At 39.5% G+C, this 72089-nt stretch overlaps 3 protein-coding genes and 1 long non-coding RNA gene across 4 annotated transcripts; 2 read left to right on the top strand and 2 right to left on the bottom strand.

Annotated features, from left to right (window-relative positions):
• Nucleotides 1–15333: 15333 nt before the first annotated feature.
• LOC122660468 (pentatricopeptide repeat-containing protein At5g19020, mitochondrial) lies at nucleotides 15334–17607 on the top strand. Its single transcript, XM_043855781.1, has one exon. The coding sequence runs from the start codon at nucleotides 15401–15403 to the stop codon at nucleotides 17531–17533; it is 2133 nt and encodes a 710-aa protein (XP_043711716.1). The 5' UTR covers nucleotides 15334–15400; the 3' UTR covers nucleotides 17534–17607.
• An 11348-nt stretch (nucleotides 17608–28955) lies between these two features.
• LOC122660467 (mediator of RNA polymerase II transcription subunit 33A-like) lies at nucleotides 28956–41003 on the bottom strand. Its single transcript, XM_043855780.1, has 12 exons — nucleotides 40674–41003; nucleotides 40469–40579; nucleotides 38854–39201; nucleotides 38345–38664; nucleotides 38141–38232; nucleotides 36786–37146; nucleotides 36119–36329; nucleotides 35336–35450; nucleotides 34960–35121; nucleotides 33082–33745; nucleotides 30989–31195; nucleotides 28956–30165 (listed from the first exon to the last, which is right to left on the bottom strand). The coding sequence occupies exons 1-12, from the start codon at nucleotides 40958–40960 to the stop codon at nucleotides 29051–29053; spliced, it is 3993 nt and encodes a 1330-aa protein (XP_043711715.1). The 5' UTR covers nucleotides 40961–41003; the 3' UTR covers nucleotides 28956–29050.
• A 4869-nt stretch (nucleotides 41004–45872) lies between these two features.
• Nucleotides 45873–51724, top strand: LOC122657339. The gene is made up of 3 exons (XR_006332295.1): nucleotides 45873–45941; nucleotides 48290–48292; nucleotides 51684–51724. It is a non-coding gene; the product is annotated as an uncharacterized LOC122657339 (long non-coding RNA).
• On the bottom strand, nucleotides 46456–51734 carry LOC122657338. Its single transcript, XM_043852011.1, has 7 exons — nucleotides 51606–51734; nucleotides 50048–50199; nucleotides 49293–49426; nucleotides 48761–48987; nucleotides 48459–48665; nucleotides 47397–47477; nucleotides 46456–46761 (listed from the first exon to the last, which is right to left on the bottom strand). The coding sequence occupies exons 1-7, from the start codon at nucleotides 51653–51655 to the stop codon at nucleotides 46518–46520; spliced, it is 1095 nt and encodes a 364-aa protein (XP_043707946.1). The 5' UTR covers nucleotides 51656–51734; the 3' UTR covers nucleotides 46456–46517.
• Nucleotides 51735–72089: the final 20355 nt, after the last annotated feature.

Raw genomic sequence — 72089 nt, 5'->3', positions numbered from 1 at the left:
ACTCATAGGCTGCATTGTCGATGGATTTAATGGTATCCATTGCTTTTTGAAATAGCACCAAAGTAGATGCTTCAGAAGCTGCCCAATAACATCTTCTCAATACAGATCCAGGGAACTTTGCCTTGAAGTTCTAGTATAGATGTTTGCTGCAACATCAAATATTAGAATACAGGAAGAGTTCACCAATGATCTCTGCCAATCCCTACATAAATCAAATGCAAAACATAGAAATTAAGTACCACTTAATCTATATCAATACAAAACTTAAAAATTTTCACAAAATAATTATAGCATACTAAATCAGACATACCTTCTGGTTATCTCACATAAAAGTCAATGTGTTGTCATCACTTGCATCCCCTAGAGCATCATGTAAACAATCCAAAAAAAACCTCCAACTGAAATTGTTTTCAATTTCCATCACTCCAAATGCAAGTGGGAATATAGAGTTATTCCCATCAACTACTACAGTTGATAACAACACCCCTCCAAATCCACCCTTAAGATGGCAGCCATCAAGTCCAACAAACTTTCTACAACCATTCACAAAACCATCTCTACATGCTTTGTAATATACAAAACATCTCTTGAAGACTGGATTAGTTGACATATCCACTTGTCTGTCCCCTCATATTGAAGTATGAACATGCTACCAGGATTTGTTTGCACAACCAGCCTTGCATAGCTAGGTAACATTGCATAAGACTCTACATGATTACCTTCATTCCATTCATGAGCAACCTTGTGTGCCCTCCACAACTTCATGTATGAAACTTGAAGTCCAAATCTTTTTAGCAAGATAGCTGACATGGCTTCTCTTGACATTCTTGGGTCAGCCTTGAGCTCTTCACAAAGTTTCTCAGCAACCCACTTGTATGAAACATTGATTTCCTTTGAATCTCTGACACATGTATGTTGTGGGTTAAGAGTCTTTATCATATATGCCTTACCATCACCATCTAAAGCAGCATGAATTCTCCAAGTACAACCATTACCTGCACATCTTGCTGTGACTCTTGTCTTCTCATTTTTCTGTTTTAAAAGCTGAAAACCCTCTTGAACCACATATTCATAAAGTACTTTTCTGAAATGATTCACATCATCATACACCAAACCAACCTCTAAAGTTATTCTTTCTCTTTCATCAAAACCATCATCACCTTGAAGTTTGTATCCATGGGACTCATCAGGATCATAGTCAGACAACTCAACCTTCTCATCCATAACCCTATCCTCACTTGTCTGTCCTTCCACATCAAGCACATTAGCTTCTTCTTCATACTCATTATCACTTCCACTGTTATCACTCACATCAACTCTCTCATCCTCACTTTTATAGACCCATTCATCATCAGTAGTGTCTTCATCAATTGCATTTTCTATTGGTTCACATTCTCTATAACTCTTGCTAGTTGCCCTAGTTCTTGTACCACTGGGTGTCTCCCTACTGGTTGCAATGCCCAAGCTTCCAGTTTTTGTAATGGGTGAAGTGTTTCCAGAAATGCCATGGCTTGTAGATGCATTTGATTTGCTACTACTCTCTCTCTCTCTAGCAGAGGCATCATAATTAGTCTTGGCTTTCTCACCAATTGATTTGCCACTGGATCTTGTAGTAGCAGTTGTTCCAGTAGCCTTTCCCATGGCTGAACTTCTAGTATCCCTTTCTCTTTCACTAGCATTAGCATTAGCATTAGCATTAGAAGCAGCATGTGCAATAATTGTACCAGTACTAGTACCTAGAGATGTACATTTTGAATTACAACCCACACCACCTCTTCTAGGAGTGTACTTTACCAATTTTTGCCGAGTAACATGACCTTCAACTGGAACATCTGTATCTATTACAGAATAAACCTCATTCTCTTCAACATTTTCTTCTCTGCTCACTACTGAGTAGCTGTAGCCATTGACTGTATAATTCTCATTAACTTCTTCATTCACAATAAGACTATGGACATGACCATTCACTGAAGCAGATTTTTTACATAGTGAAAACATCTTGTACACTGTGTAATCATCATTCACTTCAATCACTTGTCTATTTAGGGGTATGCAGTTAGTCTTGAAGTTCACTGAATGACCCACAAGTACTTCTTTAAGCACTGTATTATATATGTCACAGATCATGTCCAGGTAACCATACCTATCTGGATCAACCTTCTTCTGTGCTCATTTATCTTGCCAAGTAAATTCAATATTGCATATTACATCCATTACTAGGGCTGTGCATAAACAAAAAAAATCAACAGTGATGATATGGGTCAACGAATATTTAAAAACTTGCTAAAAAAATTATCTAAATAAATAGCATCCAAGTGTACAATTAAGAGACTAATACACTTAAGGATTTTTGCTAAACAAAATATCAAATAAATCTAATGACAATTCTTGGATTTATAGCATGTAAAACTTGGGTCTATGCCTCAGCCTATTGCATAGTTATTCATATGTATGTATGGATTGACAAACACAATTCATTTTTGACATTTCACTATACATCATGAAACTTTATGTTACATTGGATTTTACTGAATGAGTGAGTGTGGGGTGGCTGAAGCCCCATTGCTGATCTACTTTCTATTAATTAGTAACACTTCCCCTACAATGTTACTTATACAATAGGATTGGTTGACTGATTTTGAACCCTTTTCACTCTCAATTTTTTATTTCTCATTACAAGAAGTGTGGGATTTTTCCTACTCATACCAATATCATGGTTAACAAGCTTTGGTTTCAACAGGCCATGCATGGAGCTCCTATTATATTGTAGAGACTAACCCATCTAAAATCAATGAATCCCAAGTTCTGGTTGTATTACATCAACAAAAAACAGAGGAAATCTCACTGTATTACATCAGCAACAAACCGATGAAAAAATCCTAAATGCAGTAAAACAGAGGAATTAGGGCGAGCCAGTGTATGGTATACCTCAAATCGATTGAAGGAGAGGAATTAGGGTGAGCTTGTCGATGTATGGAAGAAGAGGAATTAACTTCCCATCTCATTCTCCAAACCAACATTAGCCATAGTTACCTTTGTATAGAAGAAATTTTAGGTCACGAAAGAAGAAGAATGAGTTTGAAAGCGAAAATGGTTGAAATCAAAGGAGGAAATTAGGGTTTCACACATACCTTCTCCGTGCCTTTCTTCTCTAGCCACAGATCATCAAACTCAGACAATGGTAGGGTGTATCGTCATCGGAGATTTCACGGGTCAGAGGTTGAAGATGAAGTTTGGAAATGGAAGTGTCTTTCTCCCTATCCCTTGTTATTTTTATCGAAAGGGTAAATGGGTCATCTCACAATGGCCAAGGTTTAATTTGGGTATTATAAAAAATCTAACTACGCCACATCAGCACATAACAGACAGATGCTAACGACAGGGGAGGAATTAATAATTTTTTGAAATCTATAAGGGAATCGAATGTAAGGTAGGAAAACCAAGGGGAGGAACGTGTAATTAAGCCAAAGTACAGGGGAGCTTTGGCTTAATTACACGTTCCTCCCCTTGGAACCGCAAAAAAAAAAATGTCACAACTCCCAAATCCTTGCCCTTCGCGATTCCCACGTCCTTGTTCCCTCTCGAATGGACAAAACCCAAAACCCAAAACCCTCGCCCCCTTCTTCTTCTCGTCTCCGTTCTCGTTTCAGTTTAACTGCGGCCGGTGAGTTATCATCTAAGCCTCAAGACCCTGCTCCCTTCCTCTTCTCCGTTTTCGATTAGTTGCAGCGGCGGAAATATAGTATACCAAGGCGATTGCACTCTGTTCCTCCTCTTCTTCTTCTTCGTCTCCAGTAGGCCAACGATTGCAGCGGCGGAAAAACGATATTCCAAGGTGATAGCAGCGGTGGATGCATTTTGTTCCTTTTTTTTCCGACTCTGTTCGGCGAGCGATTGCAGCGGTGAATCTCTCTTCTCCGTCTCCATCTGTAAGTGTTTTTCTCAGAGAATGCCAAGATATACATTGATTTATGTCTATCTGCTTGTATTTTATTTTTTGGGTTCAAGATTGTTGTGGTTTTTTTTATGGGGTTGGGGGGCTTGTGAAGACTGATGGATTACTCTTTCCCATTTGCAGAAGAATGGTTTCTGGGAAACAATTTTAGATTAATATAGGAATGGTTTTAGTATAGCTATCAGATTGAAATCAATCCAGACCTATATCTTACTATGGATGCCTCCCCTTACTCTCAGTCCTATTTTTCGATGAGAATCCCAGTCCTATTGGTTTAAAGGATTGATAGCATCTGCTTGTCTGTAAAAGAGTTCTGTGCTTTCCTTTACATGGCTTTCTGATGTAGATCCAAGCATGAAAAAGAAAACAGCAAAAATAAAATTCAGGAGAAGTTACTGTGAACAGTACCAAGAGTTACTGTTTATGTGACACTGTTCACGTGGTACTGTTCACGTGAATAGTGTTGCGTGCCCACCTTGGCAGCTGGCTTAGAGGAGGATTGTTGAGATTCTTTTCACTGTTCTAATTTGATTACTTTCTATTTACAAATTTAGAAAGAATATTTCATTGCATTAGTCTTTGGCAAGGTTTAAAGTATCGGTATTGGGTGCTTTTAAGAGACGTATCGTATCGTATTGGAGATACATATCGAACATTACAGATATACATAGAAATGGTCAAGATACACATGGAAATACACTTTTGGAACAAAAAACAATATAAATATGAATAAGAAATATATAACAAGTGTCATGCATAAACACTAAAATAGTGAATAATGTATGACCAAACAAGTGCATTAAATTGAAATTGTTATAAAAGATGAGGTTTCTTACATGTTGTAATCGTCTATAGCCATGAAGAGTATTGGATGATGCAAAGGATGATGTTGTAGCACTCTTTGATTCGTGTTTTAGTCTAAAAGTGTGTGAAAAACTAAGATTAAATGCATGATTTTAGACTATTAGTTGAGAGTTTTCCTTCATTTTTTCGTTAGATTAGGAGTTGTATTGAGTCTGTGAGTGAAAATGGCTTTTTTGTGGACTGTATCGATGGTATTGGTATGTATTGGTATGGATCGAGCTGTATCTGCCGATACGTATTAAACCACCCATAGAACCCTTTATTGGACTAGACGTATTGATGGTATCAAATAACTATCAAAACGTATCAGTCGTGTCGTAGCATATTGGCTGATACATTTCTATACAATTCGAGACAGTCTATTTTGTTTTAAAAAAGAGACGTATCGATATGTATCGTATCGGTATCGATTGACACCGATACGTATCGTTCCGTATCGACCAACACCGATACTTATCGGTCCGTATCTTATCGTATCGGTCGATACTTTAAACCAAGGTCTTAGGTAGTTTCTAATTTCAGATTTAGAAAGTAGGCTTAGCTTTTATTTAGAAGTTTATATTTCTTAGTTTTTAAGTTTAGAAAATTGTCAATTTAAATTTTTTATTTTTGTAACATGAGGAGCAAGTTATTGCTGCCTATTTATATGTAAAGAGACAATTTTGAATAGTTGAATGAATATTGCTTTGAAGCAAAGAAAGACTCCCTTCATGAGTGTGTCATGAAGGGCTGAGAGAGCCGAAACCTTATCCCCCCCCCCCCTCTATATCCCTTTCTTCTTCTTAGTATCCTTTTTATGTTCTTCATATGTAGCAAAAAAGAACAATAAAAAAAAAAGAGTTGCAGTTTTTAGTTTGTTCTTTTCATTGTCTCGATCCTGCTGCAAACGATCTCCCGCTAGTTTCCCTGGTTTGAGGTCGACTCTACATTATTTGATATCAGAGCCATGGAAGAGAGGAGTTCTAACAACCCTAACCATGCTCCATTAAATGCTAATGATGATCTTATATTAGCTGTACGGCAGTTGGTTGAAGGGGTTGCTTCTTTGAAGAGAGAAGTCCAAGAGATTAAAGTTGATTTTTGTCTTGACTATCGTCCACCTCCTACGAACGCTACTATGACAAGGGAAGATATTCTGTGTATGTCAGACCAACATTTCAACCGTCCTACCAAGGAGGTCTATGTCGAAGCCGTCAAGGTATCAAAGACCTCTAAATTCAGTCATTGCAGGTATGGAAGCTAACCCCGATGTATGGATTTGCGGGCCTCAATTCAATGATGATTGGCAGTCAATGCAGTCCTTGATGGTGACAATGATGATGACCTCTTGGATTATGATACTGAAGAGACAGCCAAGGTGATTATGGTCCCCAAACAAGAAGAACCCGTCGAGATCACCAGTTAATTGGAGTCTGAAAAAGAGGAGCTCAAGCCTGCAACAGAAGACAATTCTGCTGATATGATAATCAAGGATATCTCTGGTAATAAATCAGATCAAATCGAGTTCATCCTTCCGAAACTGAAATTTTCCTAGAACAGGAGCCACGACTACAAGATTTCATTCCAAGCATCGAGGAACTGCTAGAGTTCTACTACAGCTTGAAGATGGATGTGCACAATACAACACTCCTTCCTATCCACTTCAAAATTCGAGGTCAAATTTTTTATAAGAGGGGAAGAGTTGATGTATATCGAAGCACGAAGAAGAAAATAGCAAAAATAAAATTCAGGAGAAGTTACTTGATGTAGGACAAGTTTGGGAATCCACATCTTTCATCACAATCAGTCCTATTCTTCTTCTATAGAGTATGATTTATTGGGGTTTACAGGCTGCTGTAGTTGAAAGAAATAATGGAAGGGACTTAAGAAATGAAAATGGGTTTGGGAGAAAGATGATAATTAATCAGGGATAGTTTGCTGTAGGTATACAGTTTGAAAGAGAGGAGTGCATAGAAGAAGAAGAAGAAGATCATCTTGGCTTCACACCATCTTGGAGTCACTCCATCTTTCACACCATCTTGAATTGCATAAGATCACTCATGCTTTCATTCCGTCCTTGCTTATCTTCAATCTCCAAATACAGTCTTTTTAAACCCCCAAAAGAAAAAAAGAACCTAATAACTACTTCTCCAGCAATAACTCCCTATTAACTCCGTTATAACATTAGTACACAAGAATTCTGGCCCCAAATAAACATACAACAAAATATAAAAAGAACTATATATAATGCTGGTCATTTATCCATAATGAAGTGGCATGTGGCTGCATAAATCCTTGAGTGATGTCCTCATCATTACTTTTCACATGAACAGTACCACGAGGTGCTGTTCACGTGAATAGTGCTGCGTGCCCACCTTGATAGCTGGCTTAGAGGAGGATTGTTGAGATTCTTTCAATCTTCTAATTTAATTAGTTTCTATTTTCAAATTTAGAAAGAATATTTTATTGCAATAGTCTTAGGTAGTTTCTAAATTCAGATTTAGAAAGTAGGCTTAGCTTTTATTTAGAAGTTTTTATTTCTTAGTTTCTAATTTTAGAAAATTGTCAATTTAAGTTTCTAATTTTTTGTAACTTGAGGAGCAAGTTATTGCTGCCTATTTATATGTAAGGCTTTTAGAAGCCAAAGAGATGATTTTGAATAGTTGAATGAATATTGCTTTGAAGCAAAGAAAGATTCCCTTGTTCATGAGTATGTCATGAAGGGCTGAGAGAGCCTAGCTGAGAGAGTCGAAACCCTATCCCCCGTTCTATATCCCTTTCTTCTTCTTATCTTTTTTGTGTTCTTCTTCATATGTAATAGAAAAGTAGCAATAAAAAAAAAAGAGTTGCAGTTTTTAGTTTGTTCTTTTCATTCTATTGATCCTGCTGCAGTCGATCTCCCGCTGGTTTCCCTGGTGCGAGGTCGACTTTGCATTACTTTCCCCATAACTAGTGCCTAGTGGTTTAGGGGGATAACAATCTAATTTCCTATGCTGAACTTGGAAAGAGAGTGTTAAGTTCGTGCACGAGAGCAGCTCCCAGTGATAAGTTTCTGATATCCAGTGTGACCAGGGAATGTGTTGATCAAAGACTACTGCCTTAAAGAAAAGTCTTACTTTTTTTTATGTTTGATTAGATATTGTTATTGATATTTTGATATGTTAAATGATAAGCTTATGAGATGTAATAGGGGATATTATATTGTTTCTGGTGGCGGGTTTGTAGTTGAATGGTGGCTTCAAGATGTTGTGTGTACTAATGTTAAATGACTTTTGAACATGTATCCCCTCCCGTGCATTCTCCAATGATGGATGATGAAGAATGGTTTTTTTTTTCATGGGGTTGGGGGCTTGTGAAGACCGAGGGAGTACTCTTTCCCATTTGAAGAAGAATTGTTTTGAGTCAAGTTTGGAATTTCAATGGGGTTCTTCCAGATTTACAGAATTCTCGATGTCATCTATTAAATTTATGGGGCTTCTTTGTTTGTCTTATTTCTTATCGTCATTAAGTTGTTGAGTTCTTTCAGTTTCTTTTCAATGCGTAGTTGGTTTAGGGAGAAGTTTGTTTCTATTAGAATTTGTCTGTAGGATATTCCATTCTTTGCTGTTTTTGGTTGGATTCTCATTTTTCTCTCACCCCACTCTTCATCTCTCCTGAAGATGAATATTTGTTCCTTTGTTTATAACTGAAATTTGTTTTCCTGCTTTGCCAGAAGAGGAACAATTTTTTCTGGGGAGGAGGAGGTAATGTAGCTCTAAATAGGAGAAGGATCCTATTAGAGGTCAAGCAACAGGATCTCAAAGGGGGCTGCTGGTTCGAATGGGCAGAATTAGGGTTTTAGGTCAATTTCTAGGGTTAGGTTTGGGGGAATGGGGTAATTCTTATATGGTTTTAATAGGCAGGTTTTAGGGAGTCTAATAAGCCAGATTTGATTAGGTTTAGATAAGGGTTTGAAATTCAGAAATTAGGGTTAGGGTTTCGGTTTTAGAATTTAGGCTGAAACTAGGGTTTTTAATGGGATTTTAGGGCTGGGGTTCTGGTCGAGTATCACTGGCAGGGAGAGGGAGATTCGACTGTAATTTGGGCTGAATTGGATGGCTAGTTAGGTCTGGACAGGTTTTAGGTTGATTTTGGGTTTTACAAAGAAGAGGGGGAATTAGGGTTTAGCTGTTGGGGATGGGGCAGCAAGCTAGGTCGAGTGGAAGGTTTATTGTAAGAATGTTATGTCTATAACTTGAGGGGATTTAACTGATAAAATAGGGCTGGATAGAATTTAGATGGCTTAGGGTTTATGGGAATCGATTGGGATGGGGTAGGTTTGGGTTGGAGGATTATAAGAAGAAGGGGATGAATGAAACTAAATAACTAACTTACTGGTTGAAGAAGATCTTCAATGGAGGCAGCAGCTCTGTGATAGAAGGATAGAACCACCTTCCAGCTGTAGAAGATCCTCCCAGCCGTCACGGCGTAAGGAGTCGTAGGAAATCCACTTACCCTTCTTCCTTGATAGAACAACAAGGCAAACACTCAAAGGAGCAAAGAAGCAGCAGCAATGGCAGCCAACAATTCTGTTTTTTTTCAAATATTCAACTGTGGGGGAGCCTCCCACGATTTAACTTTATTTATAATAATAGGCCAAAGGCCAAAACCTATTACAATTTAAACATATCCTTCAAAAATCGTGGAAGGGTGTTGCTAAACATAAAATAACTTAAAACTTAAAGTATAAGAAATACTATAGTGCAAACCTACTCTATGGCTTCCAACCTAAGCCTACTTTCATGGCTTCTTCTTCTTCCTTCGGATGTGGGCACTTGGTGCTGCATCAGGAGGTTGAATGGGAGAGCCCTTAGAGCTCAAAGAGAAGATAGAATTAGGCGAATGGGAGAACCCTTAGAATTCAAAGAGAAGATAGAATTAGGCGAACTGTATATATTTCTGACATCGGTCAGCATGTAAGTTTAAGAATTATGTAATACTTGTACTCTCCATTTTCATTGTTGATACTAATAATTACTTCTGTATGCGATCTATCTTGAAATGTTGGTTATTGTTGGAGATATTACGTTGTTGGTGCTATTAATTACTTCTTCCTGCTGCATTGTTCATTAACTATGGACAAGTAAGTTTGACATTAGTTAGCTTTGTTATCATAGTATCTGTCTGAGACTCTTGGTGAATGCTTTGACTACTTGATAATTATGATTATTATTTGATGGATAATATTTGTGACTGCTTGTAATGTGCAAAGTCTCTTTGGGAATAAAAAAAATACTTCATTGCCCTGGTAGATTGAAGTAGTCCATCATACTTCCATTTTTTCTGACCTAGAGGCCGGGAATCCATGTGAGTTCAAATGTGGCCATTGTGTTTCTGTATGGGGATGTTTTCTTTGGCCTCTCAGCATAGTTGTCATGGCGGTTAGGCGACCCAAGGCGTTGGAGAAGGTAAAAATTCAAGGTGACACCAAGTAGGCGACCAAGTCGACCAAAAGCGCCTAGGCGACGCCTTGACAACTATGCCTCTTAGGATCTATCTCTATCAAATTCAAGTGGCTCCTATTGTAGTAACGGGGAAGCAGAAATTTATTTCAGTTATTTTTCTCAACGGACATTGTTCATTTGAACTCTGTTTGCCATCGCCATGCCTTTTCTATTTCCTATATTAAATCTTAGTTCAACCTATAAAGGTGGTTTTATTGTTATTGTAGACATGAACATTTTATTTAAGTAATATTTATAAATATTAGTATTGTAAAAGGAACAAAAAAGGGCTTTGAGAGATAGGGTTGAACCAAATAAAATAGGGAAGAACTTGTCAAAAGAAAAAGGGGGAAGAAAATATGGTTAGTGTAAAAGATAACCTGCAAGATGATTAAATAGGTAACTTCTCATTACAATTAGTGAATTTCGTAGATTTCCTAACAACTCCTCTAGCAATCAATGGCCAATTTTGTTTGAATCAGGTTACTGGCTTGCAAGGAGTTAGGGCCAGGGCCAAGCCAGCCTGGCCCTGGATGGCGAAACAGGGTCAGGGCTAATCAGGGCCAATCAAAGCGGGCTTGTGCTGGGCTGAGCCTGTCAGGGTCAGGGTTGAGGTTTTTATGCCCCGAGTCAGGGCCAAGGGCGGGCCTGGGCTAAGCTAGGAGGATTCAGGGTTGGGTTGGGGTTTTAGAAAGCCCGCCTCAACCTGGCCCTTTTGCAGCCCTAAATTATAAACCATATGGTCAGCTATGTAGCTATCCAACTACATAGGGAGAGGATATATGTATATGTAGGAGTGTAGGACCAATTACATAGAGCCAATGGTATTCCATCCATTTTCCTATTATAAGATGCATCGTCTTTAATATAAAAACCCATGAACTCAATTATCTATATTTAAAAGTTAAAACTATCTTTTAAGTTATGGACTGGTGGCAGTGGCACATGGTACTAGTTGATGTTTACAAATAAGCTGCCGGAAAATGTAAGCGATGCCATTAGAGAAGTAATTAAGTTAGAAAATATAAAATAAAGACTAATGGTTGTAGCAGTAAATTGAGACAAAATAAAGTTTGAAATTGTGAATCAACCTTTGACTCTTTAGACTCCTTGCAAATTATTTTCTGCAAGAAAGAAAAGCGTAAACGAGTAAAATGAACTTCTCCTAATAGGAAAAAAATTAATACATATAATATGAATAAATTTGATAATAACGATTGATAAACATCTACAACAGAGAAAAATTATAAAAAACATGAAAATGGACATAGTTCCAATCCTGTCAACCACCATTGTAAACTATCCATCTAGTTTAAGCAGGGTAAAAATCTAGTTTAAGCAAACACCCTGCTTAAACTTAAATTGCAAAAGAAGTTGATATATTGATTGAGCCCTGGATTGCTCTTAGGCCCTTGAAGGCAGTATCCTATGATATATGTACCAATAAATCAGCACTAAAAACAGCAGTAATGTAGTTCTAGATAGGGTAAAGCCCTACTATAAGCCAAGTAAAATCAAGTTCTGATCGAGTCTGCTGTTTGGGGCAGATTTGGGGCTGTTTAGGGCAAATTTAGGGTTTAGGCTAGGGTTAGGGATGAATGTGATATATGGTAATGATCAGCAGGTCTAGGGGATTATTTTGTTATAAAAATATTGGGATTTGGATGAGTTTAAAATTCCTGTAGAATTAGGGTTAGGGTTTGGGTGTTAGGTTTCAGGTTCTAGGGTGAAACTTAGGGTTTTGGATGGGGGTTTGAAGTTGGGTTTTAAATGATCAGATTGGGTTCAAACTAGGATCGAGTATAGGGGCTGGGATAGGGATGATATGCCTGAAATCTGAGAGGAATTGGGTGAGGGGATAGGGCTGGACAGAACTTAGATTGAACTAGGGTTTATGAAATTAAAACAGAAATTAAAAGGGGATCGAATGGGGAAGGAGAAGGAATGGAAAACAGAATTTAAATTCAAACTTACCACAGGATTCCACCGGCAGCAGCTTGAACAAAGAAGGATAGAGCCACCTTCAAAGAGAGAACCTCCCAGCCGTCAGGCGTAAGGAGTCACAGGAAGTCCACCTGTCCTTCTTCCTTGATAGATCCACAAGGCAACACTCCAAGGAGCAGCAGCAGCAGCAGCAGCAATTGGCAGCCAGCAAACAGTCTTTTCTTTTAAAAAATTCAATTGTGGGGGAGCTTCCACGATTTATCTTCTTTATAATATGGCTTTATACCAAATCCTAATACAAAATAATTACCTCCTCATTTAAAATCGTGGAAGGGACCTAATTAAACAAAGTTAATAACTTAAAAACCCTGAAAAGACTTAATTACCCCTATTAACTTAACGTAAAAGATTCTAACTTAAAACTACTGATTTAATAGAAGATTCATTACTACCTAATAGGATTTAAGAACCTATTAGCCAATAGGAGCACTTCACTTAAATCAGACCAACTGAACTAATAAGATGCAACCAATTTAAACCGGTTCAATTTAAAAGACAGAAAATAAAATAAGTATGGAAAATGCCAGCAAAATAAACCTAATCTATGGCTCCCTAATTAAATCCTAAGTTCAGGACTTCTTTTTCTTCTTCTTCTTCCTACTTGGGGCTGCATCAAGCAGCCATAAGAAAAAAAAGGACAATGGCAGCATAAGTAGGAAGTGTAGTCAACCAACACCAAGATACCTTATGCGGTTATGCCGATATGTGTCCAAAACTGATGAATAGATATTAATAGTCACTCGGCCCACTTTTCCAGTTCATGTAAGAACCAGTATTCATCTCCCTGCCAAGGGCGTGTCCAGAAGGCCTAGTTTGGGCTCCCAACGGAAGGAACTCTGGTAAAACAAGAATAGTTATGCAATAGAAGAACCGATTTAGTAGCAATATGAAGCAGTAATAGAACAGCCAGCACAAATAAGTATGAACAGTAGCAATATAGATGAAATCTAAGATCACAAACCCATATTTTTGGGTGATATCAGAAATCAACTTATCAAGGTGTTAGATGGACACCAAACTGAGGTTGAGAGACCCGTTTAGATGGACAGATAACGGCTAAAAATTGGAGACAGATCTGATGGATAGATCTGTTATATTGTGAGATTCCAAAAACTTCAGAAAAACAGAGTACCACAGATCAGTATGGAGATTTTTTTGCAGACTGCAGCGGAACAGGGTATTTCAGGTGCTCTAAACCAGAGAGAGAGAGAGAGAGGTTTCATCTTCGAGAACAAATGAGCATAGTAAAGAACTTTCTACTATGTGTCTTCTAATGTTGCTCATGCTATTATGAACATCCCTCATTATACTATACTCTACTTCCTACTTATGCTGCCATTGTCTTCTATTTTTTTTTTTTTCCTTTTGGCTTCTGTTTTTAGTGCTGATTTATTGGTACATATATCATAGGATACTGCCTTCAAGGGTCTAAAAGCAATCCAGAGCTGAATCAATATATCAATTTCCTTTGCAATTTAAGTTTAAGCAGGGTATTTGCTTAAACTAGATGGATAGTTTACAGTGGTGGTTGACACGATTGAAACTATGTACATTTTCCTGTTTTTTAAAATTTTCTCTGTTTTAGTTGTTCTTCAATTGTTATTATCATATTTATTCATGTGATATGTGTATTAATTTTTCCCCTATTAGATGGAGAAGTTCATTACTCGTTTATGTTTTTGTTTCTTACAAAAAACAATTTGCAAGGAGCCTCAAGAGTCAAAGGTTGATTCTCAATTTCAAAATTGTTTTTATTTTTGTCTCAATTTGCTGCTATGCTACAACCATTAATTTTTATTTTATATTTTCTAACTTGATTACTTCTCTAATGGCATTGCTTACATTTTCTGGCAGCTTATCTGTAAACATCATCTAGTATCATGTGCCACCAGTCCATAACTTAAAAAATAGTTTTAAATATATATAATTGAGTTCATGGGTTTTTATATTAAAGAAGAGATGCATTTTATAATAGAAAAATGGATGGAATACCATTGGCTCTATGTAATTGGTCCTACATATACATATATCCTCTCCCTAGGTAGTTGGATAGCTACATAGCTAACCATATGGTTTATATATAGATGTGCATGTCCAATTTGTATTATGTAGCACTGCCGGTCAGTTTCATTCTTATGCTTAGTACAGGGGACTGACTTACTAATTTATATGTAGATTGAATTTCACCTGAATCATTTCTTTATTTCTCCTTTAAGGCTTTTATATGCCCAGGTTTCATTTTTTAGAGATGACTTTCTGATGCAAACTAGAGAAAAGAGTCCTAATATCAATCTTCTGGCATGCGTTTTAACAGATCAGTCTCTGTTCACATTAGTGTTAATAGGTATTCAATTAATATTTTGTTATATTTTTCCACAGGGCTACACCCTTGGGATGTAGCGAACGTGTGTTGGCCAATGCGACAGAGGAACCCACATCTCACTCATTTGTCGAATTCAACCCCCAATGAGTAGGGGAAGGATTTTAAAGCTGAGTCCGAACTGACAGAAAAATTAACAGACAACATTCTAGAGTCCATTATTGTGAAATTGCATTGTTGTAATTCTAAGAAAGTTTTAACTTACCTGTAACCACTTCATGCATGTTGCAAGCTGAAATTTGGCCACTGAGATGGGTCGGGGGTGGGTCTCTATCAGATGGTGCCACACTCGCCTGTCCATGCTTGCCAAATGGCAACGGAGCTTGGCTTTTTGGCAAGGACATTCAGAATCCCTCTTACATTTAGTTTTCTCTGCCTTATAGTTTCTTAGGTATTAGGAGTCGTGGGAGAGTGAAGTAGTGGGTTCTTTGCTTTTTTACCTTTTCTCATCAACCATACTTGTAGGTGTGAAAACTTACCAATTTTACTTGATTTGATCTGATTCAATGGATGTTCTCAGTTGCATTACTAATGAGCTTTTTGTCTTGAATCTAATGTGATTTGGCTGCCTGTATTTGCAGCTTCATTTACAAGGAACGTTCCAATCAAAGTTGTATTTGCAGCTAACAAGGTTCATACATTGAGACCAACCATATATGGTTCCATGTGGTTCATCATCTGCCTGCTTTAAGACCTTGTAAAGGCTTATTTCCTCCTGCCTTATGGTCTCATCTCATGATCAATGTCCTCAAAGGTACCGCTTCATTCATTCATGGTCGAATCCCTTCACTTTCTATTCGACGATCAAATGGAAAATGGCTTTCCACAGCTCCTAGAAATGATCCGACTCGACTACTCCACGACTCCCCCGAAGACAATCTTTGCTCCTTCTTTGTCAGCCAAAGGGACCAGAGACAACCCACCACTGGTATCTGCGACTACGCATTGGTCTCCGCACTTAAATCCTGTTCTTCCCTATTGGCAATCTTCCAGGGTGAGCAGCTTCATTCCCTCGCACTGAAATCCGGCCTCGACTCCAACATCTTCATCTATAATAGTTTCATCAATCTCTATGTCAAATGCGGTCGGATCGAGTCTGCTCGCTCGATGTTTGATTCCTCTAATCGGTTGGACTTTGCTTCTTGTAACATTATGCTTGGGGGTTACGTGAAGAGTGGTCGCCTTGAGGATGCAGTCCGATTGTTTGAGATAATGCCCGCACGAGATTGTGTCTCTTTCACCACGATGATAATGGGTTTTGCTCAGAATTATCTCTTCGTTGATGCTCTGGGTGCTTTTCAAGACATGCAGGCTGCGGGTGTGGCTCCGAATGAGGTAACACTGGCCAGTGTAATCTCGGCGTACTCACAATTAGGTGGGCTTGTGCACGGATTTATGATCCATGGCTTGGCTGTCAAACTTGGACTTCAATCGTTTAACCTTGTTTCGACAAATTTAATTCACATGTATTCTGCTTGTTTGAACTTAGCTGATGCCAAGGTGATCTTCGATGACAATCCAGAGCGGAATATAGTGACATGGAACGTGATGTTAAATGGGTATTCAAAGGCTGGCCTTATTGATTCAGCCAGAGATTTGTTTGACAGGATGCCTGTGAAGGATTTGGTTTCTTGGGGTACCATAATCGATGGGTATGTACGAGCAGAGAAGCTAAGTGAAGCCATTTTGATGTATATCGATATGCTACAAGCTGGGTTTGGGCCCAACGAAGTCATGATTGTGGATTTGGTTTCAGCTTGTGGGCGGTCAGCAGCATTTGATGATGGTCAGCAATTTCACGCCACAATGGTGAAGACTGGCTTGGATTGCCATGAGTTTGTGCAGGCAACAATCATCCATTTTTATTCAGCTTGTCACAAGATTAATCTAGCCTGTATGCAGTTTGAATCGGGAAGTAAAAGCAATATATCATCTTGGAATGCTTTAATTGCAGGATTTGTGAAAAATGGCATGGTTGATTCAGCAAGGAATTTATTTAATGTGATGCCCCACAGGGACGTTGTTTCTTGGAGCTCCATGATTGCGGGTTATGCCCAAAGTGGGCAGTCTGATTTGACATTGCAACTCTTCCATGAGATGCTGGCTAGTGGCATCCAACCGAATGAAATTACAATGGTAAGCATCCTCTCAGCCATTGCCACTTCAGGAACATTGAAGCAGGGAAGATGGGTTCTTGATTATATACACCATAATTCTATCCCTCTCAATGACAACTTGAGTGCTGGGCTTATCGATATGTATGCGAAGTGTGGAAGCATTGATGGAGGCTTGCAGGTATTCCATCAAATCTGTGATAAGGTTTCATCAGTTTCACCATGGAATGCCATAATATGTGGGTTGGCCATGCATGGGCACGCTGACATGGCCCTTAAACTATTCACAGATCTACAAAGGACTCGCATAAAACCTAATTTCATCACATTCATAGGAGTCTTGAGTGCATGTTGTCATGCAGGATTGGTGGATGTTGCAGAAGGGTATTTTGATTGTATGAAGAAGGTATATAATGTAGATCCAAATATTAAGCATTATGGGTGTATGATTGATCTCTTGGGCAGAGCTGGGCGTTTAGAAGAGGCTGAGCAACTGATAGGGACCATGCCCATGAAGGCAGATGTTGTGATATGGGGAACACTGCTGGCAGCATGTAGAACTCATGGGAACATGGAAATAGGAGAAAAGGCTGCAGAGAACTTGGCAAGGTTAGAACCAACTCATGGGGCCGGTAGAGTACTACTATCTAATTTATATGCTAATGCAGGAAGGTGGCATGATGCATTCCTTGTGCGGAGAGCAATTCAAAGCCAGGGATTGAAGAAGTTGCCTGGGTGTAGTGGTGTTGTTTGATAAGCTACTAGCACATTAGTGTTGCTGGTGGCTCTGTTTTGGCTTGTATATTCGTCAGTGAAGTTTTTCTCCTTAATTATTTGTAGTGGAAAAGAAAGTTGGAGGATGAGTGCCAATGTGTATAATTCATTGTCAGTAGACTGGGGATGAGACTAACACAAACATGATGTCCTATTCTTTAACTGTTGAGCATCAGACAGGTCTAAACACCTCAACTTGATGTGCAGGTGCCTATGCATCACACCACCAGAAGTTTTATTTTGACTAGTTAAAATGAAAAAAAGAGAGAAATTTGATCTTTGGAAGCAAAGTAGTAGAACTGAAGAGTGACACCTTAGAGATCTACAAATGGGATCAGACACATTTCTTGGAAGAAAAAGTACAAACTAAATCTGTTTTGCAAATTTAATATTAAATTTTGGGGATGATGTTCTTTGTACCGCAGCGTAGTCTGTGTCCGGACACATGGGTCTGCCATTCAGGGAGGCAGGGTGGTCATTTCGCCCACCCCCATGTGTCTGAACGTAGCCTACGCCCCCAGCACAGAAAACATTTTCCCTAAATTTTGTGTTTGAGTAGAAGAGAAGTAAAAATAAAATCTCTTTACGTTCATAGAATATTTCTTTCTGCTTTTAAGGTATTTTTATAGGAGAAATTACTGGGTTCTACTAGTTAATAAAATGATTTACAAAATTGATAAGAATAAATTATGTTTTACAAACACACGTTACAAAATTGAAAAGATTTACCAAATTAACCTAAATTACCCCCCACATCTTTCTTTATCCCTCCCTTGTTTTCTAATCAAACCAACCCATTGATTTTTTTTGTTTCCTACTCTTCATCTTCCTCGTTGTTCTGCTTTATTTTTACAGAGGAGGCAGAGTTGCAGAGAGGGCGGGCAAGCAAAGGGTGGGGTGGGAACGTCGGGCTGCACAGGGGTGAGTCTAACAGAGAAGAGTGTAGGAAAGCTTTGAGTTGTAGGGATTGAGTTGGGTCGAGCAGAACAAGGAATGGTGTGGGCAGAGGATCAACAGTGGGTCGGGGTGTAAAGGGTATAGAAAATGAGATTTTTCCATCTTATCAAATCTCATGAACAAATTCTTGAACAAATTCTCCTTGAACCGGAAGGAGAGATAGGTTTCATCATTCACGCTTGCATTCTTCGGATCCTGATCGTCTACTTCGCGGTGCCCCAACTGCGCCGTGAGCAGATACAGGGTTGCGTGCAATGATCGCCTTACCCTCACCCGATCCGCCCGCCTGCCCGCCCGCCCTGTAAATTTGTCAAGTCCGACCGGTTATCAAGGATTTTATTCACAAACAAGAAACTGCAATGATGGAGAAGATCCAGCAACTGCCATCATTAAAACCAAGAAAATATGCAGGATTGGAATAGAAAGATGTTATCGCCATTATCGAAAACTTGTAGAGGCTATTGTTGTTGAAACTTGAAATCGAAGAAGAATAGAGAGGGAAAGGGTGCGTGGATGACGGTACCTAACTTCTTACAAATGGATATAAATGCTCAAATACAAAGCAATATACATGGATATGAATCGGCACCACCCAAACCACAAACCAGAGCTATGTTTCATCCAGTGAAGGATAAGCTTTCACAAATTCAGTTGGCCCTGTCTCGCCCCCGCTCCTCCCCTCCCCTCATCTCTGCGCTCGATCCATCCCAATCCCTGCAACTCAAAGCTTGCCTTCACCTTTCTCCGCTAGATTCAACACCCCCCCCCCCCCACCCACCCCTGTGCACCCCACCCCACCCCACCCCACCCCACCCCACCCTACCCATTGTTTGACCGCCCTCCCTTGCAACCCCACCTCCTCACTAGAAGAAGAATGTGGGGAATAAAAAACGAAGGGAGATAGAGAAAGATGTTGGGGCATTTTTTATTATTCCTTCAGCTTTTTTCACTCATATGGGGATTTGATAAATCTTTTTAACATTTTTTTTTTGATGGGTAAGAGAAATATATTACCCAACTAAGAAACAAAGTTTATACAGCACGGAACATGGGGATCATCAACATAAAACCTATAAAACTAGTCACGAAAGGGAAGGTCATGGTTAGTCCTATAAGAAATATTAACAGATAAAGCAGCTATCTTTAGACAAGATTCCCACACCTCAAGCGGCCATGGTGAAAGAGATGGAATTGGAAGAAGTCCTGGTAGTAAAGTGTGGGAACACCAAACTTCTTTCAGCTTCACTCCTTTAAGAGCAACGACCTCGAGAGCGGAGAGAATCCCAGTGAGCCCAGGCTCTAAAAAATGATTGTACTTACTCCGTTTGGCAGTGACAAAAAGGAGTTTGCATCAACCAAAAAACCAAAAACCCAGCTTGGCTTACCTAACTCTTTGGAATCAAATTTTGCGCATAACAAAATAGGTAAGAGAAATTGAGATAGAGAAACGGGGTTAGAGGAACCAACTTGTCCAACGACGGTAATATATTAGAACAAAGAGAGGGAGGAGAAATGTTCACCAAATTCAACCACTGGTTCACCCTACAAAGGATTTTCCCAGGGTTAGGGGCCACCAAATTAAACAAACAATTGTTCCGAGCCTGCCAAATAACATAGCAGGTTATGATAAAAACAGGAAAAAAAAACTAAACTAAAGAGGGCTTGTCAAGCTATCGGTCCAGCAAAGCAGAGATGCAGAAATGTTTGAGACAAGGAAATGAAATGAATTCAGTCCTTAGACCCAAAGGACCAGCTACCTAGATGTGCTTAACCCATTCACAAGAAAGGAAGACATGCCAGTGGGTCTCATTACAAGTGCCACAGAAAGCACAAGTGGAATCGACGGAGTCTATTTTGAAATAAGATCCTTAACCGGAATCCCTGCATTTAATACACCCCAGAAGAAAAGTTTAAACTTGGGCAAAATTTTAAGTTTCCAAAAAAACTTCCACCAAGCAATAGAAGAAAATTCAGTAACATTATTGGAAGAGATGAAAGAGGCAGCCAGCTTAGTTTTAAAAACCCCATTTTTCGAAAGGGTACACCACCAAGAATCAAAATTCTCAGAAGTAGGGATAAATAAAATTTGCCTGATGTAAGGCAAAGCAGTCCTGTTGAGAAGGTCAATGTTCCAACTCAGGCCAGTTCGAAAGAGATGAACACGCTCAAGAAAAAGCCTGGTATTGGCCCTAGGGTTAATAGTGAAACCTGATAAGGAGGGGATCCAAGGGTCGGCCCAAAAGAAGGTTTCCTTACCATCACCAATCCTACGGAGGCAAAAAGATTTGAGAGGTTGGATGATCTTAGTTATACTGTTCCAACACCAAGAACCACGCTTGTTCCTAGTAGATGGGTTAAATAGGGTAGTATGGGGAAAATATTTAGCTTTCAAAACCCTAGCCCAAATGGAGTTATTTTCCGAAATCAGCCTCCATTCCAGTTTAAGAAGTAAGGCAAGGTTTTGGGTTCTAGCAGACCTAAAACCAAGCCCACCAAGGTAACTCGGGGAACACCTCTTTTTCCAAGAAATTAAAGACTTCTTTTTCTTGTCCGAACCCCCTCCAGACCAAAAATTATAACACACCGAGTCAATTTGTTTGCAAACAACTTGAGGGAAATAAAAACAATTCATCAGGTAAGTAGGTAACGATTGCAAAACAGATTTAATCAACACACTACGGCCTGCAAAAGAGAGATGGTTAGAATGCCACAACGAAAGCCTAGAGGACATGCCTTGCACAAGAGGATTTAATTGTTTAACCCTAGATTTATGAGGAAAAAGAACAGTGCCAAGGTAAACCGATCCAGGTGCCATGATTGGAATACCCAGAATACCACTCAAGCGTGACCGTTCAACCAATTGCACATTTTTACTAAAGTGCACCCCACTTTTTGCAAAACTAATTTCTTGCCCTGACAAATCAGAAAAAGGGTTCAAAATAGCCTTAACTGTAGATAAATCTTCAGTAATAGCTCTGCAAAATATGAAGATATCGTTAGCAAACAATAAATGGGTAATTTCAGGAGCACCCCGGGCAACACGAACACCTCTAAACAATTCAAATTCCCTATAAACAGTGAATAAACGAGAAATGACTTCCATACCTGTAATGAACAAATAGGGGCTGAGAGGACATCCTTTTCTGATACCCCTCGAACCTCTAAAAAACCCAAAAGGAGACCCGCGAAGCTTAATAGAAAAGGCAGTAGAGGAAAATAAGTTCATTAAAAACTTGCACCATTGCGGACCAAACCCAAGGAAACAAAAAATCCCCACAATGAAAGACCATTCCATGCGGTCATACGTCTTGGACATATCAATTTTAATAGCCACCCATCCCTCCTTTCCTTTCTTATGGTTAAGAAAGTGAAAGATTTCTTGAGCAATGACAATATTATCAGAAATTTGCCTTCCTTGAACAAAAGCACCTTGAAAAGGGGACACAAACAGGGGAAGGAAAGACTTGAGCCGATTAGCAAGCAGTTTGGCAATAATTTTTTACAGAATCGTGCACAGACTAATGGGCCTAAAGTCCCCAAGGCCCGAGGCATTCATAGTCTTGGGGATCAAGCAGAGAGGGGTGTGGTTAATGTGATCCGGAACAGAAAGGTTAAGAAAACAATCAGAAATTAAAAAAAACAGGGGTTCCTTGATATCGTCCCAGAATCTCTGATAGAAGTAAGCTTGACAACCATCAATACCAGGAGCTTTAAGGGCTTGAAACGAGAAAATAATCGATCGAAGCTCATCCATAGAAGGGGGGAGGAGCACAGGGTGGGTACAGCCTCCTCAGGAACACAGGGAGAAAAAAGACATTCCACAAAATCCACCTCTAAGGGAGCCGAGGAAGTAAAGATCTGAGAAAAATGGGAAGCAAAAGCAGCCCCAATGTCCGTAGGATTAGTCAGCTTCTCACCATTATGAAGGCACAGAGAAAGAAGATTCCTACGTCTAATATTAAGTTTAGCAATGGCATGGAAGAATCTCGTATTTCTATCCCCCGATTGGATATAATTCTGTTGAGACTTTTGCAACCAGAAAGCTTCTTCAGCATCTAAAATCCAACCTAACTTCTTGGTGAAAATGACCAAATCCTCCTTATCAAAAAAATCAAGGTCCTCTAAGATCCCAATGTCATTAAGCAAGGATTCTTTGAGACGATCAATACGCCCAAAAACATTGCGGTTCCAAGATTTAAGAAGATTGGAAAAGGAGGAGAGTCTACAAGGAAAGTTGTCATTAGATCCAAATTTCCAAAACAACTTAACAAAGTCTCCAAAATCAGGATGATGGGTTCAGGCTAATTTGAAATGGAATAACTTCTTGAAAGAAGTGCAAGTAGGGGATGTGTCCAGGACAATTGGTGATGGTCCGAACAGATGGCTGATCCTTTTCGCAGGGTAGAGCAAGGGAACATGCTAAACCATGAGGGGGAGCCATTGGCCCGATCAAGGCATTCCTTAATGAGATGAGGGGGTTTCTGACGATTAGTCCAGGTAAATGGGGATCCACATAACTTAATCTCCTTAAAGGCAAGGAAGTTCAAAAGAGAAGAAAGGATTGCAGCAGAAGGAGTCAAAATAAAAGGTTTTCCCCCAAGCTTATCTTCAAACTTTAACTCCTCATTAAAATCACCGAGAATACACAAAGGTTCAGTTAACAAATTAATAAAGCACAAAAGGTCATTCCAGAAAGGACCACGCCGATGGTTTTGTGGAGGCCCATAAATAAAAATACACCAGAAGCAACCAAAAGCAGTATCCTTCACCTTAAGGCCAATAAATTGTTGAGTAGTGACAGAGTCCATAACAGTAATATCTTTCTTAATATAGAGACATAAACCACCTTTACCCCTAACACCAGTCGAAGTATTGAAAAAGGAAAAAAGACTATAATGGGGAAACAGACCAGGTATACAAAGCTTTGGGTGATCAATACATTTGGTTTCACACAAAAATAACAAATCAGGTTTAAAAAGCTTTACATAAAGTTTAACACAACGACGAGAAAAGGGATTGTTAATTCCTCGAATATTCCAGGAAAAAAGAATCATGAAGACAAACGAAACAGTCAGCACGAAAACAACAAAAAACATAGAAGGAAAGGAGACAAGAAGAAGTTAACGAAAACGACGTCGAGGCACAAACTCACGAGAGAAATAACGAGAATTTAACAGACAAGTGGAAACAGAAATACAGAGCATAACAATAAACAAAACAGAATAGAAATTTAAAAAGTCAAAGAGATAGAACGAAACCTGCACTGTGTTGGGAATGCACGGCTCCTGCATCACCTCAGGGTCAGAGCTCTAGAACACCACTTCAATAGCCGGGTCATCAGTAGAGTGGATAGGAACAGAAACTGTGGCATCATTCAACCAATCCTTAACCAGGGCACAAAGACCATAGGGATCAGAGGCAGCATCAAAGGAGCTCTTAAGAAAATTCTTTATATGTTCAAACGCCGGAGCCAAGTGGGAAGGAACCTCCTTAGTCACAAGCTTTCGCTTCTTGTACACAGGCGCATCAACAGAGGACCCTTCAAAAGTTGGACCAACAACAGCGGTAGAGACCGAAGCAGGATAAGCAGCCGAAATGGGAACAGCTGGCAGGGCAGTAACACCAGATGAAACCGTCACCGTAACACTCCCAGAGACAGCACTCGAGGTAGCATCAGACGGAGAACCAAACAAGGTATCCACAGCCACAGAATCCACAAATAAGTCCCCAACAAAAGGAAGGGGCTGCAAGTCAACAAACAACAAAGAAATGAAGGCATCTTCACTAGAAGGGCTGGAGGCCTTCGCAACAGGGTTCCCACCATCCCCCGAGTCAACAAGATAATCCTCAGAGATCACACCAGACTCCAACAGAGGAACAAAAGCACTCACCCCCTCCACCAACAAATCCTCACCAACAGTGTTCGACGCCCCAGGGATCAAAAGGTCTGACGGAGTCCCCAAAGGCGATGGTTCATCAACCTCCATAGCTACAGAAGTGCCAGGGCTTATAGGGAGCCCAAATTCATCAGAAGATGTTAAGTTAGGCTCCATCATAGCCACATCCATAATCGACGATGCGTGAGGAATAGAAACATTAACAAACAGCGGATGGATAAACACCCTATCAAATCTGCCCCAAGGGTCACGACGACCAGGAGGGGACTGAAAAGAATAGTAATCAGCCACATGAAAAAAGCGACCACACCGAAAGCAAATCTTAAAAGCTTCATATTTGAAATGAACCGGAAGCGAAGCACCCGTCGCCTGCCGAATAGTCGAGGAAAGGCAGATCTGTTGCTTAAGGCGGTAAAGGACCTTAGCACGTATAATAGTAGCAGCCCCTTGAACAGAGTGGTGGTGGAGGTCAAGCAGCTTTCCAATACAAGACACAGCCTGCTGGACAGCTTCAAAGGAACAAACCTCTGGAGCTACATTCCATAGTTTCACCCAGATAGGAAAAAACTTACGCTCATAAGCATAATGGTCATCATCAAGAGCATGCTCAACCAAGTTGACCAGAGAGCGTCCACACCACCACGGCCCAAGTCCCCAGACTTTAGCTCTATCGACAAACGAATGGAACTCCACCATGAACCCCCCCTTTCATAACAGCATAGGTAAACCGCTCCCAAGGACTGCCACAGATTCACCAACTTTGAACATAATTCGTCTTGCGAAGGCCGGGGATAGCCCAATGTAAAACCATACAACACTCTGGAAGAGAGCAGCGGTTTAACAGCAATGGAATCCGAGGAACCCTCGCCTGGAGAGGAAGGGCGTCGCCACACCGCCGAAGGGGAAGGACGTCACCCTAGACCCGCACGAGATGAACCTTCACCCATAGAAGGGTGAGCCAGCCCACTCATCGCCCTACGTCGAGAGGAGAGCAAAGCTTGTGACATTGTAAAACAACTAGACAGAAAAGGAGCTCCTTCCAGCAAAATCACACAAAACACCACAGAACAGAGAAAAAAACCCAGAACAGGAAAGGAAGAGAGAACGGAGATGAGAAAAAGAAGAAACAAGATGAAGAAACTCAGAGAAACAGTAAGATGGGAAGTAAAGAAGAAAAAAAGGAGACGAGGAGTAAAGAGGAGGGGAAACGTAAGGGAAAAGATAACCCGTCATCAATGAGGCATCCCATCATCGCCTACCACAGTGATTTAGAGCCGCATTCCCAGCACGAGGCCTCAGAAAAAAATAGAAACTAAAGGGGCAAAGAAAGAAGAGGCAAACCGAGAAGGCAGAGAGTTAGTAGATAGGAAGAGACACGCTAGGGGTAAGCAGTTCACGACTCATGATCACGACTCTTCTCGTGTTAGGCTGTGTTTGAAATCTTTTCAATATTGTGACGTGTGTATGTAAAATATAATATATCCATTATCTTTTTTATAATTTTTTTACAATCTAAGTAGATCTAGGCAATTTTCCCTTTTTTATAAATATTTTCTATTGACAGAAAAAAGGAATCCTGAGCTTTTAGTCTCTTACACCAGTTAAAAATTACATATATTATCTTTAATATTTTATGTAACAACCTAATTCTTCCTTTGACATGATATTGTCCGCTTTGGCTTAATAGGTCTTATGGCTTTAAAACGTGTCATACCAAGTAGATGAGGTTATTCCTTATCAATAGCATAGAGTCTCCCTCCTTAGTTGATATGAGACTAAGTTTGCACCCCCACACCGCTCCCCTAATACTAAACCGTCTCTTGGTGGGAACAACTCAATAATCTCACAGGTGAACCGATACTACGCCGTGTTCTTGGGGCATTACATTTTACTTTTTGTTTTTTGATGAAACAAAAAATAAATAAACTAAGAAAGAAGAGGAATAATAATGTTCATCACATCTTGAGAATCCATCAACCTCACCTTCTTACACCTAGCTCAGCTAGTCAAATACTTTATTAACCTTACAACAGAACTATCAGATTTCTTAAATATAAAATTACCATAGTTAAAAATCAAACCATTATTACCAACAAAAAAAAAATCAAACAGTTAATTTTAATAGAATATCAAAGTATTCTCATGGCCAAACACTGTTCTCTGTTTTTGGAATGAAGAAGTGAAAACACTAAAAAATCTGTCCACGCCTCTATGGATTAGCATTCCATTTGAACTGCTGCAGTGATTCCTTGGAGAAAGTGCATGTCCTTTACTTCGATCTCATTCTCTATCATATCATCGTCCAGGCCAACAAAGATAAAATGATGTTGAAACATAATACAAGAAGCCTAATCCTGAATCATCCTCTTTGGTAAAGGGATTAGGGCTGAAATTTTGAATAGAAATCAAGCTTAAATTCTAGTTTCGATTTATAATAATAGGGTGTCTATTAGTTGATATAGAACATAAAATTATGCAACGATGGTATCCATTGATCTCCCCACATACAAATACCGTGACCATCACCGAAACAAATACATACCAACTTTTTAAGATTTAGAAGGATGCAAGCAATACTATTCCATGTTTAGGAACCTCTCTTTGACATCACACTTTGATCAAATAAGGATTTTTATAAACAAATTACCAGTAAAGATTTTATAAACAAATTACCACCCGTTAGGGTATTACCTGAACGGAGATGGGAATGCAGTGGAAGGATCTCGTACAAATTTGGTTACAAGCCTTACAAACTCGAACAATCTTATTCAATCTCTAAATATCTTGAAAGGTTTCTCCATAGAGAACTCCACACCACAAATCCCTGAGAACAGATGGAATCCCACTGAGAACACACTAGTAACTTGGTGAACAAAATTGAGAGTGAGAGAGAGAAATCAATGTTGCAAGAAAGCAATTAGGTTTTTGGGGTGACTTGATTATGTCTACATATCATCAGTTCCCACCTCCTCCAATGTCCCACTCTAAATAGGAAACATAGAGAGAGAAGAGTCCCAAAGGAGGAAGGCCAGCTCCTTAGGTGGCCGACCCACCCTGGTCCAATCGGTTGCCCCATGGGTGGGTGCCAAACCCGAACTAGGTCTGCCTAGGTTCGGTTAACAGATTTATTATTAAAATAATTAACCCTAAGAACAGTGAGCTGCAACCATCTTTTCCCTCTTTGTTTAGTTACTAATTCAGTTCTCTAGTGCTAAACCCCTAATCCTAAGCCCATTATAAAATTGGAAAAGAAAAGAAAAGAATGTTACTAATTCAGTCCCTTAGTGCTAAACCCCTAACCCTTAGTTAGTCCATTATAAAAATGCAAAAAAGAAAAGAAAAGAAATATGTCCTCCTAGTTTCTCAGATCTGTTCGTCTCTTATAAAGAAATCATGTATCTTTTATATGATTTTTTTTTATAACTCTTACTGATATAATCAAAGACTCAAGCTTTCTTAATGGTTAGACCTGGGTTTGGAATCACAACTAAGGCCAAGAGAAATTTCATTAAACTTGCAAACGAATTAAGGCTATGTTTGGTTTGGTTTGGATTCTGAATTCTGATTCTCAATTGAGTTCAGAAATGAAACCATCTTACAAAGGCTATATACATGTGCCGAATTCTAGAGGCCGAATCTTGGATTTTGAGCATTTTTCTTAACAGTGATCCTAGCCAACTGCATGACAAATAATTTATTCTCCTGCACATTTATTTAGAGAAGACATGTCTGTGTGGGAAGGCTTGCCAACCTTTGGTAGTCACTCAGCAGTTCAGTATTCTAGGTCATGATTTTGAATTATTTTTTTTTATGAGAAGAAAATAAATATTATAGATAAAAAGTAGATACATTGTTTGTATGATACATCAAAGAAAGTTGCCCGACCATAGTAGTATAGGACAGACACCGAACCAGAACCATGAAATTGTTGGTCATAATAGAAAAAATTAGATTTTCCTTAAAAAACTAAAAATGTTGTGTTAGCAGAGAGAATGAGACCCTCTTACCAAAAAAGGAGAGAGAGAATGAGACCCAGCTCCAAAGTCCTCGAGCATTTTAGCTGGATGAAAAAAAAACTGAGGAACCTTGTGGTTGCTGCACCAAACTTCCCGAATGACAATAGATTTACTTCGAGCATACATCAGTCCTTCCATAATTTCTTTGAGCTCCGCTTCCAAACTATTTCCTGATTGCAAAAATCCTGCAGCTACCACAATATAGATCCATCCACCAAAATGCAAAAAGCCCAAGCAGAAGTGTTTAGGGCTGGGTTTTGAATCTTAAATGTACGCCAAGTTGAGATAAAACCTGCATAACCTAATTATATGATTGAACGTAACTGGACACAAAGGATCAACTATTTTGTGTCATTTTAACTCCAAAATCCATTGGGCTGAATCTCCATTTCAGGATACATTTTTCTTCTGCATATCAAATTGATTAGGAGAAATGAAGAATAGCATACCTGGTACTACTTTCTCCCCTGCTTTTCACAAAAGAGTCCTATCAAGACCAAAAAGAATTACTAGTTTGAGAAGTGAACTTTCCTAAGATACAAACATCAACACCCTCACCTATTCACATTGTTGGGCAACGTTAACTGTACAATCATCACCTCCATAAAATGTTAGTTGAAAGAAGATTTATAGCTCACTCTCTATTATCAGTTCAGCAGCTGCACCCATTGCCCAACCTCCCCCTCTTCCAAGCAGAGCCAGGGCAAGTTCCTCTTCATTACATTGCCTCAATCCCTTACTCAGTCTCTTCAAGAGATCCACCTCCACCTCCAACATCCATGTTGGAGTGCATGCCACCATCAGGCTCACAAACCCTGACACATAGGCCCGCCAAGTGGCCAAATCACAACCAAGTGTGATATTCCCATCAATCACGCTTGCCATGAACTCCAAGTGAGCCCTAAGGATCTTTGGCCGCCGCTTTGAGGCAGATGATTTTGAGTCGACACCCCAAGCAAATGTTCCACAAAGTATTGCAAAGTATGCCAGTGCATACCCTCTCAGCATTGCCACCATTCCCCTACACCCTTCTTCCTGCTCTGACCCATGTGCAGATATGAACCAAGATGGAAGAGTTTCTTTGATCAACGATTGAACCAGACTCAAGCCACCAGATAACCACACCAATGAAGCCCCTAATGAAGCTGCAACCTTTACCCGAGTCATTGCTGTCGCAAGTGAAACCTGGCCATATCTCATTCCATATTTGGTCTTCTTCAATTTCTCCATTTTTTCTTTCAATAGACCTTCACCTGCTATTTCTCTCACAGACTGCATCAAAAGGCATAGTATCTCTTCTGTCATGAACATGATATCTCTGATAGACCGATAAACTCTTAAGTAGAGGATCCCAGGGGCAACAGGGGAGAAGCCTCCATGGAAATGGCCAAAGCCATGACCGAGAAGTGCCCCAACACCAGAACAGTTGGAGATTGGTGAAGCATTCAGACCAAGTGTAGCTGTGAAGCAGCTCTTCACGAGCTGAACCACTGCATCACTATTGTGATGGAAGACCGTCCGAGATGCGGAGAAGACAAGAAAATCACTCCAACGCTTGACTTTTTGGGTCCACAAAGAGGCTACAATCGGCATGCAAGGCCACGGGCAACCTGCTGCAAGGGTCTCCAAGGCTGGGCCAGCCAGGTCGAGGAAGCGTTCTGAGGCTCTATCAAGTTTAAAGGTTATTGTGAAGCTCACATAGGCAGCCAAGGGCAGTGGAAGTGTAGCTGGAGAGCTTCCTCCTGCCAGCCAAAAGGAAAAAAGTATAAGAATGAATAAATAGTTAAGCCATGAATTATCCTCCAAAAGAGCAGCATATTCTTATTCCTATTACCAGTTTCACAAAAACATCTTATTTTTCCAACATATATAAACCCCCCTCCCCCACCTGCACCGGCCTGTCTTTAACTGTCCAATTCAAGGTTCTCTTTTGGAGTCTTGCTGTATTTTGTCCAAACATTCAACATAATATGATAGACTGGATGGCTTAAGACTGTAAGTGGCTTTGAATATTTGCAGGGACAAAGAAAGCCACGGAGGAGGCACTGGATGGCTCAGAACCCAAGCAATGTTCACTGGATCAATTGATTCCTACTGTACAACTGCCAATCTGAAGACACACTTTAGTCTATAGGTCATATCCTAGTAAACATTTGAAATAGTATGTTAAATTGGATAATTAGGATTCTGAGTGTTCTTTTTTGTTAACCTAGAAACAACTTTTAAGATATACACCACATTATACTCTGGCATAGATCCCTCTCCCCAAAATCAATCTGATGGTTAAAACCTAAAATCATGTGTCCAATCCGCTTCATCATCAGGACTCTTTCCAAAACATCGTTAGTATTTTGAATACTATCCAAATAAAATCTTGGTAATCTCAGTTATTTCTAACATGGAATTCAGCTGTCCCATGGCATGCTGTGTTCCTATTTCCCAATTACTGTGGCATGTGCTATGAATGCTGTTGAGGCAGGATGAACAATTTTTTTTGGGGGTGTCACTGCAGGAATGTTCCTCAAACCAAACTTCAGAAATTGATAGATGGTAACAGGAAAATACCTGCAACAAGGCTTGGAACATCAACACCAGTGGCAGCCAGAATTCTTTTGATCTGTTCCTCAACATTGGACAGATTGGCAGCGGGGCTTGGCCAATCAGTTCCATTCATAAAAGCAGGCTGCCAAACACCACGTGTCACTTCAGCGGAGAAGTAGCTCACAATTGTTGCCAGAGATGCAGGAAGAGAATCAGCTAGATCCTTTAACCCTGAGATTAAAGTTACAGAAATGTGTAAGTAACAAACAAGTCAACTCAAACTAAGACCAGATGCCCAGCCATAACTAGCTGGTCAGAATGGGTCAGTAACAATAGTATATAATGAAGCAGATCTTCAAAATGATAATACCAGTTCCCCAGAAAATATGGGTATCACACACCCAAACACCAGCTAAGCATGTTTTATTTCCTGTTTAAGTCATGTATAATGTGTTTCATCTTGTACTGGTGTAGGACAAGTTTCGGAAACCATATCTATCATCACAATCAGTCATATTCCAGCCAAACAAGTATGATTTATTGGGGTTTACAGGCTGCTGTAGTTCAAAGAAATAATGGAACGGACTTGAGAAATGAAAATGGGGGTTGGGAGAAATATGATAATCAAATAGGGATAGTTTGCTGTAGGTATAGAGTTTGAAAGAGAGGTGTGGATAGAAGAAGGAGAAGGTAAAGAAGCTAGAAGAAGATCATCTTGGCTTCACACCATGATTGCATAGAGTCACTCATGCTTTCATTCCTTCCTTGCTTGCTTGCTTCCATCTCCAAATACAGTCTTTTTAAACCCCCAAAAGAAAAAAGGAACCTAATAACTACTTTTCCAGCAATTACTACTCCCTAATAATAACTACTTCTCCAGCAATAACTCCCTTACAACATTAGTACACAACAATTCTGGTCCCAAATAAAAATGCAACAAAATAATAAAAAGAACTACACATAATGCTGGTCATTTATCCATAATGAAGTGACATGTGGCTGCATAAATCCTTGAGTGATGTCCTCATCAATTCTCCCCAGGTGGGAAGAATTCACCTCCGGTGAAAATTGGCTCTGGTATCTCTCTAATAAATCAGGTTTAAGGCGCTGAAGCTCATCCTCAATGATCCACGTACAAGCTGTACTAACCTGTTTCTGATACCAAATTTGATGTAGGACAAGTTTGGGAAACGACATCTTTCATCACAATCAGTCCTATTCCAGCCAAACAAGTATGATTTATTGAGGTTTACAGGTTGTTGTAGTTGAAAAAAATAATGGAAGGGACTTAAGAAATGAAAATGGGGTTGGGAGAAATATGATAATTAAATAGGAATAGTTTGCTATAGGTATAGAGTTTGAAAGAGAGGAGTGGATAGAAGAAGAAGACGGTAGAGAGAAGAAAGAAGATCATCTTGGCTTCACACCATCTTGAATTGCATAGAATCACTCATGCTTTCATTCCTTCCTTCCTTGCTTCCTTTCTTCCCTTTCCAAATATAGTCTTTTAAAACCCAAAATAAAAAAAGAAGGAAATAACTCCCTAAAAACTACTTTTCCAGCATAACTACTCCCTAATAACTACTTCTCCAGCAATAACTCCCTTACAATATTAGTACATAACAATTCTGGCCCCAAATAAAAATACAATACAATAATAAAAAGAACTACACATAATGCTGGTCATTTATCCATAATGAAGTGACATGTGGCTGCATAAATCCTTGAGTGGATGTCCTCATCATGTACACTGGTACTAATGGCAGTGTATCATGGGGCATCACATACCAGCATAGAAACAGGGGCAGCCCAACATTTTGAATAATAACACAGAGAGATTAATTTCAAAATTTTTTCCTTGTTAGATGAACTTAATGATTATGCCCAATAAATGAAAAAGTAAAAGGCCGACTATTCAAAACTTTGCTCTTTCTTCCCAAGAAGAACAATGAGGAAAGAAAACATGGAATATCGGAATCATCTGATTTGTGTCAATTGTTTGTCTTTAATGATTCTTCAGCTGAGTAAACCGCAAGAAATGAAGTCGAAGATCAGTTTATAAGCTGCATAAAAGATAGAACTGCATACAAAACAATGCCACTTAATCAAGAGCTGACCTGTAGCCAGTTCACGAGGAGACAGCCTTCCATGGGAACAGGCCGTAAGAGCAGCATCAAGCACAAAGGGAACAGCTTCCAGGATATCCCATGCAGGTAACTTGAGCCTTAGAGAAGCATCTTCACCTGGACCAGAAGAACTACTGCTTCCAGAAGCTACAGGAGCTAAAGACTGGCTTCCTCCTTTATTCATCTTTCTGAACATCATGTTCAGAAGTACATCAACGATCTGATGTACTGGGGTTCCATGGACAAGACCAGAGAGCGTTGAAGCTATACAAGCTTGATGTTGACGGTACCATAGTTCTAATTTTGGGAATGATTCCACAAAGATGGGTTGTGTGGACGATGGACTAGTAACTGTTGCCAGCCTTCTGCTTCTATTGTGATCACTGGGTGTGTTTCCAAAAGATACCAATTGGGAGTTCCGCACCAATAACAAATATTCTGGAGTAAGTTGGGACTCAACTGGGGGCACATCTCCCACGACATGTTCGAGAGGTGGATGATTAAATCTCCACAGCCTCAATAGAAGAATAAATGCATTTGAGAACACTGTATGGGGAGAGATTTCTTCCCCTGTTGTGAGAGTCCATGAGACATTGGATACACATGATCCAAAAACTTCACAGATTGGCATTAATGCACCAGCAAGTTGAGGAACCTGATGTGGTATGTAAAGAAAAATTGACAAACATTAGTCCATAGCTGTCATGAAGGTTCTTTATCTTTATGCATTTTTTTTTTTTTTCTGTCTTTTGCCTTTCCTCATCCTTCTGTTTCTGTAAAATTGCCAGGTTAATATGTCCTGTAAAGATGTACCATCAACTCAATTAATCTAGTTGGGGCAGATCTAAAAGTCATACCCTAAGGTACAGGCACATTGCCAGCATATGAACCTTCATTGACTGTAATCAAAGACTGAAGATTCTTTTATTTTCCTGGCTAAATTTTGAGGCAAAATGTTTGTGTGTGTGTGTTCAAGTTTCCCATGAACGGAACCATTATCACTGTAGTTGGTGAACTTGATGTTGAGGAAGAATGCATCATGCTTGATTCCCAAGATTGGTTCACTAGTGATGTCCCTACCTTGATAGCGACCCCGTCAACCCAAGCTTCATTCAAGTTCAGTCCCTTCTTCTCGATCCTGTATTGATCCACGACCATCCTTGGTATCCTTTTTGGATATCCCAAATGAAATTCGCGATCAGGGTTTTTAATTCGCTCCTCTATCCCATGTTGAGATTTTATAATAAGGTGGGCTTGGGCACAAGCTCAACTTCTTCGATTAGGCTACCACCCGGGGCTTGGTTTAGCTGAGGATGGGATTCGCTACCCGATTAGTCTCCCTACGCTACTAGGCACCTTTGGTCTAGGCTTTGACCCAAAAGTCCACTTTGGATTGAGAACGTCCCCCTTTTAGGTAGTAGGGGGATTCATAGACTGAACTTGACAGGTTCCACTTGGGGGGGGGGGGGGGAGCAGTCGAATGGAAGGTCTCTACCACCCTCCTGAGCTCCCTATCCCACATGCATATATAATTGTGCACGCATCACCACAATCAGGTGAGAGAATTCCTTGGACCATGATTAATGGTTCCTAAACATGAGTTCAACAAATGGGTTAACACCAATGCATGGTGAATTGCAGCGTCTGTTTCCCTCATTTAAGTAAAAGAACTATTTTCTAAAAATTTTTGAATAGGGAAACAGGAGCCATGTAGCTGAACCCATTTAGTTGGGATAAGGCTTAGTTGAGATAAGTTTCTTCTTTTCTTTTTAATATATATTGCAAGGTGCTGTAGTTGCGTTGTTGAGTTCAATTTATATTATCACAAGTTTCATAGAGAGGTATTGGGGTCGACAAAGCTGAACGTACCAAGCCATGCAACGAGAAAATCTGAACACAATCAACTGATGCTATTCCAATAAGAAGAACATTCAACATTGCAGCATAACGCATCAAATGACTTTCATCCTCAGAAAAATCCGCAGGAACAGGAGGTGACAGCAATCTTATAACAAACTGAACAGTGTGTTCCTGCAAGTAAAAGAAAACAAAGTCTACTTGTAAAAGTCATACAAAAGTCAAAAAATAATCCCCACCCCTCCCCAAAAAAAAATGCTGATTTTTTTTCTTCATTCTGTTAATAAAGTCAAACAATAAGCTAACTGCTGAGGTGGAGTAACATGTAACCAAACTATCTGTGAAGTCAAAAAACATATAATAAACAAAGAATGAAACGTGTCAATACCTGTATATTCCAACCACGAATTAGAGATGCCCCACAAAGAATGGTAGTAGCAGATATCTTCTCATCATCTGATCCATTTATTGCAATCTCAAATATCTTCTCGAGCTCTGCTAAGCTTCCATCAAATCCATTAGCTTAAATTCAGTGGCTTTACCCCTGGGTAAATTTACAAAAAGAGGCATCTGATATACCTAGCATCTGGAAAGAAAAAGGGTGCTATTGAAGACCAGGAGACCCATCTAATCTAATGGGGAGGATATAAAGCAAAAAAGTGAACTCCACAGATGTATTTGTTGTCACACAAATGGTGGTTTACATTCAGCCAAAAGTTGACCCACTTAACTGACCCAAACATGAAACATTCCGGTTAGGACTTCAGTCCTTCAGACGATTCACCATGGTTTATGTTTTAAAGACCTCAGATTATATACTAAGATTGAAGGATTAGTAATGAGATAGCCTAAGACATTGCACAGTTGATATCCATGGTTTTGCCCCACTAGTGAGCCACGCAGTGAAGATAATTTTGGAGTCTTAATGATAATCTGGAAGCCAACTGGAAGAAGGAATATTGAACAATACAAATTCGAGCATAGTCATATTTGATAGATGCATGCTCATTATAGCTGGAAATGAGAATATATTTGCAAAGTGCAGGGGCATATGTGTACTTGTGAAGGTTGAACCTTTGAAGGTTTTCAGTGAAAAAGAAGTTTTTGAAGGTTTCCACAAATAAAATAGGACTAAATGTAGTAATATTTAGGGGGACAATTGTCAGCATACCTTGAAGCAGGAGCTGTGACTAAAGCATTTATCATTGATGGAGTCAGTGGAGCACCTTTCATCAATGATGACCAACCAGGCACTTGGCCAGGCATACCATGAGGTATTTGGTTGACACGACCATTCACGTAGCCTGGCCAGAAATATGTTGATGTGTCCAGTAGGTTTCTGGCAATGCAGGCCTCAACTATTAAATGCCGCAAATTTCCAGCTGCAAGCAAACATATAAGGTATATCAGCTACTAGCAAGACAAGCACCAAGACTCGGCAGAATATTAGAATATAGAGACAGCTGAGAAACTATAACCAGGAAGGAAAAAAAGTGCATACAGGGAGAAAAACCAATGAAAATATTGGAATAACAAATCTTGATAGGGAAGCCTATGCCACAGGGAGAAGATCCCCAAAATGAACTACCAATAGCACACCATATGCATGGCACACACCATCTACTGTTCAATGTATCCCCCCTACAAAGTGGATAGTTGTCATCATCCAATCAGGTTTACTTTAGCAGGAGAGACTCTAGATGAGACACAATGAATGGTGGGTCCCACTCCATGCACGTAAGCAACAACTATTGTAAACACTTGGTAGCCTACACTATGCCATACAAAAGACCATCGTTTAATCTTCTCTAATGCTGAAAGAAAAGCATGTTACTCACAGCAGTTCATTGGCATGTCACTCATATTAATGCACTCAAAGTATCCACTCCCAACGGTGAGGCCTGAAACAAACATCATGGCTTTTGCAGCAGCCTGATTTGCTACAAATATAACAGATTGAGGTGGGGTCAATAAGCCTTCGTAATCACCAAGTATCTGTAAGCTGGAGATCAAATCCTTCCGACGCTTCCCTCCAACTTGCTTTTCTTTCCATTGATTAGTGGGACTATGTTCTGCTTCATCAATTAATGCAAGTTCCTCTTCCTCAATAAGAGCAACAACCACAAGAGTTGTAATGCACAGTAAAATGCATAAGCGGGTATCCGTTCGAGGGACAGGACCCTCAATAGGGTCCCTTTCCTAATAAGACAATTAAAAATCAATGAAAGTATATCAGTGTATATAGCTTGGTAAGAGAGATAGGACACCCCCAAGGAGCATAAGAACAATGCTTCTGACCAATGGATGAAACATTGATTAGATGATTCATATACAGATGGCAAAAATCAGCCTGAAAAATCTGGGTCCAGGATGGAAAATGTGGCATGCCTCTGGATATTTCTCCAGCCTGGACAAAGTATGAACCAGGATTTTCCAACAAAAACACATGTCCATGTCTATGACCAGTTCTAATCAGGGTTGTTTGTGTCCAAAATAGTTTTCCCAAAAAATTATCGTTTCAACTCATCCTTGATTCTCACAAAAGTATTATTGTTGAGGAATTAAAATCATAATTGATGTTAAAATATATTCTTTATAATATTTGAGCTCAAAACCTAATCGATTAAATGACATAACTCAAATAGACTAGGTTGATTTTGAAGAAACCGGATCAAGTTGTCTGAATTGCGAGTGGACCTGACCCAGTCTTCAATTTGGACAAAGTATTCTTGTCAGAACCTGGTTTTTACTATGTTGAAGAGACAGTTAAAACTTGTCACCTCTAAATTCAATTGGTTCAACATGCCACATTGATTGAGCACACCCTTCTTATGTGATTTTAGGGGGTCACTTTGATGGGGTATATCCAAAAATCAAAATAATACCAGGAGGACAAAACTAACCACTAAATTTCAGACCATGAGCTATTATTGTTTGTTTTATATCTTTCTAACAGTATTAACTTCAGGGAAAATCAGATGGTTAAAATCCCTAATTAGTTCTCATTTTGCCTATACCACTCTGAAAAGCCAAGAAGTCAACCCTGCACTAGGTGTTCTATAAATGTGACCTGAAGGTACCATAAGGCAAAAGAGCATCAGCTTGTTTCCAAGCAAGAAATATAAATAACAACCTAAGTAAAAAATGCCTGCAGTTTGTGGAGTAATAAATCCTGCTTGTAAGATATTCCTACCCTTTGAACAAGCCGAAGAGCTGCAATCCATAGACCTAAGAAGGCATCATGCCAGGTGGTACCGTTAACTGCTTGGAGAGATTTTACCAAACCTGCATGAACCAAAACACCATTAATCCATCATCCATGGAGACAAGCAGATAAAAACTGGAATACAACAGAACAGCAAGAAGAACACATTTAAAGTACTGAAATACATAATACCGGCAAGAGTATCAATTGCACTTGTTGCAGTGACTTGGTACCCATCCATTGCATCTTCTAGAATCAGATCAATAGGAAGCCAAAGTGCAGACCTACTAGCCCCATAACACTGACTAGCACAAGAAGTCAGAGATCCAGAAGCCAAAACTGCATGGAATTCTTGCTGTGAACTTGTTTTGCATTTGCGGGACAAGAGTTTTTGTTTATCTGATATCAACTGCAGCAGGAACTCTGGAGATAATAATTTTGAACTCCTCAAAACTGATGAATTTTCTGCAAGCAGTCGTAACCGCTGAATGAAATCTCCCCAATGTGATGGCCTAAGAAGGTGGAAAGAGTGTAATGAATCAAACACCTATTCCTCAATTAACCCCTAGAAGCACTAAACCCATGCTGAGATTAGTTACTGCATTCCCAAATCGATGGCGGATATGAACTAGACATACCCAACTAATAATAGATTGACCACAAACAGCAGAAAGAACATGTGAAGGATATGAAGCTCTTACATGTTTTGGCATGCCAAGTAAAGAAGCTTGGAAGTTACTTTATTTTGCAGAAATTGTCCAATTAGCTCAACAGCAAGATCCATATTTGTCTTGTGAAGTCTCTCATTATGTTCAATTCTCTTCCCATCAAAGCTATCATGACCATCAAGTTCCATGTCATGTGGCCTAGTAGCCCATCTGGGCTCCTTTTCTGGTGTCAGTTCCAGCAGTCCTTCATCATCTAATGTTGCATCAAGCAATTGCCATACAATTGAAAAGACAAACTCAACTACAAGGACTCCTGGTTCACATGCTTGAATACCGAAAATCTGGGACAGATGAAGAACATCATCCACAGATTTCATGACCCTGCATAACAAAGATAGGTTAGAAATTGATATTGTTTTCTAGTAATAATAGCACCGATTTGAAAGATAAATTCATAAAATGTGATAAACATATAGAGTTAGCAAAAATATGAGAATACGTAGGTCATGGATGCAATTAAATGTGCATTGCACAGTTATCACCAGAAATTTTGGTGCGACAGCAGAGCATAGATTTCTGACCCTAATAAGATTATTCTTATGTTTAATTATTTCATTCTGAACATTAGTAGCAAGCATACTAAGTTTCTCAGGGGCTAGTTACATGCATCTCTCAGAATTAAGCTCTTCGAAATACTCTAGCCTCCATGAGTTATGCTCTAACCTCTGGATCGTAGGTACTTTTCATATGGACTCCTCTTTCCAAATTTCCAGTTTATGGGTTCAATAACTCGGCCAATTTCAAGTGTATTTTCTCCCTCACCGTCAGCTTTTTAATAAATTAAAATATTCATTGTTTTTTTCCCGGTTATAGTCATTGATTCCACCATCATCAGCAGCAGCATATTGTCATCAAAGCTTTTGTCGGAACTACTTAGGGTTTCCAAGAGGAATCCTCCTTTACCTTTCAATTCTATAAATGGTCATAAAGCTAGCACTATGACTTGTAAAGACATGTAAAGCTACAACTATCCTCTTAAGAGGAGACATGACAATGTGCATTATCTTCCCAGGCAGCAACACGAATCAGTTAAACAATAAATTGTAAAGATATTACTAGTCTAGTTTTTTAGTTAGGTTTGCCCCTTTTTGGTGCAATTGCTCATCCTTCTCCTTTTTCTTTTGTAACTAAAACTGATAGTATTTGCATCCACAATGAGAACACAAGGAGAAATCAATCAAATGGGTTGTTGCTGGGGCATATTTGCCTATATCTTACTTTAATTTTTTTATGGGGAAAATATGTTGGTTGAATTAGAATGAACATATTCTCTTCCTCCCATTTGCGAGATCTCCATTCTGATTAGGAATCTGTGGTTGTTTACTCAGCACTTGATTCTGTTCAGGGATCTGATTTTTTCCAAAATGATTCTTCTGGGAAGTAGGTACTTGATTCTTAAAAGTGATATTTACAGTTGATTAAAATGTCTGTAAGGAAACCCACAAAAAGGAAGAAGTGGTTCTTACAAACAAGGACAAAGTAACGCAAGTGAAATTGTGTAGCAGGCAAAGATCAACAACTCTTGACCTTCTGAAAGGTATTTATGTGAGAAAGTAAAATAAGTAGAAGAAGAAGAGGAAAAACTCACTTTTGAAAATTTTGTCCGTTTATTTGAGATGAAAATGAAAAAGCATATCTCTTAAGAAGTTCCATAAAGAGCCTGTATGCTGCTGGTCGGAACTGTCGACTAGTAATGACCCTGCATAAAGATGAAAACTTTTTAAATGTCTAATCTCATCCCATTGAAAACCAAAACACAAACACAAGAACAAAGAAGAACGAGTCTCACAGACCTTCGAGAGAGCAGAGCAAGAACAAGCAACGGCGGAACGATCTTCCCTGCCAAAGCTTTCTCGAGAAACTTCCATGTGATTGGAACATTATTTTCCCAACAAATATGAGAAATCAGCAGATGTGCGACTTCCGTCGAAGGCAAAGAAACACCTGCAGAGTTGAGACTTGAAGATAACTGTATTGCCCAGAGCAGAGGATCACCACCCTTCTCCTGCAAAACCTTCGTATGCTCTACAACGCTATCCCACAAAGTTGTTTGCGTCTGGGTTACTATGGAAACAGCCATTTCTAGAGCAGAAGATGGATCTCCGAGTAGATTTCCATGGATCATGAATCGAAGATAGTAGAGGAAGAAGAAACAACAAAAACAGTGAAGAACATTTTCATTTTTAAAATGGCGCGTGAAGATTTATTCTCCATTTTTAAAGCTTCACCACTACCACACTACCACACTTTCCCTCTCTTTAATCTCCATTTAATAGCTAAACAAAAGTCAGCTCTGTAAGAATATCACAGAGACGGCTAAAAGCATTTCCTGAGTTGTTAAGAATAAGAGTGTTCTGATGTGACCATTTAACTGTAAATCACCTGTTTTATGACCTTGTTATCCAACAATTTCCAAAGTCTCTTGTGCATTTTTCTCTGTCCTTAGTTGAATTGACAAGGGTAAGATTGTCATTTAATCATGGTTTTAGAGTTATCGGAATGGGTATCAGTCAACCCGGAACCGACACAGTATCAGATCGGTATCAGCAAGGATATCATCGGACAAATATGTCCCTAATCTTCCATTAAAAATGGGTTTTTGACCATTTTACCCATTGTCTGTATCATGCCACCACCGATATGGTATCGACATGGTATCGGGATCGGTCACTTGCAAAACCGATACCTCAAACCAAGCATTTGGTACAATGGTCCATTAGACATGGGCCACCTCATCAATCCATCAACTGATCTAAACCCTTCAATTAAAAATTTTCATTTCTAATGGGGTTGATCTAGTGTAAAGGTGTTATATTGGGTCAGCAAAGTATGGGATAGGTTAAAGGGCTTAAATTTAACGTTTTCCATCAATTTTGATCTTAATATTTGATATCAGAATTGAACACCACGTCACGGGTTCACTTGGGACCGTTAATGGAGCTCTCTCTATCTCTCTCTCTCTCTCTGAGTTCACTAAAACAGTTTAGTGTAATGACAATGATGGAATCAAGCAAATCTGTTTTGCATTAGAGTCATTATCAGAGAATGTCTTTTTAATGGTTAGGTAAGGGAGGGTGAGAGTGAGGGGATACTTATAACAGATCTGTCTGTGTATTCTAAGTGAAGAGATGGTTTTAGGTGAGAAAAGGGGTTTCTTTCTTTATGTTTACTCCTCCACTTCCTCACTAATGGTTTGTCATGTTATTTTTTTAATATTTTTCAATCTCAAAAAAGTTATTTTTTAATAATTTATATATATTGGGATATAATTTGGCAATATTTAATAATCAGTGCTTTATAAATAGAATTTTATAATTAAAAAACTTTTTGTCCATACAATACAATGATGTGGCAATATAATAAAAGCTCTAATAACATAATTTCAAAATATATGAGAGAGAGACACTAATAGGAGTGGAGGAGGAAGTAGGGAAAGTGAAGTTGCAGAGGGATAGGGAGAAGGCAGGGGCGGAGGAATGAGGTGGGGGTGGGGAGCGAGGGACAATGAGTTGCACAGCAGCGTGGGGTGAAGGGCAAGGAGTTGTAAAGTGAGAGGGTGAGGGAGCCAATGACAGAGAAGTAGGGATGTAAACGGATATTCGTAAATTTGAATTTAGTTCGCATTTGTATTCGTTTAGGAGTATTTGTATCCATTTAGAGATATAAAAACGGGAAAAAATTCAAATAATCCAAAAAAAAATAATTATCTGATCTGAATATATATGTAATTTATAATAAAAAAAAATTAATAACTAAAGATCTTGAGGGTTTTTGAAGATTCAACAAATTCTAAAGAATAAAGAAACGAGAATCATGAGACTATGACAACTAAAGAGACATAGATTGATAGTATTTGTCGGGGGAGGAAGGTTTGAGTTACACAAGACACGGATGTAAACGGATAATAAAAAATCAGAATTCGATTCGCTTCTGTATTCATTTAGGGATATGTATTCGGTCATGAAATATTCGAATCCAATCATATCTGATTCGTATCCGATCGTATTTGATTTGTTTATATTTCTACGGAGAAGGGGAGGGGAAATTATTAAAAAAAAAAAAAAAAACTAATTGAAAAGAGTGATAAAATATATATATATATATATATATATATATATATATATATATACTATATTAAACCCTTACCCCTTATATATATATTAAACCCCTTACTTCTTAACTCTCGAATCCTATCACTGGTGAAGCAGAGATTGGATCCGTGAACTCATGAGTAATGGGACCCTAACTACCTACTGCAGGCAGGAGTACCACCAACATGCGCCTGCAATTGTAAGTTGACTATCTTTAATCAGAATGATGGAACTTACCAACTTGGGACCACCATAATTCACCCCCATTCTCATCAACCTCATCTACTCTCCCCTTTTCTTTTCTTTTCTTTTTTTCTTTCATGTTTTTTCCATCAAGTGGGTGACACCCACTCACCCCTCTCTCCCTCACTCTCCTTTTTCCATGAAGTGGGTGACACCCTCTCCCTCTCTCTCATCAGCTCTCTCTTTTTTATGAAGAGGTGACACCTCCCCCCTCTCTCTCTTTTCATGAAGAGGGTGATACACCTGTCTCACTCTCTCTCTCTCTTGAAGTGGGTTTTGGTATGGCGTTTTAACCAAGGCCCCCTTTCATCCACCCAAAGACCAAAGTCCAAGCTGTGAAACTGGGTTTGAGTATGCTCCACTTTATAGATACTTAGGTAAGTGGTCAGATTACAAAAGTGAGAAAATATTAGCACCCTATCTCGCTCGGTTAAACTGGTATTTCTATTAGATGTTTGATTTTGAACATTCTTCCTTAATAATATGTCTTATACTAACATGTGAGGCTAAATTACGATGCGTCAAACATAAGAAAAAAGAGTAAATATGCTATTTTTATGAGTTAAAAACTACTATATGCACTAAACGAATTACTTTAATATTCGACGTTGTGCCAAAATAAAAGGGAAAAGTAGAAATGCATACCTGCATGCAAAACCGATAGAATAAAGAAAATGCGGGAAATTTGAGATTCGATATGTCTCCTGACTCAGTTGGAGATAGATGATCAGCTTACCACTCTCTTGATGGAAAGAGTAACGGCTATATAAGATGGGTTTGAGTTACTTGGACTTCGAGCAGAATAACGGCTATAAAAGAGACTTTTGTTACGCGGGCTTCGGGTAGAGTAATAGAGTTACAAGTGGTTTTGGGAGCCTATTGCTCAATATGCGAACAAAATAATGGTGTCGCACAAAAATAAAGGGTTCCTATGGAAAAGGATATGGGTACAGAATAGTGGAAATGGGGTAAAAAGGCGGGTCCGTGTGGGTCGGATTGCCGATAGGATAACAGGAGCTTAGATTTTGAGGCGAGAGTGGAGCAGAACTTTGGAGCGGGCTCAAAAGGACTCTCAGACAATCAAACGGAGGAAAAATCTCACAAGGATGCGCTTCCCAAGGTGGAGAGGCCCTTCCTCCTCCGCAGCGCTAAGATAATCACTGATTCTCGTGCGCCAAGATCATACGTGTAGCGCCGCAGAAATCATGGCCTTCCTTGGCGCCATGAAAAGCACATAGTGATTTTTGCGGAGCCAAGAAAATTCTTGCGTAGCTCTCCCCCCCCCCCCTTAGAGGGGTCATTTTTCAGGTTGGGTTCTTTTTTGGTTGGGTTTTCCAAGGTTCTCCGTCCTTCACATCGTCGTGGTCGGGGAAGGTGAGCAATACCTCCATCATTAAAAATAATTTTTTTAGCATGGTTAGGAATGTGAGGGTGACATGGCTTGGGTGCAGATGCAAGAGTCTTTCTCGAGAGAGATATTGATGTCTGTACTCCAACCAATACTGTCTACTCTTCCATAGTTTGATCTGAAACCTTTTTGTTATTTGGTAAACTCTATTTAGGCTGAAATTTTACATGTGAACATGGGGTCTTGAGGTCTACTTGTACACAAAATTTGGGCTTATCGAATATACCACATAGTAAATATTCAGGTTACCTTAATAGGTTTATCAAGATCAGCCATTTTGATAAGCTTGGCCCTAATAATAAATTTTTTGGAGGGAGGAGTGGCCTCACATTGGTTCCCATAAACCTAACCAAATGCCCAGTCTCACCCCTAAAATATACTATCATTTGTTTAGTATTAAAGATGTTAATAAAATCGCAAGTTGATCTCTTATTACATTAGGCCTTCTAATTTTCATCAAATGAAAGGAGAAGGCACAAGCAATTGCTATAGTAAGAGTTGACTGGATATCTTTAAACTAATTACATTTTGAAAATGTGTTTTTTAAAAATATATACCAGTAGATTAGCTTGTTTGACTTGGAAAAACAAAAAAAAAAGACATCTATAAGAGCAGTGAAGAATCCATTCAAAGGTATTGAGTTAACATCTATGAAAACTGAAACCCATCTCCCCAATTTGAGATCAGAGACACTGAAACAAGCATCCTGAGGAACATCCCAAACACTTGGTCAAGATTCCCTTCCTTTCCATAACCACTTGTCAGAGTTGTCCAACAGATCAGGTTCCTTCTCACTGGCATCTCTTCAAACAACTCTCGTGCCTTTTCAACCTCTCCCAAGTAGACATGCAAAGAAATAATAGAATTTTAAGAAACTTCACATCTCTCTCTCTCTCTTGAAATTGATTACCCTTGTGCCTTCCCTAAGCATTTCGGAACAGAGGAAGAAAGAGTCCTGAGGAGAGTCATTGATAGTGTGACCTCGGATGAGGAAATTCCAGGAGTGGTAAGTAGGAGAAGGTATTTGGTAGACAAGCTTTTGCCAGGAGATGGTTATGTTGGGGAAGGCACTGCACAAGGATTTGGGCATGGATTTGGTATTGTTGTATATGATGGCTTTTGTATTCTATTGCTTGCATAAGTGGGCTGATTCCGAAGGACCATTAAGGCTGTATGAGTATTTCAATAAATTACCTGTATAAAGTTTTGAAATACATTTCTATCGAAGATTCTTACTCTATAATCAATCTAAAAGAGGTTTGAGGACGAACAGTTATAACCCTATTCTCCATTGATAGTGAAATAGATCTCTTCTCATTGTCGACATACGCAATTTTGTCGAACCATGTAAATGCTTGTATGCATTGTGTGATTGCTGTTTGTGATTTGCAACCTTTTTGCATTGTTTTAGGCTCAGATTTTTCTACATTTGGTTGATCCGAGTGACAATGGTGGAACTGTAGACAAGGGACAAGAACATGGAGGGTGGAGGAGAATTACAAAATTCCTCCCTTGCTAAAAAACTGGTTCCTCTCCGGTGAAATATAATTACCAGTTCTCAACATGAAAAACCAAGGAAGAGAATATGAGTTCATAAAGTTCTTCATACTTCCACTTCTATGCTTCAAGTACCGATCATAGACCAGTTTATAAAGCTGACTGCTTTATCACAATATACCTGATCTTAGCCAAAAGTCCAAGAACAGTCATCTTTATTACAGAAAATCCTATTCAAATCTAAACAAAACTTCCCTAACCTGAGAACAAGAGGAAAATTAATGAAACAAAAAAAAAAAAAAAGAATTTGAATAAAGAATCCACCAATTCCCCATATGAAGAAAACCACTTATGTTCATCCATTAAAGAGATATAAGTCAATTTTTTAATGATCCCTTTTAATCCAAACACCAACACCTATAATTTGATCTTGAAATCTCATAGAGCGCATCTGGTGACATATTCTCCAATTCCTTCGGTCTCAAGGAATCAAAGCTGTTAATACAACTATGGGTATATTGGGTAGCATCCGATGATGTGATTCCTTCTGATCGATGAACTTGACCACACATTCTCTTGTAAAGTCTCATTGCAGCCACACAATCCTCATATGGATCGTGAATTCCTGACTGAATCTCGTACCTGTAAAGTCAAAGATCAAAGTCACCAGGCTGCTTGGAATTTTAGATAAAAGGTTCTTTGATACAAAATAAGTTCTTTTTCATCTCTGCTACAACGAGTAAGCCAATTTATTGTAAATTAGGTAAATGCTGAGCATTTGATGTTCAGAGTAACATGTAAAAGTGAGGATTGATGTTATTCTCCACTCAGATCTGAGAGTAATGTGATCTCCAATTCTTAGATGTTCTAGATTCTGGAATAACAAGCTTATAATTCTGAAGGTTAAACATGAGATATATATGAAGTTTTAGTCAGAAAAAGCCATTTTTAGCAATATAGTTCAGTAAACCAGTTCATGATTTGATAGCACTTCAGAGAACTAGGAAACAGTGAAGATATAGCCCCAGATAATTGCCATGGCAGAACAGGATTCACGTAGCCAAACGCAAATAGTTGAAGACAAGTTTAGTTTAGTTTGGTGTGCAGGTGACGCCAGGTCGTCAAAATAGTAACTATAAGCAAGAAAAGTGAAACTTTCAACCGAAAATAAGTTACAAATGTGAACTGTATCTCATGAAAATAATGTAACTTGAAGACTAGGATCAGGATAACACTTCAAGGGAGAGCAGAGATCATCAGATGAGAAAGTTATTTACCCTAAATACGTTTGTGTAAGGTACTTCAGTGAATGGCTGACCAGATTCGTCTTCATCAATGGCCTGTATTTGGCAGTGTCCCTGAGTCAAAATTTAAAAATCAAGGAGAAAAATTAGAAAAGATAAAATGAAAATGTTAGCCACAGGAAAAAGCTTATGTTCTCAGAAAAGTACACCCATTTGTTAAGAAATTGCATGATCAAACCATGAACATTATCTTTAGTACTCACGTCAAACCATGTACTGAATGGTCAGCACCAAGCATGACCCAGGAAGGACCAGTACGGTCCAGTAAGGTCATCAAGTTTACTAATTACAATTGATAAGTTGCTCATCTGGCAATCATCTCAGAACTCTTAAAGACCAACAGGACAGGCTGAAAACAATTTATATGTTAGCAATGATAAAAAACCTCTGTCAAGCTTACCCGAAGTAAATGCTAATATAGATACCATCATACAAGGAACATAACTTATTAACACAATATCCTATATACATTGTCTATCTCACAATCAGATGCAAGAACTGCACTGTATCCATTTCAACCCGGATTAGATCATAATATCAGATCTGTTTTGGAATTTGGATTGGATCTGAGCTGCACAACTATGGCTTCTATTAATTTCCTGGTATCCTGGGATGAGCTGGATTTCACCGGATCAGATGCTTACCTGAAAGGTTTCATACTCTGCCAAATACAGATGCACTGCATCATTACTTGGCTCACAGTGTGGCTGACCAGGATTTGGGTAGCAAAACCTGATTAGTGAGTCTTATTTTATTCTTATTATCAACAATTAATCTTTTCCAAGATACATCATTGACATTTACAGGCACAAAATAGTCAATCAGCCTCCATTAACTTATTTCTTTGAGTGTGAAGTTCTAAACAGATGGTCATCAATTCAACACCACTACAATATTTTACTTCAGTCTTAGTTATGGATGGAAGTATCTGAATCTGATCAAAATCCAGTTGATTTGAACACATATCAATATTCTCAAGATCAATAAAACCATCACTCGATTGCTTCTGCCTAATTAGTGGTGGTGAGACTTTACCTCAGCAAGTGTTCTGGGTAGCACATCCTCAAGCAATCTAAATCATGCTCAAGATCATGACCAACAAGAAGCCTTGCCCTCCCACCTTCTAGTCGTGTTCGCCAAATGGACTCTCCATTGTACAGTATCTCCAGAATTTTCTCTTGCACTTGCTTGAGTGGCATTGCATCAAACAAATGTGCTTCTGTTATACCAGTTATTTCGTATCTGAAAGAGCTCCAGAAAAAAATTTATATGAGAATTATAAAGGGTCCCAAACCACATAATCACCAAAAGTATTTAAAAAAAAAGCCAATAAATACCTGTAATTTGTGATGGGAATTTGAGGTTTCACGTATGTATGGAGAACCACATTCTCACCTTCATCAATGAGGCAAACCCTGGCACAAATATCAAGTGATCCATCACTTCCACCACCAACCATCTCACAGTCTATGGCAATCACTTCAGGACCTTTGCTAGCGTAATTGGCATTGGCCAAGCCTGAAGTTTCCATTTCCAATTCCATGGGAGGCATTCTGGTGGGTCCCTATAAGAATTATATCTAAAATTGGAATTCAAGTCACTTCTAGAAAGAATAATACAATGAACTAAAGGCTCACACTTCAAAGCTTAATAAGGAAAAGAACTCTCTCTCTCAATTTAGTTTATGAAGTTCATTCCTGCTTTCATAATTCATAACCGTCAGTGTTCAATTGGCTAGATATTGAAATACTTTAACATTTTCCTTTTCCCAAATTCATCATGTCCATGATAAACAGAAAAACTGTATCCAAAATCATAGAATGCAGAAGTTTTCAACTTCCAGGTTTCAAGTTTCATTGTTCAACTTACAAGACAAGCAGGTGCAGATAATTGGCAAACTTCTTTATGTGCAGTGACAGCTTCTGGGCTATAAAAGATGTTCAAGCAGAGGTCACAACCTCGGGCAGAAAAAACACTTGAACAATTGGCTTTGGGCAATGGACCTTGAAAATAAAGGAAGAAATTCAAACAATCAAAATGTCAAATAGGCACTGAATAGTTAGGATAGCAACAATTATGGAAATGATGCTGATGAAGCAAAAATAATGAGAATAACAATAATGATGGTGATTTTTGGTGCCTGGCAGTTATATCTGTCATGTGGCAGATTCTTTTATGCTCAAATTTTGTTAATATCATATCTACGTCATTTTCTACTTGTATCAAGTTTCAACAGCATTGGAATTCACCAAGTGTTAGAATCAGGTTATCCAGAATTGGTTGAGCAATCAATCTTTTGAGAAAATTGGGGCTATTTAAAATACAAGGGGAAGAGTGAAATATATGGTGGGCCATATGACTGAGATGAACCGCTAAGCTTGGCATGTGGTAGGTTCAGATAATACCCAATTTTCACAGCTACCAAATCATCCCTGTACGTGGCAAATAATAGCCATTGGCTAATGAAAATTTCCTTGTACACCAGAAAAGGAAACAAAATTACTTTTACTAATAATATAGAAAATACAACGAACAATGTAGCAGTCAGTTCAGTTATTATTATGGTTCTGCCAGAACTTTAGTATTATTGAACAAATTCAAATGAATGGATAATGGTTTTATACCAGTAAGATGCTCCCTCAATGATTCTAATGATTTGCAATGCTTTCCACAAGCCCCGCATTTGGGCTGATGAACTGAGTGGTATGACACTTTCATATGCTCAATGAGATGCTCCTTCTTTTTGTACTGCTTATAGCAAGCTGAGCATTTGTGCCTGTCAATGGCGAAGGGTGTGAGACCACATATAATCTGAAGCTAGTTAACTTTTTAGACATGGAAAAAGCTCCATTTAAAATAAACATTTGTTAAAGACCGGTTTGGGTAAAAGCACAGTTGTACAATCTAAGTTGGGAATGAGACATCCAAAAAGGTCGTGTCACAACGAACTCCAAAATTTTCAGATCTTATTGTCTGTCTGATCAAAACCTCAGCAGCAACTTATCTTTGTGAAAACATGTAAATTTTTTTTCAACATAAAAAAGAAAGAGAGCAGAATCTGGCATTTGAGTGATCAGAATGAACACACAAAATAAATCGAAATTCTGTTATTAGAACGGTTACAAGCTCATTGTGGTAAGATAACACAGTCCATGCTTGAATGGTGACTGAAAACAAATCAAATACTGTAGAAAGACAGAGGTGTGATAAGCCTTGTTCCAGAGGTTTGCCCCTAGCTAATTCACTCTCTGTTTCATGAATCTCTTCAATGAATATATTGGCATAAATTACAGAAAAGGTGATGATGTGGACATGTCAACCTGAAAGATAAATGACTAAAGAGATATAAAGGACAATTTTGAGTTCTTACTTCTTAGAAGTCCTAGTCTATTCAGTAGGTTCATCTACCTCAAAACTGATCTACATTAGACAAATATGCCCCGAGTTGTCTGGCTTCAGATATTCATAACCAATTTGACCAAAAATGAAAAGTTAAAGTTTCAACATAAGATAAGAGGAACCAACTGAGACAGAGCAATCATTTGGCAATATGCACCATATAGAATTGAACAATAAACAGAGACTGCAATTAAATAAGATGCAATTAGAATACAGTGTTTTCTCAGAGCTCCAACCCCGGCAAACTCAGAAGCTTGACCCTTTCTTGGAACTTAATACAGTCTTTTCTCTAGAGATATCATCTAAAGCATCCATTGAACAAAAGAACGAACCCAATTAGATGGCAAGACAAGAGCATTGATAAAAGGAGGCATTGTCATGGATTACATGCAAAAGGGTTCCATAGAAAAGAAGAAAAAAAAAGAAAAAATTTACTTGCAAAGCAGCACCCATGAAATTAAGCTCTAAAGCAAAGGCTACGAATTAAATATAACAAAATTGTAAAAAGTGATAAGGGCAGCATGTGAGACTTTTTTTATCCAAAAATCGAGAACTCTGTAAACAAATTGAGACAAAGGGATCCTTGGAGAGTTGCAGAATCGACTTTTGGAACAAATATATGCATTAATATTAATCAATCATCGAGTATAGCAGATGAAGAACATGAATGAACACTATCAAGCCAGCAAAATTCAGAATTTAGGACAAAACAATCTATAGAATGACAAATTAAGCATTGAAACAAAAACAAAACTTAAATAGCAAAACAGATAAACTCAGAACCTTAGACTTCTAATTTGGGGAGGTGCTTCTTCGGAATCCATAAAGTCCATGAATTCGTAAATCTCTTCTGCTAAACAGGAATTGGCGGGAGAAAGAAGAAAAAAATTAAAAATTAAAAAGAAGAAAAGCGAAAGAAAGCTTCTAGGGTTTATGGCTTTACGCTATTTTAATAGAGTCTGATTGATCTACGGAACTTCTCCAGTCACCAGTACTTCCAGTACTTGTCAAATATAACAGAGAGAGGATCTACTCCTGAAAAGGAAATGCATTGGTCACCTGTGGAAGGAGGTAATCTCATCGTTTCGCTGGTTCCAATTGGAGCCACGCGTACGTTTCAGAATCTCTCCCAAACCAATCGCTAGAGAGGGCATGGAATATTTCGTCATGCCGTTGATCACAGAAATATGAGGCCTATCAAAGAAGGACCGGGTGACGTGTACTTTCCACAAAAGGACTTCTGCAAGATATTTTTTAGGGAAAGTTTCACAGACACCCCCTAAAAGCATCCAATATTTCAGAAACTTATCATACTTGGTCAAAATAGCAAATTTCCCCCTGACATTAAGCAGGGTGACCCCAAGATAAAATGTTGATTTTACCCTCTTAGTAATTTTTACGGAAAAATGACTAGGGAAAGAGCAGATTCTTCCCGTTGGAGTGCCAAGAATAGAACCACCATGGGCGAGGTCATCTCCGGCGATTTCTTCCAGCTTTATCGAGAATAAAATCCTCAAATTTCTTCTCCGGCGACGATCCCTCGAACCTCGATGGATTGAAAATGCGGTTTGTTTTTCATGAAAGGGCATCGCTTCCAAGGCAAGCTAAGAAAATCTAAAACCCTAAAAAGCTCTGACTTCTCTCACTTCCACTGTCATGTTTTTGTTCTTTCCTTCTTCTTGTAAATCTGAAGAGACTATCATTACTTGCATCGATTTCCCAACATCATGTTGCTGAAGATTTCCGCCATGAACAGAAATATCAATGGAGCTTAAAAATCGCCGATTATCCCTCTTTTGGTGGAACAAAATTATAATTCATCATAAATTTCTTTATTTTCTTTTTTTTTTGTTGGAACTCCATCCAAAACCGGATTCTTCCCCATTTCTATTTTGTTTTCGCCACTTGTCGATTCACTTTTCTTCCCCATCTCTGCAACTACCAAGACACCGTCCCTATTTGAAACTGCTAGTTCCTATCATCCGAAACCCCAATTCCATTTTGTACTTTACCCAAAATGAGTCGCCATCATCTATTTACTGCTGCATCTAAACCCTCTTCTGCTTCATTGATCGAAATCTCTAAATACTGACCACATCTTTTTTCTTCTTTTTTTTTTTTGGAGACAGGAGGGGTATCCGACATTAGGCCAATTAAATCCCCCTGGTCTCGTACATGACCCCTGCGCCACGCAGGAACCGAGAGCTTCTGGGCCCTAGTGAGCCTCAGGCAGGTGGCCCCAAGAAATTATGCAGCGACGAAGGTTTGATCACGAGACCTCACTTCCTGAGGCAGAGTCTCATGTCCCCTCCAAGCCAGCTGTGCTAACCCCTTGAGGTTATACTGACCACATCTTTGATTTCACCAATAACCTAACCCATCTCTTCCGTCCCTGTTTTTTTTGCTGGCTTTCACATGGTAAAACGATGATGTGTTTTGTTTTTTTTTTGGGTAAAAGAGGGTTTTACCCTTAAGGGGTATTATGGTACATTTATCCATTCTAAGGGTAATTTGGCTATTATGATAAAACTAACAACAACTTAACCCCAAAAGCCTAACAGAGTGGACTAAGTTCAAATATCTTCATAAAATAAGGGTAGTCTGTGCTTTTTTGACCAAGTATGGTAAGTTTCTGAGATATTGGATACTTTTAGGGGGTGTCCGTGAAATTTTCCCTATTTTTTAATATTCAGATTGGGACAATTGTCTATTTCGGATTGGCTCCTTAATGACCTAGCTTATTCTATTGATTTTTTTGAGTGCCTGGTCGTGTGGTCCTGCACCAACGTGGGGTTATGATAGGAGGGTAAATAGGATTTGTCCCGAGAATAGATGCTCTCTTCGAGGGTAGCTCCTCCTTGAGTAGAATAGAGGTAGGAAAAGGGAAATAATTCTTCTATATCGCTCATATCAGCTGAGTGCAATATATATATGGAATGATATGGATGTTTCCTATCACAATCATTGCTAACTAATTAGGGGGGAGGGGGGAGGGGGGAGGGGAGGACCACATGAATCAAATCCTAATAGAATGGATAAGAGACTACACGTAATCCTCAAGGGATGCAAGTTGTTTCACGTGTCAAGTGGACTGACACGGGGGCATGGTTGTTGATGATGGAAGCGTTGGAATATTGGTAGCCACCTCCTCAGTTGACATGGCCCTGGGCAACACCGTATCATTGGTATTCCTTCCAAAAGGAACCTTCCTCAAGGTTTAGGTAAGGGTAGTGGTGACGCCACACGGACAGATCCTCCCATGACGCATCCTTGAGGGGCACTCCTTGCCACTGGATTAAAGCTTGGGTAATAGTTTGACCGTTACGGAGTATAGTGCAAAATCCAGAATTGTAACTGGGATTAGAGCCTTGTCTGGCAAGGATAGGCTGGCAGGTAACGACTCAGGTTGGAGAGATGGTTCACCAACGTATTGCTTTAGGAGCGAGATATGAAAAACTGGGTGAACACGTGCAGTATTTGGCAAAGCCAATTGGTAGGCTACCTTTCCCACCATGGCCATAATTTGAAATTAAAAGGGCTGAAATAGCATCGTCCCAATTTTTGGTGAGCCCATAATCCTACTAACTGCTGTAACCACCCAATCCCCTTTGTTGAACTCCTTGTCCGTGCGCCCTTTATTAGCTTGTGATCTCATACGAGCCTATGCGTGTACAAGATTGAGCTTGAGGGTACGCAACACCTCATCTTGTGACTTCAGGTCCTGATCAACTGCTATGTTTAGAGACCCATCTAGGACATACTGAGGTATTGTTGGGGGAAAGCGACCATAAACGACCTGAAACAGAGTCATCCCTATAGCAAACTGAAACATGGTGTTGTACCAATATTCGGCCCAGTGCAAATATTTGCCCCACAGAGTTGGAGTATCGAACACAAAACTTTGGAGATACATCTCAATGCAGTGATTGATGACCTCGGTCTGGCCATCAGATTGAGGGTGGAAGGCCGTGCTCATGGCCAGTGTGGTGCCTTGTAAGCAAAAGAGTTCACGCCAGAAGTTGCTAAGGAAGAGAGGGTCTCGGTCATTCACAATAGAGCGCAACAATCCATGTAATTTGGTGACATGTATGGCAAACGTTTCAGCCACACGATGCTGGTGAAGTTTGGAGGAAGAGCACATAATGCGCATATTTTGATAGGCGATCCACTACCACCAGAGTGGTCACTTTCCTTGCTGAGTTTGGAAGCCCCGTGATGAAGTCCATTGAAAGGTCATCCTAAATCTGCTCTAGAATGGGTAACGGTTGGAGGAGACCTGCCGGCAACGTCGTTAAAGTCTTCATTTGTTGACAGACTGGCATGAGGCTACATAGGGTTTTATGAACTTTCTCATTCTTTGCCAATAAAAATTGGCTGCAACACGTTGAAATGTGCGCAAGAATCCAAAGTGTCCTCTTATAGGTAAGGAATGAAACTCTTTGAGAAAAACTTCACGGAGAGACGAATCCGAAGCTAACACTAATCGGTGATTGTAAAATAAGAGCCCATTTCGAAAAGTGTACCCAGGATAAGAATCTGGGTCATTTGCCAGGCCAGTAGAGATAGCTTTGAGTTCAATATAGGTCGCCACTTCGAGTCGGAGCTGATCCAAAAAATCAGGAATTGGGGCCGTGAATGCTAGGAAGGTTGTGGATGGTGTTGGGACGCGGGACAAGGCGTTGAAGACAATTTCGTTTTCTGGTTGATGAGAGATTTTGAAAACAAAACCGAGTAGTTTTGACAACCAATGTTGTTGCCCTGGCATTTGTATCACCTTCTCAGCTAACTCCTTAAGGCTTTGTTGTCCTGTTTTGATCACAAACTTTCTTCCTAATAGGTATTGTCTCCAATTCATTACTGCTTGGGTCGTAGTGTACATCTCACAGACATATGTGGAAGCAGCCTGCATCCTAGGGGATAATTTTTGTTGAAGAATGCTATTGGGTGATTTTCCTGTGTCAACACAACACCAATATCGACGCCAGAAGTGTTTGTTTCAACAGTAAATGGAATAGAAAAATCAGGTAAGTGTAATACCGGAGTCGTGGTCATTACGTGCCGCAATTTTTCAAAGGCTGTTTGGGCTTCAGTGGACTAGCCAAATGCTCCTTTCTTAAGCAAATCCATCAATAGGGGCAGCTACCTAGATATATCCATGCACAAAATTTCATACCCTATAAGACCCAAGAAACCATGTAGTTCCTTTAGTGAGCATGGCATTGGCCAGTCAAGCATAGTGGACACTTTACTAGGATCCATCTGAACGCCATGGGCCGATACAATATGCCCTAAATACTCAATAGAGTTCTGACCAAATACGCACTTAGACTCCTTAGCATGTAGTTCATGGGCACATAGCGTATGCAGGACCTCATCCAAATGTTATAAGTGTAAGGCCTAAGTGGGGTTGTAAATAGGTCATCAAAGAAAACAAGCACAAACCATCAGAGGAATGGCTTTAAAATGGAGTTCATGGTTGCCTGGAATGTCGTCGGAGAATTGGTTAGGCCAAACGGCATTACGAGGAACTCGTAATGGCCATCATGCGTTCGGAAGGCGGTCTTGTGTACATCCTCTGCCTAAATTTGAATCTGATGATATCCAGACCACAAGTCCAATTTGGAAAAATACTTGATGATGTGTAGTTTATCCAAGAGCTCGTCCACCGTCGGAATGGGAAAAGAGTCTTTCACGGTGACGGCGTTTAGTGCACTATAATCCACATAAAATCTCCACATCCCGTCTTTTTCTTTTAACAAGTAATACTGGTGAAGAGAAGGGGCTTGTATTGGTTTGAATGATGCCATCGGCGAGCATTTTCGTCACTAGTCGCTCTATCTCTGCCTTTTGGAAATGTGGGTAGTAGTAGGGGCGGACGTTCACTGGTTGCGTTCTAGGGACATGATGAATAGGGTGGTATTGAGGCCTAGGAGGGGGTAAGCTATGTGGAGTATCGAACACAATGACATGTTGGTGCAAGATTTCCTGAAGGTTTGCACTCACACAACGGTCTTGGGGCACTGATAGAGGTTGTAACTCCAGGTGAAACAGAGCTACCAAGGAAGCCGTTTCCAACAGGCGTCAGACTCCATGATATTGAAGCTGAGCTAGACTAAGAGTGGGGTCACCAGCTAGGATAATATGCTAATCTCCTTTTTTGAACTCCAACATTAACTTGGAATAATCAAGTAGAACCAGGTCGAATCGGGGCAGCCATTGTACACCAAGAACGAGGTCAGCACCAAAAAGGGGTAGCACATACGCATCCAATGTGAAAGGGTACTATAGTAATTTCACTTGTAACTGCTTCACCATCCCTTCGCACGTCAGCCTATTGCTGTTGCCCATGATGACGGATATATTGGGGGTCTCCTCCACCAAGAGACCTAGGTGTTGAGCGACACGACTCGACAAAACAGAGGATATCTCGATCGAGGGAGAGAAGGGAGTAATCCAATATGACCCAATATGTCTGACAAGTCGCACTATACGTTAATCCAAACTGCATCTTCCTCTCTGGGACTACGAAAAGGGACTTTTGGAACACCAATAGGCATTAAATGAAAGAAAAGGGGGTTAAGTGTTATACTTCACTTTGATGTGAAAATGTATGAATGTATTGTCTTCATAATATTGTCGTTTAGCATATTTTATCCATAGATTGGAAAGTTCGTAGAGGAAGACAGAATGAAGAAAGGAAATTCATAGGAATGGGTTATTCGAATGATGAGCAAGTATCAACGCATTCGCCCATAGAAAAGGGGGCCAACCCCATTGCATATTGATACTTATCGGGTATAGAATAAATCGGCTTCTCTTTGTTCCTAGGTGTTCCATTATTACCAACGGAATGGAATAAATATTCACCCTTACTCCAAAATAATTCAGTGAGAAGGGAGGTTCATAGCGTAGTCTTTTCCAATGTGATAAAGTTACATAGTGTCTATTTTTATTTGATAAAGGGGTATTTCCATGGGTTTACCTTGGTATCGTGTTCATACCGTCGTATTGAATGATCTTGGTCGCTTGCTTTCTGTTCATATAATGCATACAACTCTAGTTTTTGGTTGGGCCGGGTTGATGGCTCTATACTAATTAGCAGTTTTTGATCCCTCTAACCCCATTCCTGATCCAATGTGGAGACAAGGTATATTCGTTATACCTTTCATGACTCTGTTAGGAATAACCAATTCATGGGGGGGGGGGTTGGAGTATCATAGGGGGGACTATAATGAATCTGGGTATTTGGAGTTACGAAGGCGTGGTCGGGGCACATATTGTGTTTTCTGGCTTGTGCTTCTTGGCAATTATCTGGCATTGGGTGTATTGGGATCTAGAAATATTCTATGATGAGCATACAGGAAAACCCTCTTTGGATTTGCCCAAGATCTTTGGAATTCAGTTATTTCTTTCAAGGGTGGCTTGCTTCGGGTTTGGTGCATTTCATGTAACAGACTTGTATGGTCCTGGAATATGGGTGTCCGATCCTTATGGACTAACCAAAAAAGTACAACCTGTAAATCCGGCTTGGGGCGTGGAAGGTTTTGATCCTTTTGTTCCGGGAGAAACCCTGGGAGGAATAACCTCTCATCATATTGCAGCAAGGACATTGGGCATATTAGCGGGCCTATTCCATCTTAATATCCGACCGCCCCAATGTCTTTACAAAGAATTATGTATGGGCAATATTGAAACTGTACTTTCCAGTAATATCGCTGTTGTCTTTTTTGCAGCCTTTGTAGTTGCTGGAACTATGTGGTATGGTTCAGCAACTACCCCGATTGAATTATTTGGGCCCACTCGTTATCAATGGGATCAGGGATATTTTCAACAAGAAATGTATTGAAGAGTTGGCACTAGACTAGCTGAAAACCAAAGTTTGTCAAAAGCTTGGTCTAAAATTCCCTAAAAATTAGCCTTTTATGATTACATTGGCAATAATCCAGCAAAAGGGGGATTATTCAGAAATCTTTGGCCTCTATTTGATTTTTGTGATTTAAGATAGGGTACCAAAAAAATCTTGATTTGACTCACCGTCCTTTCTTTGACCCTTGCCCTTTCTTTATCTAGGAGATGATATGATCCCAAATGAACAGGTGTGGAAGCTATAATTGTAAACCACGATCGAATCTATGGAAGCATTGGTTTATACATTCCTCTTAGTCTCGACTCTAGGGATAATTTTTTTTGCTATCTTTTTTTCGAGAACTCCCTAAAGTTCCGACTAAAAAGATGAAATGATTTTTGAGTATCTCAATTGAAATAATGAGCCCTCCATGTTGGGGGGGGGGGGGCTCATTACTTCAATTAGTCCTTGTGTTCCTCGAATGGGTCTCTTAGTTGTTGAGAGAGTTGCCCAAAAGCAGTATATAAGGCGTACCCAGTAAAACTTACAAGTAAACCAGATATAGAGATGACGACTAGGGTTGCTGTTTCCATTATTATATAATTTCAAGACTATAATGGATCTACGATAAGATCGTTTATTTACAACGGAATGGTATACAAAGTCAATAGATCTCAACCAATGCAATAAGATTTATTGCTACACAAAGCGTTGAGGGTAGTTCTAGAGCTCGTCCAAAGCAAACAGGTCTGGGGGTTATTGAAACCATTGAATTCAGAATACGGTAAAGTAGCTCCTGGGTGGGGAACTACCCCTTTGATGGGTGTCGCAATGGTTCTCTTTGCTATATTCCTATGTATTATTTTGGAGATTTATAATTCTTCCGTTTTACTGGATGGAATTTCAATGAGTTAGGTTCATAAGAACCATGAACTCTTAGCCTTTCAATCCAAAAAAAAAGAATCACTTAGGACTTAGATTTTTAGGTCATTTTGGTAGTTCGATTGCGGAATTCCTTTATTTTTGTATTTCCGGAATATGAGTGTGTGACTTGATATAATTGATCCTATTGATAGTATAGAGAATGGGTCTGTCATCTTGAGAAAGATGGTTCTACTTTGTCGGATATTAATTTGAGTATCCGGAACACGGAATATATGGAATAGATGAAGAAATATTTGAACTATGATTCATACCTACTATTCAGACCTCGCGACCGGACTCCAAAAAAATTTCAATTTTCAAAGAGTTATAAGTTTAAAATTGAAGGATTTTTTTCTTTCAAAATCTTTACAAAAAATTATGAGTGCTCCCACTATTAACCAAAATTTGGATGGGAGTGCTGGCGATGAAACCAGTGAAGCGCGATGGAGCGTGGCCTCCGATGAGTGAATGATACGAGAGTTCGTCGTTGTTTCATTCGTTACAGGTTCTGGGTCCAAGGTGTGTTCCTCTCCCATGTTAGGTGGCTCCTCGGAGGGTCCTTCCTCCTCATATTCTAAGAGGAAGAGTTGTCACGGCCTACAACGATGACCCGACAAAAATTTTTCATCACAGTTGTAACATAAGCCTTTGTCTCTGCGTTGCTGCATCTCTACAGGGGATAGTCGCTTGATAGGAATCCTGGGAGAAGGTGCAGGGAGAGCCAATACATTGGAGTTCACCGGTGGGGGAGTTGGTAGCAGTTCATTGGCTAATGAAGAATAAAAGGAGTTCCTCTGTGATTGAATCAGCTTGGCCTCCTGAAGCCGTGCGAGCCCTACAGTGTCGAACACTATAACCAGACAGAATGCCATTACTTATTTTTAATATTTGAGTGCAACCCCGAGATGAAGCAACTTACCAGAAAGGAGGGAGGGATCGTCGTCGTACGGTTGGCTAGCATTTCAAACCGACTCTGACAATTGGCGATGGTTGTGGTTTGCGCAAGCTTGGCGAGAGACGCCTGGGGATTGTCGAACTGCGTAGGGCTGAACCAAACCTCTAGTGATCTGGTAAACATTGTCCATGTCGTGAACTGGGTGGATCTATACATCCACTGGTACCATTGGAGAGTTATTCCATCTATATGAAAGGAAGAGATGAGAAGACGATGTTCATCTGGTGTATTATGGTGCTCAAAGAATCGTTATACCTTAAAAATCCAATCACAGGGATCGCTTCTGTCAAAGCGAGGGAAGTCGAGCTTCACGGTGCGAGTCTGAATGGGGTGGTTGACGTGAACAATAGCAGAGCCAAAATTTACAGAAGTGTTTGAAGTTCCATGTTGTAACGTCGTGGGAGGGTTGAAGTTGCCAGCATTTGGTGTCGTCGGTGGAGCCGCAACACGCAAGGTTTTCTCCAATCGGCCTTCCATGGCGGTGAAGAACAGAGCTAACTGAGTGATTAACTATTTTTGTTCCATGGTGTTAGTGTGCAAAGTTTCCAAAATCTGTCCCTGGGCAGCGGTGACTTCTTCCAGGTGTTTCACAAACTCGTCTAGTTGCCAGAGGTGAGTTCCTTCAACCATGGTGACGGTAAGTGCTCTCAGTGAAAGCACCAATCATAGGAGGGTAAATGGGATTTCTCCTAAGAATAGATGCTCTCTTCGAGGGTAGCTCCTCCTTGAGTAGAATAGAGGTAGGAAAAGGGAAATAATTCTTCTATATCTCTTATAGCAGCTGAGTACAATATATATAAGGAATGATGGAGGTCTCCTATCACAATCATTGCTAACTAATTAGAGGGGGGACCACAGGAATCAAATCCTAACAGAATGGATAAAAGATTGCACATGTCTGGTGGACCGACGCGGGGGCATGGTTGTTGATGGTGAAGGCGTTGGAATATTGATAGCCACCTCCTCAGCTGACGTGGCCCTGGGCAACACCGTATCAGGCTAATAAGAGAAGGTATGGACATAATATAAATAAAATGTTTTATTCTATGGGGGTGGGGTGGTAATTTCACGTGTTTTTGTGTCTTAGCGCAAGGACCACAAAAAATAAGCGTGCAAGACAGTAACAATTTTTGAAAATGACAAATGATTAGTCACTTTCATATTATTTTAAGAAAGAAGGTTTGCTACACAGATAGTGTGCAATTTCATGCGTTGAGCATGCGTTGAAGGAGGGCATTATGGGAAAACACTAAAAATAGGGGGGTATATGAGATATTTTACAGGGATGGTTATTACTTATGAGGAGTGCCTGCATGCAATTTTAAAATTAAGATGTCATTGTACAAATCTTTTACCCTTACTTTATAAACCCTCTAATTAAAATAACTTTTGTGAATAAGATAAGAGGCAATGGGAAAAAAGACAATAATTATAACTCTTCAATTCACCACTTTGGTCATAAGAACCATCTTTTATTTTATGTTGTACATGTATATGAATATATTTTTTGGGTAAAAAGTTATTTGAGCTGTCATAGAGGGAAAAATATGTTAGCACCCTCTCTCTCTCTCTCTCTCTATCTCTCTTCCTTACATAAAATGACTTTGCTACCTTCATATCGAAACCATTCCGCAACACCTTATTTGCATGCTCATCCATGCTGCTCTCTTGAGACTAACTTGCTATAATTGGTTGGTCACTTTCCTCTTTGTGTGTTCCTCTTTTGTTATACATATATATGTCACTAAAGACATATTTGAGGCACTATTAGACAAGGACAATTTTGTGTATCTCTTGCACATAAATTTTAGGGAAAAATGAGCATGTATGGGAGTGTGGCCCCTGCATCCAAACACAAGATGGGGTGAAATGATCACCCTGCCTCCCATAAAAGGTGGAAATCCCATTCCTATTGATGCTTTTGTGCGCGGTCCCATTGGTCCCCATGCTGGTGTAGGGACAACACTCCCAGACAAAGAACTTTCCCATAAAATTTAATAAATGTTATTTTAATATATTATGCTTTTATTTTATCTTATTTGATGTGTGCTTAATGTTTCTCCCTTTATGAGTGTCACTAATGTAGTTCACCCATTAGTCTAATCTCATTTAAACATCTTACTCTCACCCTTTGCTAATGAAGGTCCGAAATGTCCTTTTCACTATTCCAAAGTTCCCATCCAAGCATCAAAACCCAAGAATGAAACTAGGCGAAGAAAAATCTGGTCTAATAAGCCCTCATCATTTTTCTCCACGATGGGTCGGTTCCACCATGCCAAAGTTAGCTCCCTTCTCTCTAATGGTGCATGACTTCCCATGCCCCCTTTTGGATATCTTCATCCATGTTAGATGGGATCATATTCTCAATATCAAGATTTTTTGGAGGTTGGCTTCATATATGACCATTTGGACTGCCACCACACATGGATAATTCACTTTAGCCTTCGCTTGGGAAATCTTGCACTAGACTCCCTCCAGTCCCTTTGTCCCAATTTATTTGGTTTTGAGCCTGTACTCCCTAATTCAGTTTCATCATTTGGCTTGCCTTGCATGAATGTCTTTCCACCCGTGCAGGGTTAACCTCTTAGGGACTTTAAATGGAGTCCGGATCTTCTCCTGGGCCTAGGAGACTAATTACTCTCCTGCAACATTATACAATCGACACGTGGCATGCACAACACCGACAACTTCTTTCTCCTATGCCCTTTTTTTCTACTTTCTTTTTTCTTTTTTGGTAATGTTCTTTTTTCTTTTTTCAAACCACAACTAAGTGGGACCCACCACTAACTTAAGAAATGAATATTTTATTATGTTTTTCCCTTCTTTCTCATCTTCTTCGTCTTCTCTTTCTACGAATACGATGGCACCCTTGCCTCCACCGTCCTTTCCTCCCTCCCTTGTCCCCGCTGCTTCCTTTCCCTGCAACCCTACCTCTGCTCAGCCCTCTGTTCCTCTTGCAACCCATCCCATCTACAACCCCCCGCCGCCCTTACCTTCCTCCCCCTATCCCTGCAACCCCACTCCCTTACCTCCTTCTTCTTCTTTCTAAAAATTTTTTTTTATTGGAATTTTCAAGAGCCAACAGAGATTTTCCCAGAGTTACAAACTACATAGAAAATTGATTCTTTATTATCTCAAGAGATCTGAGTAGTTCTCCAAGAAACAGACTTCTAGAATGTCAACGAAACCTTAACAAAGGCCACAACTACATTTGAACAAATGAAAGATATGTTGTTCAAAAGGTAACTTCTTTTTCTTCTCAAAACTGAGTAAAACACTTCATTGGGTTTAGGGGATCTTAAGCCTTGTATATTTTTTAATTTTTTTTTGGAAATTCATATACTTTGAAGAAAGTAACACTGGAACTGAGACTTGAGGAACCACAAGAAACGATTGCATTCGCAAGTGTATATACTACAAAAGAATGATATTTGATGGATTCAATTTATTTATCAGTTAGTTCGCCTTTTCGATAAATCTATTACATATGCAAAAGAAAATTGATTCTTTATAAAATAGAAAATTGATTCTTTATTTTCTGTGAAACTCAATTTTCTATGTAATTTGCAACTTTCGCAAGAGGATTCAGATGGGAAAATATCTATTGGCTCTTGAGTTTTTCAATAAAAACTCAAGAGAAGGGAGTGGGGTAAGGTAAGAAAGAAGAAGAAGGTAAGGGAGTGGGGTTGCAGGGACAGGGGGAGGAAGGTAAGGGCGGTGGGGGGGTTGTAGATGGGATGGGTTGTCGGAGGAGCAGAGGGCTGAGCGGGGGTACGGTTGCAGGGAAGGGAAGCGGCGGGGACAGGGGAGGGAGGAAAGGGCGGTGGTGGCAAGGGTGTTGACATATTCGCAGAAAGAGAAGACGAAGAAGATGAGGAAGAAGGAAAAAAATAATAAAATATTCATTTCTTAAGTTAGTGGTGGGTCCCACTTAAGTTGTTGTTTGGTAAAAAGAAAATGGAAAAAAAGGGCATAGGAAAAAGAGGCTGCTAATGTTGTGTGTGCCACATGTTGATTGTGTAATGTTGCAGGAGAGTAATTAGTCTCCTAGGCCAAGGAGAAGATCAGGACTCCCATAAACAATCCTCATTACGCCTTTGTCATCAAAGTCTAGAAACTCTGGACCACCCACCTGAGGTTCACTAGGGCCCAGAAGCTCCCGGTTCGTGCGTGGCGCGGGGGTCATGTACGAGCCCAGGGGGGATTTAATCGGCCTAAAGTCGGATACCTCTCCTGTCTCCAGAAAAAAAAAGCAAAAAAAAACAACAAACTCTGGACCACCTCTTCTTCAACTACCCCCATCTCTATCCCTTAACGGCTTCGTCCGGACTTCATCTAGAGCCCCGCCCTCCCCTAGTCTAAGGAATTGATTTGGGCTTCAGGTATATCTTCGTATACATCATGACCACCAAACTAGGTTCTTTAGATATTGGACAGTAAGCTTGCTTCTTCACCAACTCTAGCTTCCATTCCACTCTTCATTTTTTTTTTTTTCTCACATATTATTTGAATTGAAACTACTTATTGACTCTAACTCATTATCATTAATTTGTTTCTATCATGATTACCAGAGTGATGGTTATAGAAAGACTGGGTGCTAGAATCTTTTATGACCTAGTTTTGTGCTAGTGAATCATAGAGTACCAATTGATTCTACATTCAGTGTAATGTCCATTTATGATGGACCAGCATTTTATGTTACTATCACAATCGTCAAGGTAGGTATATATACACTTTTAAAAATTGTAAATAAATAATGAGTGGTTTAAAAAAAAATTAGTTAAAAATTTAAATTAAAGGATCTTGATTTCTAGGCATCACTATGTCTAGGGAAATATATAACACTTCATTATTTGCCACTTGACATGCATGGGTGGATTAGTCCATTTAATAGAGGACCCCACATACATCACAATGCCAAATTTCAGTCCAAAGTGAATAACAAATAAGTTGCTCAAACTTTGATTCATTCTACTAAAATTGTAGCAATGAGATGATTGTCTGGTCCTCTTATCACATGGATTAACACGTGTACTACCTACCCTGTGACAAAGTGAAGCGTGAAGCGTGAAGCGTGACGGAGAAGAAAACCCTAAAAAATGGGGGGGGGGGGGGATTAAATTTAGGGATTATAAAGGACTCTATCTAGGAGTGTGGCCCCTGTGCCTAGACACAAAATGTGGTGAAATGACCGCCTCGATCATCCCCATAAAAGGCAGAAATCTTCCTCCTCTTATGCTTCCGAGTGTGCTCCCATTTGCGCTCGTGCTGCACAAAGGCCACGCTGTCTTTCAAAGAACCCTTTCCCTTAAACTAAATTAAATAGTACTTATTAGTGTTAGAACTGATGCATGTTCTAATTTGGTTTTTGTAGGACACAACGACCCAGAATTGGTGGCTATATGTTAATTCAGAATAGATTGGTTATTGGCAAAAGAGCTTGTCCAGTCGTTTAGCCAATGATGCAGCAACTAGAGTTGATTGGGGAGGTGAGGTTCTTAACCCAAATCCCCAGGGCCTGCCATGGCCTACAATGGGTAGTGGTCATTTACCTGTTAGAAACAATTTCTATGGCAAGATTTCTTCTACTTCCAACATACAGGTTCTCCAGGGAGACTTATAGTGGCATGACTATGGTGTCATCAACTAAACCTAATTTCTATAAGATAATTGATGGCAGGACACAACCTCGTCTAATTTGTTACATGGTAGAAAATTTGTGTGAGATCCCCTGCCCTTGTTTTAAATCTTTTAGTTTGAAATTTGGAAGAATAAAATATGAGAGAAAGAGAAGTAAGGTACTAAGGTGACAAAAAGGTTAGTGATAGGAGGTGGCCGGAGAAACTTAACCGGCATTGTATGAGGAGAGATTATAAAGGAAGTTGGTGTGGATATACGCACAAACTCGAAAATCCAGCCTCCATGATGCTTCCACACATGCTCTTATTGGTTCCCGCATGTAGAGGTCACGTACACTCCCCCCACAGAGCACTGTTGCCCCTAAAATAAATATGTGCAAATAGAATTGTGATCAACATGGTTATTGGGGTTGGTGACTTATTAATGACCCTGAAAAAACATTGATGAAAGTTTGAGTCTAATTATAGAGCAGATGCCTATAGACCAGAGTTATTTTTGCCTTTTTGCCATTCATCAGCAGAGAATTTTATTAACTTGATACATGGTCATGATGCAGAAGTACTTGATATTCTATGAGGTAAGTAGGTTGTAACAACAAGACGTAATTTTCTTGAATTTATAGCATCAGGCTAAAATGGTTTCTGTCACACACCAAGAACTGTAGTTGTACGCCATTGTTAAAAAAATTGTGATTTTTTTTAATTCCAAATGTGAAGAAAGTTGATTTTCTTAACCAGTCTTTATGGGTTTAACATAAGTTAAGGAAAATGTGAATAAAAGACAACCTGTGATAAGGGAGCTTTTGTAGAAGATGAGAGGAGAGAGGTAGGGGATGGGCCTCTCAGGAATGTTCAGGTGATCTCTTTGGATAGGAACCCGATCCTTATGAAGCTTAAAGAGTTAGAAGTTTTGGTGGAGAACAAAATCAGGAGCAGCAGCGACAGAGTAGGTGTGATTCTTAATTTGGGTGACCTGAAATTGCTTGTGGAGCGGCCGACTGGATTTGGTGTTCCTGGTTCTGCGCAGATATAGCAGCAGCAGCAGCAGATTGTAGTTGTGTCTGAGAGGGTTGCAGTTGCAGAGATGGCTAAGCTATTGGCTAGATTCAATGAGGGCTATGGTGGCAGGTTGTGGTTAATTGGAATGGCAACTTGCGAGACCTACCTGATGTGCCACGTTTATCATCCTTCATTGGAGAATGATTAGGATATGCAGGCTGTTATAATTACAGTGAGAAACCCACATCCAGGCTTGTTTCCAAGGTGCATTCACATTCTTCAATTGAGTAATTATGGAATTACAGAGTTTCAATTTTAATACTAATTCTGTTTAGAACATCATTTTTCATTGCAACTCTTCTGAGAAAAGATGAAAATAGTTCCATTTCCACTCATCTTATACAGAGGAATTGTGGATTTTGGAATTGGCATCTTGATATTGAGTTGATTCTTGTAAGATATGCACTTCCAAGATTGACAGCTTCGTGGGATTGTTCTTAAATTTCCATGTTTGTTGATGTACTTCTTGTTAATGGGTCAATTCCACCAGTCTCTTGTAAAACTTTCCCCTCCCTGGATATGGAACATAGACTAACCCTGTCACATGGCAATGGAAATTTGAGCAGTTCAGTTTAGTCTCTGACACACTGCAGAGCTTCCCTCCTGCACCACTTGCTCTTCCAAGATGGCCATCTAAAAATATCGATCTTGCTCTTACTTATTTTATCCTGTTCCTCTTCTATATCATCCATGATTCTAGCTTCTCTATGCACCTACTTTGTCGCTAGCTCCACACATCGCCATTCTCCCAATTTTATATGCTCCAAGTTACAGCAGCTTTAATCTCTTCCTCTTATCTCCAAAAATTTCAGTCATCTTCTTTCCCATCTGCTCTGTTTAAACCTTCTTCCAATTTTCCATCCTTTTGGATGATGTATGGTGCAAATTAAAGCTCGAGCTTGTTGGAATCTCTCGCCCTCTAAACAACAATATAGGGAGTAAGATTCTTGTAATAAGTCGAAATCAAGATACCTGCACTGATATGGGTGCCAATAAAACAATAAAAGTGCAACAATAATCTGAAGCTGAGTCGTGGGAATTGTTGGTTAAAATAGCTGGTGAACATGTTGTTGCTGACGATGTAAATTGCTTTGCTATAAAAATGGTTGGAAGGTGGTAAGGGTCTTCCCCTCGCAATTGTCATTGTTGCTCACGCAATGGCAAACTGACATAGACGGAAATGGAGCAATCAACCATAGAGATCCAAGGTTTGAAAGAAGAAGTATTTGTTCCTTTAAAATTCAGTTTTAATACAATGGAGAATGATATGCTTAGGAGTCTATTTCTTTATTGTGCCTGTTTTCCTGAAGATCATGAGATAGGGAGATACGATATATTAAATTATTTTGTTGGAGAGGGATTACTAGATAAATTAGGGAGTTTGAAAGCTGCTGAGGATAAAGGTGAGGATCTGATTGAGAGCTTAAAAATTGCTTGCATGTTGGAAGATGGAGAGCGTAAAGGTAGTGTGAAGTTGCATGATATGATGCGAAAACTTGCACTTTTGATTACTTCTTCCTCAAAGTACTTTGATGGTAGTTGCCCCAACAAGTTCTTGGTAAGGAGTGGTGAATCAATTAAAGAGGCACCCCAAGCTCACGAGTAAGGATGTCAAAACCAAACAAAACCGAAAACCAAACCCAAAACTGAGCCGAACCGAATTTATTCAATTAGGTTACGGGTCTAGTATATGGTTATTTAATTCGGTTTCAGTTTTAAATCAAGACCCATCGGTTTGAACCGAATACCACACTTAATCCAAAACCCTATATCTTTTATTTATTTTTTGGGTAAATGATAAGTATCCAAAATGGCAGAATAAAAACCTTATATCTTTCCTTTGTTTTTTTAATAATCATTTAACAGAATGACTTTTCATATTTCATTTTCCATTTTTCCACTATTGCCCTTTCTAGGTTTGATTTTGACACCCTTTCTAACAGCCAAGTTTTCAAATTCTCAACAGCCAATTCCATTACTACCTTCCATTACTTCACCACTCCCAACGTTACAAATCCACTGACCCCTCATAATGTTACAAATCCACCAGCTCTTACAATCCCATTACCTATCTACCATTAATTCTAACTCCACTTCTGACATATTCCACAACTTCCAACGTTATAGGTCCACTCACACCTTCCAACATTACAAATATTAGTCAGTTACAAAACCAGCAACTATTACAACCCCATATGTCACAATTGCATTTATTTTAACCACTCCATTTACCACCAATCACTCCCCAGTTACCATGTTATTACTTTGGGTGCAAGTTTGAAACCGTATTTGAAAACTGAATTAGAACCATAACCAAATCGAACCGAGTAGATTCAGATTCGGTTGTCAATCCCAGAACCGACTCGATTTTATGTTCGATTTGGGGTCATACCATCAAGCAATGGAACCGAATCGAAACCGAACCGATTGACACCCTTACTCACAAGTGGGTAGATGCAACAAGGATTTCGCTAATTCGTACCCAAATAGAGGAGTTACCAGAGTTGGGAGAGACGACTGAAATCTAACCACTTTGATATTCAGGGAGAATGGGATACCCACTATTATAACCCCAACAAATTTCTTTCAACACATGTATCAGCTTTGGATACTCGATCTTTCCAACACACCATTGCAATTCTCAGATTCTTTTTCATGTTTGGTGAATCTTCGAGTGCTTAGGTTATGGGGGTGTTCTAATTTGAGAACATTACCTGCACTGGAAATGCTCCAACAAGTCCAAGTATTAGATTCAGCTAGTTGTTTTATGTTAAACCAGGAAATCTTCGGATCTGAATGCATGGGAGGTGCGAGTATTTTAAGAATCTTGAATGTAGAATTTTCTAAAGTTTCTATACCAGTGGGGGGTAATATCTCATTTGCAAAAAGTGAAGGAATTGAGAATGTATAGAGCCCAAAAAGTAAAAGGGAGGATGAGTTTTGCCAAAGATGCAAAAATGGGATAAGAGTAGGTTTGATAGTAAAGGACAGAGGGACGAGGAGGACAAAGACAAAGAGATAAGAAATGGGTCTACCAGTGACTATGACTCCATCAGTAATAATATCATTGATGTGGGGGAGTAGTCCCACTTGACCTATTTAACATCTCTTTCCATTTCATTCGAAGATATCATTGTTTCTGATTAGTTCAAACCCCTGGGGTTCTTTATTAGAAAATTGGATCTGATAGATTGCACAGTTAAACAAGACGCTTTACAAACCCTCAACGAATATCAAAATCTTCAAGACTTAAAAATTGATGGAATGCAATAGCTTGAAGATGATCTTCATGAAGGGAATGTCACGCCTGTTCAACAACTTGGAAAGAATTAATTAAGTTTACAAATGTGAGAGAATGGAAGTAATAATTGAAGCAGAGGAAGAAGAAATTGTGGAACCATCTCACCTTTCCCAAGACTGGTGTATTTAGCCTTAATTGACCTACCAACACTAGTTGATAGTTGATGTGTGCACCAATCACATCTTGCATTGCCCACTTATACTACAAGTGTATGTGATAACAATCTGAGGTTAAAGAAGGATCCTCTCAACATATGAAAGATAGACCTCATCATGGCGCTGTAGCTGTGGAACTTTGACCCATATCGTCAAAATCTGCTGTAGCATCTCCTTTGGTTATAGTTTCAAGAACAGAGGATCAGATCAAGCCCTAATTTGCAGTAATCTAGAAATTAAGTTTGATTTACCTGTTGCTTCTAACAGAGCCTCTTCACCACTTGGATGTTCTTCCAAGAAAATAGTGACATCCTAGACCTGAATCAAGTGATTAAAGAAACTATTGAAACAGATCCAAGCAAAAACAGAAAAAAAAAAAAAAAACAGTGATTTAATGAAGAGAATCAAAACCAGTGGTTTAATTTACGTTTCCATGAATAGCTAGCTACCCAGCAATCTTTTTTAGCGGTATGGAGAGAGACTTCTGAAAGAGAGAAAGCTTTGGTTTTTTTCCATTGCAGACCTCTTGTGTCTTTTGTGCAACTCATCATATGGTTTCCACCTTCCACACTGGTAGAAAGCTTGATTGTGTGTGTTCATGTTTTTGGTCTTATATGATGTATTTATGTTACAACTTTGATGCAAAAACCCTGCAAATTGCTTCTACCAATTGCAGGTAGACGAAGCAGCAAATAAGTTCGATAAAGATGCACCTTCCATACATCGAAGTTGTTTGATTTTTCTTTTTAATCATATTGATAAATACAAAAAAAATTTACACGTATTTGAAAAAGTAACTGAAAGGTAACCGTATAGGAGAGAATCTAGTTCCTTTGCACGTACCAACAGGTGAAAGTACATGTGAGAGCCAACCACCTATCTTATTTTCGCCATTTACAAGAGGAGTAGGGGTTTTTATGGAAACAAAATTAAAATGTGATTGGCTTTGAGATGTACGTTTACTTGTTGGCACGTGCAGATGGTCCATTCTCTATAGGAGAAGTATTTGCCATTACTTTATCCTTGTACGGTTCAGATTAAAACAATTTAATCTAACGGTGGACTCGGCTCCTGTGCAACATCCTGCCTGGGCTGCACGTGCAGTGCCAGACACAGTGAGGCGTGAAGAGACCGTCTTACCCCTGCTCGAGCGCCTTGCCCGAGCAGGGGTGAGGTGGTCTTTTTACCCCTCGTTGTGTCCGACACTACACGTGCAGCCCGGGCAGGGTGCTATACAGGATCCTTTTGGTCTAACGATTACTAAAAACCAGTGTAAAAGATTCCTCTTATACACCACCGTGCATGAAAACTAAGGGTGTCAATTGGGACGGTTCCCGATATTTGGGACGGGACGGTACCGGTATCAGTACTAAAAGTGTCAATCCCAG

The sequence above is a fragment of the Telopea speciosissima genome, chromosome 4 (assembly GCF_018873765.1).
Source record: "Telopea speciosissima isolate NSW1024214 ecotype Mountain lineage chromosome 4, Tspe_v1, whole genome shotgun sequence".
Lineage (NCBI taxonomy): Eukaryota > Viridiplantae > Streptophyta > Magnoliopsida > Proteales > Proteaceae > Telopea > Telopea speciosissima.
The sequence above is the reverse complement of the archived record's forward strand: the minus strand, read 5'-3'. Positions and strand labels throughout refer to the sequence as shown.

Bases quoted from the DNA above. Each gene is read 5' to 3' on its own strand.
- LOC122657338 (XM_043852011.1), bottom strand. From the start codon at position 51,655: ATGGACTTTATGGATTCCGAAGAAGCACCTCCCCAAATTAGAAGTCTA. The intron at 49,427-50,047 runs GTATAAAACCAT...TTTATTTTCAAG, and splicing joins ATTGAGGGAGCATCTTACTG to GTCCATTGCCCAAAGCCAAT. The intron at 46,762-47,396 runs GTAAATAACTTT...TTGACTTTACAG, and splicing joins CTTACACAAACGTATTTAGG to GTACGAGATTCAGTCAGGAA.
- LOC122660467 (XM_043855780.1), bottom strand. From the start codon at position 40,960: ATGGCTGTTTCCATAGTAACCCAGACGCAAACAACTTTGTGGGATAGC. The intron at 38,233-38,344 runs GTATTATGTATT...TGGTTCATGCAG, and splicing joins TGCAATTGATACTCTTGCCG to GTTTGGTAAAATCTCTCCAA. The intron at 35,122-35,335 runs GTATTGACACGT...TTTTACTTGCAG, and splicing joins TTCGTGGTTGGAATATACAG to GAACACACTGTTCAGTTTGT.
- LOC122660468 (XM_043855781.1), top strand. From the start codon at position 15,401: ATGATCAATGTCCTCAAAGGTACCGCTTCATTCATTCATGGTCGAATC.